General features: G+C 44.1%; 4 protein-coding genes, 2 long non-coding RNA genes and 5 pseudogenes across 6 annotated transcripts; 3 read left to right on the top strand and 8 right to left on the bottom strand.

Moving 5' to 3' along the window:
* Positions 1 to 1,915: 1,915 nt before the first annotated feature.
* LOC139913037 (uncharacterized) lies at positions 1,916 to 2,473 on the bottom strand. Its single transcript, XR_011784689.2, has 3 exons — positions 2,235 to 2,473; positions 2,023 to 2,199; positions 1,916 to 1,992 (listed from the first exon to the last, which is right to left on the bottom strand). It is a non-coding gene; the product is annotated as an uncharacterized LOC139913037 (long non-coding RNA).
* A 3,378-nt stretch (positions 2,474 to 5,851) lies between these two features.
* LOC144539860 (trace amine-associated receptor 13c-like) lies at positions 5,852 to 7,150 on the bottom strand (annotated as a pseudogene).
* A 2,743-nt stretch (positions 7,151 to 9,893) lies between these two features.
* Positions 9,894 to 11,913, top strand: LOC144539910 (trace amine-associated receptor 13c-like). The gene is made up of 3 exons (XM_078286227.1): positions 9,894 to 10,066; positions 10,390 to 10,870; positions 11,578 to 11,913. Exons 1-3 carry the CDS (start codon positions 9,894 to 9,896, stop codon positions 11,911 to 11,913), a joined length of 990 nt encoding a protein of 329 aa, XP_078142353.1.
* Positions 11,914 to 19,005: 7,092 nt separating this feature from the next.
* On the bottom strand, positions 19,006 to 20,217 carry LOC144539905 (trace amine-associated receptor 13c-like). The gene is made up of 2 exons (XM_078286223.1): positions 20,042 to 20,217; positions 19,006 to 19,825 (listed from the first exon to the last, which is right to left on the bottom strand). The coding sequence occupies exons 1-2, from the start codon at positions 20,215 to 20,217 to the stop codon at positions 19,006 to 19,008; spliced, it is 996 nt and encodes a 331-aa protein (XP_078142349.1).
* A 5,680-nt stretch (positions 20,218 to 25,897) lies between these two features.
* On the bottom strand, positions 25,898 to 26,455 carry LOC144539845 (uncharacterized). The gene is made up of 3 exons (XR_013505124.1): positions 26,217 to 26,455; positions 26,005 to 26,181; positions 25,898 to 25,974 (listed from the first exon to the last, which is right to left on the bottom strand). It is a non-coding gene; the product is annotated as an uncharacterized LOC144539845 (long non-coding RNA).
* Positions 26,456 to 29,833: 3,378 nt separating this feature from the next.
* On the bottom strand, positions 29,834 to 31,132 carry LOC144539843 (trace amine-associated receptor 13c-like; annotated as a pseudogene).
* Positions 31,133 to 33,762: 2,630 nt separating this feature from the next.
* LOC144539844 (trace amine-associated receptor 13c-like) lies at positions 33,763 to 35,782 on the top strand. Its single transcript, XM_078285947.1, has 3 exons — positions 33,763 to 33,932; positions 34,256 to 34,896; positions 35,604 to 35,782. The coding sequence occupies exons 1-3, from the start codon at positions 33,763 to 33,765 to the stop codon at positions 35,780 to 35,782; spliced, it is 990 nt and encodes a 329-aa protein (XP_078142073.1).
* Positions 35,783 to 42,611: 6,829 nt separating this feature from the next.
* LOC144539840 (trace amine-associated receptor 13c-like) lies at positions 42,612 to 43,872 on the bottom strand (annotated as a pseudogene).
* Positions 43,873 to 53,441: 9,569 nt separating this feature from the next.
* LOC139932108 (trace amine-associated receptor 13c-like) lies at positions 53,442 to 54,738 on the bottom strand (annotated as a pseudogene).
* Positions 54,739 to 57,481: 2,743 nt separating this feature from the next.
* Positions 57,482 to 59,501, top strand: LOC139932109 (trace amine-associated receptor 13c-like). Its single transcript, XM_071925795.2, has 3 exons — positions 57,482 to 57,654; positions 57,978 to 58,615; positions 59,323 to 59,501. Exons 1-3 carry the CDS (start codon positions 57,482 to 57,484, stop codon positions 59,499 to 59,501), a joined length of 990 nt encoding a protein of 329 aa, XP_071781896.2.
* A 6,679-nt stretch (positions 59,502 to 66,180) lies between these two features.
* On the bottom strand, positions 66,181 to 67,459 carry LOC144539842 (trace amine-associated receptor 13c-like; annotated as a pseudogene).
* Between the last annotated feature and the right edge of the window lie 3,353 nt (positions 67,460 to 70,812).

Genomic DNA, 70,812 nt, shown 5'->3' with positions numbered 1-70,812 from the left:
CATTCACCTTGTGGATGCTTGGATGGGACAGAGCACAATCACAGCTGTCGTCACTGGAAGTGTTCACTACCCTCACCAGAGGAAACTCTGGCTCAGCTGCTGGGCTGCCCCCATAGCGGCCATCGGGCTCAACTACCCCCACTGGAGGTCGCTCTGTAGGAGATACCATGGCAACCCCTTCAGCTGGACTGTCGGCCAGGTTGCACTGCACCCCCTTGTGCTGACGCTGGTCACTGAGGTTGGGCGCTGGCACCGTACATGGATACAACTTCCGGCAGGGTCTCCTAGAGAGTGCGTCCGCACTTTGGTGGTGTCTCCCTGGACGATGGAGCACCTGGAAGTCATACTCTGCCAGTTTCTCAAGCCAGCGGGCAAGCTAGCCCTCTGGCTCCCTCATCCTGGTCAACCAGCGCAGGCTGCTGTGGTTGGTCCGGATGGTGAATGATCTCCCTAGCAGGTACTGTCTGAAATGGGAGGTGAATTCCACTGCCGCCAGAAGCTCTCATCTGATGGTGCAGTAGTTTTGCTCAGTAGCTGACAATATCCTGCTCCCGTAGGCTAGAACCCTCTCCTCGCCCCCTTGCACTTGAGAGAGGACTGCTCCGATTTCCCAGTCACTGGCGTCGGTGTCAAGGAATAACTCGCCACTGTCAAGGGGATAGCCTAGAACAGGTGCTGATGTCAGCCGACTTTTCAGTCCCTCGAATGCCTCCTGGCATTCGTCTGTCCAGTTAAAGCGTGCATACTTTTTGGTGAGTTCATGGAGCGGCTTGGCCACTGTGGCAAAATCTTCCACAAAACGTCGGTAATACGAAGCCAGCCCGATGAATTGGCGCACCTCTGAGATGTTTTGGGGTGTGGGCCACTCGATCACCTTTTGAACCTTTTGAGGGTCGGTGGCGACACCTTTGGCGGAGACGATGTGCCCCAGGTAAGCCACTTGCTCCCGGAACAGGCAGCACTTGGAAGGTTTCAGCTTCAGGTTAGCTTTGCGTAGTCTGGCGAACACTTGGCTGAGCTGCTCCAACATTTCGGTGCCATCCCGCCCCACGACTATAATGTCGTCGAGATACACCAAGCACGTCTCCCACTGCAACCCAGCCAGGACACGATCCATGAGCCTTTGGAACGTGGCCGGCGCATTACAGAGTCCAAAAAGGCATCACGTTCAACTCAAATAGTCCTTTCCGGGTACAAAAAGCAACGGCTTTGCGGGCCCTCGATGTCATTTCCACCTGCCAGTACCCTGATGTTAAGTCCAGTGTGCTGAAGTACTTGGCGGTGGAGAGTGTGTCCAGGGTGTCCTGGATGCGTGGCAGGGGATAGGCATCCTTAATAGTCTGTTCATTTAAGGGCCTGTAATCCACACACAGCCGCCGGCTCTGATCTTTCTTCCTTACCATTACGATCGGTGCAGCCCAGCTGCTGTTGCTGGGTTGGGCTACACCGGTCTCCAGGCTCTGCTGCACCTGCTGGTCAGCTGCAGTCTGTTTGTCTCTGGCCATTCTGCGCGGTGGCTGTTTCACAGGTGGCCCTGGGGTGATCAGGATATCGTGCTGCACCAGGCTAGTGCAGCCAAGGTCAGTGGGCCCCGTAGAAAAGACGTCACTGTAGGACTGTAGCAGGTGGACCAGCCTACCACGGTCATCCTCGGACAGGCTAGTGCAGCTCTCAGTGTACAGGACCTGCAGGTGGCTGGGTACAGAAGCAGAGACAGGGTTAATAGGCTCAGGCGCCGCTGGGGCCCTTGGTGGCTGGAGCCCCACCTTCCCCAACGCCTTTGCTGGCTGAAGAACCCCGGCTATGGCCCCTCTCTTCAAGGTGACAGATGCAGCACCAGGGTTGAAGATTCTGATGGCGATGTTGGTGGATTGCTGCGTCTGCAACACTAGGACATGGTGCTTCTCGATGATAATAATAATAATAATTGATTACATTTATATAGCGCTTTTCAAGGCACTCAAAGCGCTTCACATATCGGGGGCGGGGGGACTCAACTCATCCACCACCGGTGTGTGGCACCCACCTGGGTGATGCACGGCAGCCAGTTTGCGCCAGAACGCTCGCCACACATCAGCTATCTCAGTGGAGAGTAGAGGACTGAAAGAGCCAATTAGGTAACGAGGGATGATTAGGTGGCCATGATGGAAGGAAGGCCTGTTTGGGAATTTTTGCCAGGGCACTGGGGTTACACCCCTACTCTTGCAATGAGTGCCGATGGGATCTTTACTGACCACAGAGTCAGGACCTCGGTTTAACGTCTCATCCGAAGGATGGGGCTCACTCACAGGACAGAGTCCCTGTCTCTGCCCTGGGGCATTGGGGATATGATTCATGAGACCAGAGGGAAGAGCACCTCCTACTGGTCCTCCAACACCACTTCCAGCACCAGGTGGCCTCCCATCCAAGGACTAACCACAGCCAGACCTGCTTAGCTTCCCAGACAAGCTAGCGATGTGATGCAGGAGCTATGGTGCTGGCAAGTGATGAAACCTTTGGTTGGGCTCAACATCAGGTCTCCATCAGCAGCATGGTGGAGGCGGGCGGTGCCAGGCACTACATACTCACATCCCGCCTCCAACACTGTTGTCCGGGCCACCCTGACAATGTGCACCTCGGGTTGATGGCTGGGTTTAAACCGAGGTACTTTTTTGCCGAAGAGGGTTATCTCTCGGCGACCATAGTCCAAGTGGGCACGTGCCTGCCGCAGGAAGGGGTGCCCCAGGATAACCTCAGTGCTCTCGGCTGTGTCGGCCATGATGAAGTTCACATTGGTAACTCTGCTCCCAACTTGCATTGGTAGAATGACTTCCCCCAGGACTGCCAAATCCCCAGGGCCGATGCCCTGCAAGATCTGTGCGATGGATGGCTGTATTGGGGGTCTGGACTCAGTGGGAATGGAGTTGAAATGATGGAGGGGCAGCACATTCCTCCGAGCACCAGAGTCTAGCAAAGCACACATTTCTAGTCCATATATCAATATTCAAACACACATATCATTTTCCTGGCTTCTGGTACAGGTGACATGTTGACACTCAGAGCATGCTGTTTGGGTCGACGGGGGGAAGGGCAGTTTTTCTGCAAATGTCCTACACCCGAGCAGTTGTGGCAGATGACCTCCCCCCAGTTCATTTTTACATCTTTGTTTTTCTTAGGTCGCCACTGCTGGTGAAATCTTGGCGCCCTCTCTGGCGGGTCGGTGGCCCCAACAGCTACCCCCACTGGCTCCCCACACACCAGCACACTAGCATTTTCACGTACCGTAGCTGCCCTGGCTCTCCATTCCGTAGAACTCCGTTGACCCGGCTGCATCAGCGAGTTTGATTCCTGGCAGATACGCATCCACAAAATTCAGTGTCGCGGGACTGTTAGACTTTTAGTCTTGATTAAATATTGGTGCTAGGGAGAAAAGCTAGGTACAGTACAGACTAAACGGTAACGTTAGGTCCGAGTGAAGCACTTTCAGCAGAGCCTTTTCAGTTTGTGTGACGTAGCTCTATGCATAGCAGTGTAATCACAGAAGTGGAGGAGAATCACATGAATGCTCAAGGGCTGGGTGCACGTGTGGCCGTTTTTCAAAAGCAACACCTGTAGTGAAGATTTGCGCTAATTACTGGTGTAAATATAGGTTGGTAGCTTGGTAAGCTTGGTTCACTTCCCTGATGACAAAGAGCATGTAGGGGAACATGAGCATCTGCTTCAGTGTCTGGTTGAAACGCTCCATGAGGCCGTCTGTCTGCGGATGGTACACTAAGCTGTGCAGTTGCTTTACCTGGAGGAGCCTGCAGAGGTCAGTCATGAGCCAGAGGATGAAGGGGGTGCCCTGTGTGCCAGGAGGTCCATAGGGAACCCTATTTGGGAGAAGAGGGTTAACAGCTCTCAGCATTCATAGCTTTGGAGGTGGCCTTGTGAAGAGGGATGGCTTCCGGATATGGGTTGCATAGTCAACCAACACAAGGGTGTACTCATGTCCCCTGGTGTTTTGACCGCGACATTTGGACCGGGCCGAGACCGCAGAACTGGTGGAACAACCTCAATGTTGAGGAAACAGACTGGATAGAAAATTTGAGAATGCCTCACAACACTTACCTCCATCTCTTTCAAAATAAGGATAATAATGTTACGTAACGTAACGAGTGTATTTCGATTTCACCACGTTTCATTTTCCTGTTGCACGCTACACACCTGGCTCATCCGGGTCTCGATTGAACGTCGGTGTCAATGATGTCATAACGCCAGTCGGGCAAACTAGGATCTAGGATTACTGATTCCGCCCTCTGGCGTTTAAAGTATGTAAATGAAAACAAAGAGTAGTCTACATTTTGGCGGCGCAGCTAATTGATAAGCTTTACTTGATATCGCAAACCATTTTTCACCTCCACAATGCCTATCTTCACGTTTTTGGATTGCGAAATTTCATCACACGATATATCGTTACACCCCTATATAATATCCATAGTAACCATAGTATCTGGTTAGCTATCACTGTCTTCTTGTTAACACATTTGATCTGCACTAGCTAACACATCTAGTTGAAGCTAGTCTTATTAGTATCTAGTAGTTGCATGTTAACATGATCAGCTGCTTTGCTAAATTAGCCTGCGGGATAGTTAGCTCGTTAACAAAGCTAAAAACCAACTGTTTGTTCATTTTAATGGAGCTCATTCCTTGAGTTGTCTGATTCCTCGAGCTACAATTCGTACTGTTTTGGAGTACAGACTAGAACTTAAGACAAGACAGTTTCCTGTGTCACAGTAATTAGAAACAAATCTACCTACTGCAATGCCTTTTTTACTGGCCTCCCTAAAAATTATGTTGAGAGGCTTCAACTTATCTAGAACTCTGCAGCTGGACTTTTAACAAAAACAAGGAAGCGAGAGCATGTCACTCCGGTTTTAGCTACATTGCACTTGTTATCCTTTAGAATCGATTTTAAAGTCCTTCGACTTGTATACAAAGCTCTTAATGGCTTAGGACCGGCCTACATTACAGAATCCCTGTTGTACTGTTTTTGGTGAAAAGCCATTTGATTATTTTGCACCCTGGTCCTGAAACAATCTCCAGTCAAAGCTCCAGCTCGACCATTTTATTCCCCTAAATCAGTTCAAACAAATTATCCACAGTCTTATGCAAGATGTGCGCTCCTGTTTCTGATCTAAATTGTGACCATTTTTGTTGCACATATTTTAGTATTTTTCTTTTTTTGTACTGTTTTGTATGTTTTATTGTGTAACCCCTGCTGCCATTTCTTGGCCAGGTCTCCCTTGGAAAAGAGATTTTGAATCTCAATGGGACTTCCTGGTAAAATAAAGGCTAAATAAAAAAGATAAAAATACAACTTGGCTGGAATGCAATAAGAACACCAGCAAAAAGCCTAAAATGTCAATGGCAAATCATGAACAATGGAAGGATTGCAATTGATATTCTAGATGTAAAACTCGCTATGAACAGCAGAGGAAGAAACAGACTGTCTGATAGAAACTGATTGCTGCAGCTTTATTTCATGTTTATTCATATCTGATTTTATCAATGACATAAATAATGAGTAAATCCTGACTAGCCCTGTATGGCTTGTAATGGAAACCAGGCAGACAAGTTCCATTCAGCATGGACAAAACATGAACATGAGGACAAAAAAAGGTTTTCATTTTACTTGTAATCATGCTTTTGTACTTTACAAAACATATTTCATCTCATCCGATTTACATAGAATAAATAATTAATGGTAATATGTTTACAAATTTACTGTGTTTTACCAAAATATATTTTTTTGTGTCTGTCCAAGCTTGTGTTTAGTCGTTTGATTTCATTGACTCAATAACATTTCCCTCTTCATAGAAAAGGTTTCATGTCAGTCACTCCACAGCATCTCTACAGTATGTTGGCCTCACAGGAGTCAGGCTGCAGTATGTGAAGTGTAACAGTGAGTTTAATAGCTTTTCTAAACCACGGATAGAAAAAGGCATAGATCACAGGGTTTAGACAGGAATTACAATAAAGCAGCCAGACCACAAAGGTTGAATATGAAGCACTGCTTGAGGTATCCTGGCCTGCAAGAGAGGGATAGTAATATGGACAGAAACATATTAGAAACACAACTATGACAATACCAAGAGTCCTGGCTGCTTTCATCTCAGATTTCTTAGCAGTTACAGTCACTGAACGCTGCAGTGCGACAGCCACAATGTGGGATCGCATGGCACGAGCCTGAGACACAGCCACCACAAATACTCTCATATACAGAAGTATGATGACAGTAATGGCACCAATAAAGGTCACAACAAGGTCAACAGCTCCTGTGATGTAATTCAGTCCAACCACACACTCTCCATAGCAGGAATTATACCTGTCTGGTTGTTTCAGGAAATCCTTTAACATCAAACAGTTGTAGAAAGCAGAACAGACCCAACACAGAGTAACAGAGAATTTAACTCTTCTCTGAGTGATTTTGGTGGGGTAACGCAGAGGGTCACAAATAGCCACATAGCGGTCGACTGATATGAGCACCATGTTTCCTACTGAGGCAGAGATAATAATAAAGGAAGCATAGTAAAAGAGAGCACACATGAAGTCCCCCAGAAACCAGCAAGACTCTATACGGAGGATTTCAACCGGCATCAGCAGGAGGCCCACAAGGAGGTCTGAGACAGCCAGGGAGAGGAGGAGGAGGTTGGTGGGGGTGTGGAGCTGCCTGGAGAGGGAGAATATCATCATTGAACATATTATCAGTAGCAGTAATAGTGGGAGAATTTCATTAATAGTTGTTATGGCAGTCTCACACGTAATGTTGCCATTAGTTGTAATAGTAATAATAGTATTACATAGTATACTATACTATATATAGTATAGTAAAAACATTATCAAAATTCCTTAATGTATGCAAAAGCCTAAATCTGTATATGACTACCTGTAGTGGGAGATGGAGATGATGACCAGCAGGTTGAGAGACACAGTGAGCAGAGACATGGAGGACAGCAGAATGTAGAGGAGCATGGCCTCAGAGTGAGGACGCATCGGCTTCCTGCAGGAAGTGTTGAGGAGCTGTGGAAAGCAGAGTTCACCTCCTTCCAGGGTCTCCATCATCAGAGAGAGAGGAGGAGAGGAGAAGCTGCTGAGGTCTGGCAGCTTTCTGACCAAAGCTCTCTATCATACAGCTGTTTTATCCACACCCTCAACCCCCCCACCCCTGTTCCCTTGCTCTTGCTCTCTCTCTTTCTCTGCATCTGTTTTTCTCTCTATAGCACAGAATTATGTCCTTTGACCCTCCTTCCCTCTATTGCTTTCTGCAATTACCCTCTTCATCTCTATCTTCACTCTCATCTTCCCTCTCTCTCTTCTTCCTCACCTCTCCCTCCCTCGTATCTTCCCAGTCTCATGTACAATAACAGTAATTTCATCACTGTTGACTGTGTTGGTAGCTTAATTCATGGTGGTAAAGTAGTTTTGTCTGTTAACTTTTACATTGATATGCCAGGGACTGGTGGAAGGAGGAGGAGAACAATACCTATAACCAAAACAATGCCAATGAATGGTCAACTGAATGTAGCACTGGCCTGTCTAATGAAGGACGGGAAACTCACTTTTTAGTTAACAGTGGCTGGCAAATCCTCAAATTCACACAGAACCAGAATCCCCAAATTTTTGTCTGAGAGTGAAAAGTCACAGTTGTGTTCCGCAATGATGCCCGGTCACAGAGGCTTCTCTCTGTTGAACTATCCAGGAAGAGCACTCACTCTGACCACTTTTAGCCCCGTGACAGCAGGAGCTCTATGGATGGTCTTGTCGGTCGGACGGTTGGTCAGTCGGTCGCTCTGTTCACCAATTTATGGGTCACGTGGGCCGCAGGGAGTTAGACTACAGACTCGGAAACGGGAGACCTGAGTTTAATTCCTGGCAGATACGCATCCACAAAATTCAAAGTTGCGGGACCGGTGCTAAATATTGGTGCTAGGGAGAAAAGCTAGGTACAGTACAGACTAAACGGTAACGTTAGGTCCGAGTGAAGCACTTTCAGCAGAGCCATTTCAGTTTGTGTGACGTAGCTCTATGCATAGCAGTGTAATCACATGTTACCTCTTCCAGAATTGTGGGCCCCAAACCGTAGTTGGGAGCGCACTGGTCTCTTTAGACTAATGTAGGTTATTAGCCTGGCTCGTAGCTGGTAACTAGCCTTAGTGGTCCGGACCAACTCTGCTGATGGAAGGATGGTAGCGAGACATCGAGGTGGCGTTCATAAACAAGAACTTTATTTCCTCTGCAGCAGTGAACACTATTCATGCCCTTTTAACACTGTTACCCTGCAACCTGAGCTTATCTGGACACTTTTACACTGGCTACCATAACTTACTACCTGTAGCATGTGTTGCGATAACATACAGGTACTCTTCATTTTTGCACATAACACCAGATGAACTACGTCACACCTACACAGGTTACCCACATGGCCGCCGTCCTTAAAGGGAAAGGCTGGGCCGGTAACACACAGAAGTGGAGGAGAATCACATGAATGCTCAAGGGCTGGGTGCACTTGTGACCGTTTTTCAAAAGCAACATCTGTAGTGAAGATTTGCGCTAATTAATGGTGTAAATATAGGTTGGTAGCTTGGGAAGCTTGGTTCACTTCCCTGATGGCAAGGAGCATGTAGGGGAACATGAGGTCCCAGTCGCATCCATCCTTGTCTAACACTCATCTCAGCATCTGCTTCAGTGTCTGGTTGAAGCGCTCCATGAGGCCGTCTGTCTGCGGATGGTACACTAAGCTGTGCAGTTGCTTTACCTGGAGGAGCCTGCAGAGGTCAGTCATGAACCAGGAGATGAAGGGGTGCCCTGTGTGCCAGGAGGTCCATAGGGAACCCTATTTGGGAGAAGAGGGTTAACAGCTCTCAGCATTCACAGCTTTGGAGGTGGCCTTGTGGAGAGGGATGGCTTCCGGATATGGGTTGCATAGTCAACCAACCAGGGTGTACTCGTGTCCCCTGGCTGACTTCGGCAGCTGTCCCACCAGGTCCATCCTGGTCCTTTTTAAAGGGCTCCTCAATGATGGGCAGTGTCACAAGGGGGGCTTGGGGTGGCTTTCTCAGGTCAGTTGTTGACCGCGGCCTCCAAGGACAGCCAGTGGAACCAGTCCCAGATCCACTTCAAGGTGTTCTGGGGGCCGAGATGGCCTCTAAGTGGAGGGCATGGGCCAGCTCCATAATGGCGTCCACTCTGGAACAGTGTCTTCACCCCTCTGTTGTGCCATGTAGTAGAAGAGGCCATTCTTCATTTTGGAGGCGACCCGTCTGTCAGTTCACCAGCATATCTTGGACCTGGTTCAAAAAATGCTTCAGTCACAATTTTAATCCTCTCTCATAAATAAGTGTGGAAAGAGAAATGCAAGGCACCTCAATTAACTGCATTCTACACCTGCACTTTTTTTCCTTCTGACATTGTTCGTCTCTCCCAAGCCCACAGCAGAGCTCTGTCATCCACTTTAGTATGAAAACAACCTGCTACATCAGAGTTGGAAGGAGTGGGGGATCAGGAAGGAGAGGTGAGAGGAAATAGAAAAGCAAAAAGAGGAGTAGAGAGGGTGGAAGGAATGGGAAGGGAAAGGAGAGAAAGGAAAGGAGACAAGAGGGAAGAAGACACATGAGGAAGAAGAGAGACAGGGGGCAGCAGAGAGAGGATGACAAGATGATGCAAGGATGATGCAGATAGCGAGGGATGAGGGCGGGACTAAAAGGGAAGAGAGGAAAAAAGATGAAGGAAAGAGAGAGAAAGAGAGAGAGCAAGAGCAAGGGAACAGGGGTGGGGGGGTTGGGGGTGTGGATAAATCAGCTGTATGATAGAGAGCTTTGGTCAGAAAGCTGCCAGACCTCAGCAGCTTCTCCTCTCCTCCTCTCTCTCTGATGATGGAGACCCTGGAAGGAGGTGAACTCTGCTTTCCACAGCTCCTCAACACTTCCTGCAGGAAGCCGACGCGTCCTCACTCTGAGGCCATGCTCCTCTACATTCTGCTGTCCTCCACCTCTCTGCTCACCGTGTCTCTCAACCTGCTGGTCATCATCTCCATCTCCCACTACAGGCAGAGATATACTTCTCAGCATTGCCTAAATTATTTTCATATTTATGATAATATCTAGACTTATAAGAAGAAATGGCTTTGGGCTAGTACATAGATGTTGTTGCATCTAGGCCTTGTTGAGTACATTCTGGTTGTTTGATAATGCTTTTGTATTAATGAATTAATGTAATATTAATAACTCTTTACATCTCTTACATCTTGTATCTAGACACATTGTTACTTTGACTATTCCTACTCTTACTACTACAACTAATAACATTACTATTTCAACGTCTATTACTGCTACTGATAATATATTCAATGATGATATTCTCTCATTCCAGGCAGCTCCACACCCCCACCAACCTCCTCCTCCTCTCCCTGGCTGTCTCAGACCTCCTTGTGGGTTTCGTGTTGCTGGGTCAAATCCTTCTCATAGGGGCCTGCTGGTTTCTGGGTGACCTCATGTGTATTCTGTATTACTTTGTTGTATTTATGACTATCTCTGCCTCAGTAGGAAACATGGTGCTCATATCAGTCGACCGCTATGTGGCTATTTGTGACCCTCTGTGTTACCCCACCAAAATCACTCAAAGAAGAGTTAAATTCTCTGTTACTCTGTGTTGGGTCTGTTCTGCTTTCTACAACTGTTTGATGTTAAAGGATTTGCTGAAACAACCAGACAGGTATAATTCCTGCTATGGAGAGTGTGTGGTTGTTGCTAACCACATTGCAGGAGCTGTTGACCTTGTTGTGACCTTTATTGCTCCCATTACTGTCATCATAGTTCTGTATATGAGAGTATTTGTGGTGGCTGTGTCTCAGGTTCGTGCCATGCGATCCCACATTGTGGCTGTCACACTCCAGCATTCAGTGACTGTAACTGCTAAGAAATCTGAGAGGAAAGCAGCCAGGACTCTTGGTATTGTGATAGTTGTGTTTCTAATGTGTTTCTGTCCATATTACTATCCCTCTCTTGCAGGCCAGGATACCTCAAGCAGTGCTTCATATTTAACCTTTGGGGCCTGGCTGCTGGTTTTTAATTCCTGTCTAAATCCTGTGATCTATGCCTTTTTCTATCCGTGGTTTAGAAAAGCTATTAAACTCACTGTTACACTTCACATACTGCAGCCTGACTCCTGTGAGGCCAACATACTGTAGAGATGCTGTGGAGTGACTGACATGAAACCTTTTCTATGAAGTTAATGAAATGTTATTGAGTCAATGAAATCAAACGACTAAACACAAGCTTGGACAGACACAAGAAAATATATGTTGGTAAAACACAGTGAATTTGTAAACATATTACCATTAATTATTTATTCTATGTAAATCAGATGAGCTGAAATATGTTTTGTAAAGTACAACAGCATGATTACATGTAAAATGAAAACCTTTTTTTGTCCTCATGTTCATGTTTTGTCCATGCTGAATGGAACTTGTCTGCCTGGTTTCCATTACAAGCCATACAGGGCTAGTCAGGATTTACTCATTATTTATGTCATGACTATTTGTGGTTCTCTCTCTCTCAGGCTCGTGCCATGCGATCCCACATTGTGGCTGTCACACTCCAGCGTTCAGTGACTGTAAATGCTAAGAAATCTGAGAAGAAAGCAGCCAGGACTCTTGGTATTGTGATAGTCGTGTTTCTAATGTGTTTCTGTCCATATTACCAATTTTCTCTTGCAGGCCAGAACGCCTTGATCAGTACTTCATCTGTGGTCTTTGAGATGTGGCTGTCCTATTTTAATTCCTGTTTAAACCCTGTGATCTATGCCCTTTTCTACCCCTGGTTTAGAAAAGCCATTAAACTCATTGTTACACTTCAGATACTGCAGCCTGACTCCTGTGAGGCCAACATACTGTAGAGAGAGGCTTCATCAGACAATCTGTCTCCCTCTGCTGTTCATTTTCATTACTACATCTAGTATATAACATATCTGTAAGGTAATCCTGCTTATTGTCTTTGTTGAATAAACTAAACTAAAACCTTTAGCTGACTGGTTCGATATCTTGCTCAAGGACACTTCGGCAGGACATTTGGCTTTTGATGGATATACTTGTGATCTTTCAGTTACAGGACATGCTCTCTAACCCTGCCTTCCAATTTATGTTCATCATATTCAATTTCTTGTCAGAAATGATGTCTTCATTCTCATTTCAGTTGTTCAGCTGTATTGTATAGATTTCCCTCTGTGTTGTTGTGTCCAACCTCCCTGTCATAGTCATAAGCACTAAGAAATGTTTTTAGGTAGTCACCCAGCTTTGCGTGATCAGTGAATTCAGCATGTATATCAGCTCAATTACAATGTCTTTACCTTACAAAAGTAATTGCAAAGGTTCTTTTCTTTTCCACCAGAAAGTTTTTTCCTGGTTGAAGGGAAATATATTTGTTGTCTGCATGCATCTGAATAGGACCAACAGCCTGGTTCCCCCTACAGGGTCAAACAGATCTAGCCAGGGTGTACTCAACACAGAGATGATCGGCCAGCTGGGCAACAGTTTCAGATACACACACAGTGCTTTTGATCACGTTTTATGAACATTTTGAGATGGACCTGGTTAGCCCCAGTTTGCTGTAGTGTGGAGAAAAATGGAAATTATTGTGGAGAGATTTGATGCCTTTTATTCAGCTTTTGGTCCGAAATTAGAAAGGTTTATTCCACAATGATTTTCCCTGTCCTAGGTACAGTCTGTAGCATTATGAGACGTTTTTTAGGTCAAAGACACACAGTAGATTGTGTGAGACCACATGACCACCAGGATATCATCAGATCCTACATTACTGTCCCTTAGATTTGAATCAGAACATGGTTCTAAAATCTAATAATATAGAAACAATATAAAATATATATTGTGGTAAATTACAAAAGAGTATAATATTACAAAAACAAGAGGCACTTTTGGCGACATAATCACCATGATAAGTTCAACATAAGCAGTTATGCTAATGTGGTCATTAATTAAGCTAATTCATGCCTTAATTAGAAAATATTTCTATGTCAACATACTTGGATGGCATTAATATGAACTCTATATCTTAAAGCATACAGGAGTTAATAGTACAGGAAGTCACCCATCCCTTTATTAATAAGGCTCTTAAAGGAAAAACTGTAAAATAAGGTTCAATTACCATGCTTTTATTTTGACGTGTGCATTGTAAATGCTCATGCATTTCAGTTTTCTGGATGTAAAACTGCCATATGAGTGTTAAATAAACACTTGAATTTGAACTAGTAGTTTCAAGAAAATCTGACAAAGCGAGACTGGTAACGGGCGACACTTCCCTGTAGGTACGTTTAGCTTAGCTATTAGCCTTTATGCACGGTGCTTTGCTAGGTTTGTCCTTAGTAGGCCTCCGTAGTGCAATTGTTTTGCTGTGCTTTATTTACAAACGTGTTGCGGTTTCTGTCACCCTCTAGTAGTCAGAAAATGTTGCTTATTGCAGCTTCAAACACATACATTATCTATGGCATTTCTAGAAGTCACAACAAAGAACACACAGAGATAACAGACACATGGAAAGAGTTTTTATTCACAAAAATGATACCAACTACATGAGGTGGAGGTGGAGTTGATCTCAGGATCTCAACAACAACAAAAACAACAATTCTCAGGGTCTCCTTTTCTCGGCCCTGTGTGGCTCAATGGGCAGAGCAAGGCACCAACACTGCCAGGGTGAGAGGTTCCATTCCCATTGGGTTCAAACATACTAAAAATGCAGAAGCCAGTTTTCATAAAAGCATCTGTTTAACCTTATATGTTCTGAAACACAGTGAAAGTAGTCAGAGCCATTGATGGACAGAGTTTGCCAGGTTTTACTATGGCTTTCATGTCGCTACCCTTTCTATAGAGGGCTTCAAATGACGTAACACACCCTCTGGCGGCATTTATCTTTTATGGTTTCGCCTTCAGCAGCATCCTTCTCCTGAAATATCTTTTATATATTTTCTTTTGTGTTTTTATTTTTACCATTGTAATTGTTTATAATATAACTTAAGAGGGGATGAATGTTCTGTAATAATTTTACCTGCGATACTTCTTTTATATAGCTTCTTATCTGCAAATATCTATAAAATTGATTATTGGGGATATTATAATGTTTAAAAAGATTTTCAAAGGAATCTATCTAATTTCCTTCGTACATTAGCCAGAATTTTTCAAGTCCATGTTTAGCCCAAGTTTAGCCCGAGGTTTAAAAGCTGGATCCCCTGCGATCCCCCCCGTAGATAGATCATTTCATAATCTTTAATATTCATCATCCTGCAAACTTTCCTCCAAACATAAATGGTGTTTTTAATACAATATTTATTTATCTTAATTTGTGTGATCTTTTTTCCGCAAAAAATGAATGAACTTAATGATTTTAATTAATAATGATTCTCTTTTGTTTTTCCATCTTGCATTTGTATAATTATTCATCCATATCAGTAAGGGCTTTATTTGTGCTGCATAATAATAATTAACCAAGTCTAGTACTGCCAATCCACCATTAACTTTCTGTTGCTTTAGAATTTTTAATTTCACTCTTGGCTTTTTCTCATCCTATATGAATTTCCAAAGAGTATTATCCCATTCCTTAAAACAATTGGGCGGAATATAAGTTGGGAGGTTCTGAAACAGAAATAAAATCTTGGGAGAATCGTCATTTTGATTGAATTTATTTTCTCAAATAAGGATAGTGGTAATAATTTCCACCTATTTAGGTCTTGTTTTACTTGATTGCCTAACTCGCCATAATTATATTTAAATGTACAGTATGTTCCAGATTTTGTGGAATCATTATTGCCAAGTATCTTAGTTTTGTACAATCCAACTTGAAGTCATACTTCCTCTTTAATTATTTTTCAGTTGGCTCTCCTATTTTCATTGCTTCTGTTTTATAACAGTTTGTTTAATTTCTAGCCAGAGAAACAGCTATAAGTTTCGGTTTCATTCATCAATAATGGTAAGGACTTATAGATGTCAGTTAAAAATTCTATTACGTCATCTGCATACAGTGCCAATTTATGCTCTTCTTTCCCAATTCTTATGCCTCTTATCTTTATGTTTTTTTCTAATACTTACAGCTAAAGGCTCCATACATATCGCAAATATCTGTGGTGACAAAGGGTCCCCTTGACTTGTGCCTCTTGTTAGTTGAAATACTTCTACTACTACTTAAAAGTTTACCGTTTACTCTAATGCTTGCATTTGGATGTTGATACATTATTTTTAACCATGCAATAAACTTTTCATGAAATCCAAATGCTTTGCACGTTTCAAATATGAATGACCATGACAGCCGGTCAAATGCTTTCTCAGCATCTAATGTCAGCATCAACATTTGTGTCTTTGTCTTTATTGAATGGTCCAACAAATTCAGAGTCCGTAGAATATTATCTGAAAGTAATGAAGGAAATGAAGGATATGTGTCATAATGTTTGATAACCTATTTGCAGAGGTGGGGGACTCGAGTCACATGACTTGACTCGAGTCAGACTCGAGTCGCAAATTTGAGGACTTGAGACTTGCTTGACTAACATTGATAAAAGACTCGACTTGACTTTGACTTGGTATTCATGACTTGAGACTTGATTTAGACTTGAGACAGATGACTCGAAAGGACTTGACTTTTTTTTTTATTCAATATTTGCATTTTTCTAGATATTGAGAAGTTACGTTTTGTTTTTGAAACATGATTGGGTGACTTTTAGTGCAGCGGGCGCAACCCAGGCTTAAAAGACAGTGTCTAGCAGGACCTAGAAAACAATGCAAGACAGGATGGAGCTGAAAGCATGTTGAAAGGATTCTCCCATACCTGCGCTGGTTTTCTCTCGAGCCTTATATTACCAGACCGTTTCTGATTCAGACAAGACTGCTTATGAATTGACAGCTTTCAAGACAGAGCTTCATCATTCTGTTCGCGGTCCCTCACTAGTTCTGCATTTACATGGAGCCTTTTAATCAGAATAGTAGCCCAATCAGAATAAAAATGCCTCATATAAACGCCTCAATCAGAATAAACTGGCCGATCCGAATGAAATTTCATTCCATTTGAGAGGGGTGTTTAACCCTTTCATAATCCGGTCGATGGATACAATTTCGTCATGTAAACACTCATTCCGATCACTTTCCTTATCTCGCCTCTTTCTGCACATGCTCACGCATTTAATGTAAGTAACGTCAATTACGTTACCCTTTTTTTCCGGGAGGATTGGAATGGATGTGCTTGTTATTAACCCCGGGGCGCTCGGGCTTGATGTAGGCGGCGCAGCCCGTTTTTATATCAAGTCCTGACTCCGCCTCTCCGGGCCTGTTTCGGTTTACAGCGGTGAAAATTACAAATGGACCCAATCATTGCGGGGGCAAAACAAAACAAAACGTCTTCGGAGGTCGGTAGTTCCGAGTTGGAACTACCGACCTCCGATCTAAATGCGTTCCAGTGCGTCTTCTTGGGAAAACATGGACGCAACAGCCTTTACCCATTAACGTTAACGGTAACTATCTGACAGCTCTAGTTACGTTAGCAGGCAAGTTCATACAGCAAAGACTTCTATCTACTAACGAAGCACAAGTCACTGAATTACGTTACAAAGGGAAACTACAAGTTGTTACAACAGGTCTTCATAACACAAATACTACATATCAAGTAAAATCAGCCTACAGATTGATGCTGTGACGTCAGCTGTGTTTATGTCGGACAACTTGGGCGGAAATAATTTTGGCAGAGTTTCCAACTGGAAACTCCGACTTGAACGACCGTTCTGTTGCACTTTTTCGTGTTGGAAGTCGTTTTTCTCAGAGTTCCAAGGACAATGGAATGCAGCATCAACTCCACTCCTCCTCCGACCTCGCGATGGTTGTAAATAATGTCTGTAACCATAGTAACGTTTACTTCAGACCAATATGGCGGCTACCATTGCCTGTGTTATCAGTTTACACACCAGTAACACCAGTAACCAGAGGCGTCAATTTATCCATAAGATCTTAATAAACCGCCACTGACAGCGGCGTCATATTCTCTTTTTCCACCGCATGGACTTGATACTTTTAACCGCGACATTTGGGCCGGGCCGAGACCGCAGAACTGGTGGAACAACCTCAATGTTGAGGAAACAGACTGGATAGAAAATTTGAGAATGTCTCACAACACTTACCTCCGTCTCTTTCAAAATAAGGATAATAATGTTATGTAACGTAACGAGTGTATTTTGATTTCACCACTTTCCATTTTCCTGTTGCACGCTACACACCTGGCTCATCCGGGTCTCGAGTGAACGTCGGTGTCAATGACGTCATAACGCCAGTCAGGCAAACTAGGATCTAGGATTACTGATTCCGCCCTCTGGCGTTTAAAGTATGTAAATGAAAACAAAGAGTAGTCTACATTTTGGTGGCGCAGCTAATTGATAAGCTTTACTTGATATCGCAAACCATTTTTCACCTCCACAATGCCTATCGTCACGTTTTTGGATCGCGAAATTTCGTCACACGATATATCGTTACACCCCTATATAATATCCATAGTAACCATAGTATCTGGTTAGCTATCACTGTCTTCTTGTTAACAAATTTTATCTGCACTAGCTAACATATCTAGTTGAAGCTAGTCTTATTAGTATCTAGTAGTTGCATGTTAACATGATCAGCTGCTTTGCTAAATTAGCCTGCGGGATAGTTAGCTCGTTAACAAAGCTAAAAACCAACTGTTTGTTCATTTTAATGGAGCTCATTCCTTGAGTTGTCTGATTCCTCGAGCTACAATTCGTACTGTTTTGGAGTACAGACTAGAACGTAAGACAAGACAGTTTCCTGTGTCACAGTAATTAGAAACAAATCTACCTACTGCAATGCCCTTTTTACTGGCCTCCCTAAAAATTATGTTGAGAGGCTTCAACTTATCTAGAACTCTGCAGCTAGACTTTTAACAAAAACAAGGGAGCGAGAGCATGTCACTCCGGTTTTAGCTACATTGCACTGGTTATCCTTTAGAATCGATTTTAAAGTCCTTCGACTTGTATACAAAGCTCTTAATGGCTTAGGACCGGCCTACATTACAGAATCCCTGTTGTACTGTTTTTGGTGAAAAGCCATTTGATTATTTTGCACCCTGGTCCTGGAACAATCTCCAGTCAAAGCTCCAGCTCGAACATTTTATTCCCCTAAATCAGTTCAAACAAATTATCCACAGTCTTATGCAAGATGTGCGCTCCTGTTTCTGATCTAAATTGTGACCATTTTTGTTGTACATATTTTAGTATTTTTCTTTTTTTGTACTGTTTTGTATGTTTTATTGTGTAACCCCTGCTGCCATTTCTTGGCCAGATCTCCCTTGGAAAAGAGATTTTGAATCTCAATGGGACTTCCTGGTAAAATAAAGGCTAAATAAAAAAGATAAAAATACAACTTGGCTGGAATGTAATAAGAACACCAGCAAAAAGCCTAAAATGTCAATGGCAAATCATGAACAATGGAAGGATTGCAATTGATATTCTAGATGTAAAACTCGCTATGAACAGCAGAGGAAGAAACAAGAAACAGACTGTCTGATAGAAACTGATTGCTGCAGCTTTATTTCATGTTTATTCATATCTGATTTTATCAATGACATAAATAATGAGTAAATCCTGACTAGCCCTGTATGGCTTGTAATGGAAACCAGGCAGACAAGTTCCATTCAGCATGGACAAAACATGAACATGAGGACAAAAAAAGGTTTTCATTTTACTTGTAATCATGCTGTTGTACTTTACAAAACATATTTCAGCTCATCTGATTTACACAGAATAAATAATTAATATGTTGTAATATATATACATCGCCCTATAGTAGTAATATGTTTACAAATTCGCTGTGTTTTACCAAAGTATATTTTCTTGTGTCTGTCCAAGCTTGTGTTTAGTCGTTTGATTTCATTGACTCATAACATTTCATTAACTTCATAGAAAAGGTTTCATGTCAGTCACTCCACAGTCTCTCTACAGTATGTTGGCCTCACAGGAGTCAGGCTGCAGTATGTGAAGTGTAACAGTGAGTTTAATAGCTTTTCTAAACCACGGATAGAAAAAGGCATAGATCACAGGGTTTAGACAGGAATTACAATAAAGCAGCCAGGACCCAAAGGTTGAATATGAAGCACCGATTGAGGTATCCTGGCCTGCAAGAGAGGGATAGTAATATGGACAGAAACACGTTAGAAAAACAACTATGACAATACCAAGAGTCCTGGCTGCTTTCCTGTCAGATTTCTTAGCAGTTACAGTCACTGAACGCTGGAGTGTGACAGCCACAATGTGGGATCGCATGGCACGAGCCTGAGACACAGCCACCACAAATACTCTCATATACAGAACTATGATGACAGTAATGGCACCAATAAAGGTCACAACAAGGTCAACAGCTCCTGTGATGTAATTCAGTCCAACCACACACTCTCCATAGCAGGAATTATACCTGTCTGGTTGTTTCAGGAAATCATTTAAAATCAAACAGTTGTAGAAAGCAGAACAGACCCAACACAGAGTAACAGAGAATTTAACTCTTCTCTGAGTGATTTTGGTGGGGTAACACAGAGGGTCACAAATAGCCACATAGCGGTCGACTGATATGAGCACCATGTTTCCTACTGAGGCAGAGGTAAGAATAAAGGAAGCATAGCAAATGAGAACACACATGAAGTCCCCCAGAAACCAGCAGGACTCTATACGGAGGATTTCAACTGGCATCAGCAGGAGGCCCACAAGGAGGTCTGAGACAGCCAGGGAGAGGAGGAGGAGGTTGGTGGGGGTGTGGAGCTGCCTGGAGTGGGAGAATATCATCATTGAACATATTATCAGTAGCAGTAATAGTGGGAGAATTTCATTAATAGTTGTTATGGCAGTCTCACACGTAATGTTGCCATTAGTTGTAATAGTAATAATAGTATTACATAGTATACTATACTATATATAGTATATTAAAAGCATTATCAAAATTCCTTAATGTATGCAAAAGCCTAAATCTTTATATGACTGCCTGTAGTGGGAGATGGAGATGATGACCAGCAGGTTGAGAGACACGGTGAGCAGAGAGATGGAGGACAGCAGAATGTAGAGGAGCATGGCCTCCGAGAGAGGATGCATCTGCTTCCTGCAGGAAGTGTTGAGGAGCTGTGGAAAGCAGAGTTCACCTCCTTCCAGGGTCTCCATCATCAGAGAGAGAGGAGGAGAGGAGAAGCTGCTGAGGTCTGGCAGCTTTCTGACCAAAGCTCTCTATCATACAGATGATTTATCCACACCCTCAACCCCCCCACCCCTGTTCCCTTGCTCTTGCTCTCTCTCTTTCTCTGCATCTGTTTTTCTCTCTATAGCACAGAATTATGTCCTTTGACCCTCCTTCCCTCTATTGCTTTCTGCAATTACCCTCTTCATCTCTATCTTCACTCTCATCTTCCCTTTCTCTCTTCTTCCTCACCTCTCCCTCCCTCCTCTCTTCCCAATCTCATGTACAATAACAGTCACTGTTGACTGTGTTGGTAGCTTAATTCATGGTGGTAAAGTAGTTTTGTCTGTTAACTTTTACATTGATATGCCAGGGACTGGTGGAAGGAGGAGGAGAACAATACCTATAACCAAAACAATATCAATGAATGGTCAACTGAATGCAGCACTGGCCTGTCTAATGAAGGACGGGAAACTTACTTTTTTAACAGTGGCTGGCAAATCCTCAAATTCACACAGAACCAGAATCCCCAAATTTTTGTCTGAGAGTGAAAAGTCACAGTTGTGTTCCGCAATGATACCCGGTCACAGAGGCTTCTCTCTGTTGAACTATCCAGGAAGAGCACTCACTCTGACCACTTTTAGCCCCGTGACAGCAGGAGCTCTACGGATGGTCTTGTCGGTCGGACGGTTGGTCAGTCGGTTGCTCTGTTCACCAATTTATGGGTCACGTGGGCCGCAGGGAGTTAGACTACAGACTCGGAAACGGGAGACCTGAGTTTAATTCCTGGCAGATACGCATCCACAAAATTCAATGCCGGTGCTAAATATTGGTGCTAGGGAGAAAAGCTAGGTACAATACAGACTAAACGGTAACGTTAGGTCCGAGTGAAGCACTTTCAGCAGAGCCATTTCAGTTTGTGTGACGTAGCTCTATGCATAGCAATGTAATCACATGTTACCTCTTCCAGAATTGTGGGCCCCAAACTGTAGTTGGGAGCGCACTGGTCTCTTTAGACTAATGTAGGTTATTAGCCTGGCTCGTAGCTGGTAACTAGCCTTAGTGGTCCGGACCAACTCTGCTGATGAAGGATGGTAGCGAGACATCGAGGTGGCGTTCAGAAACAAGAACTTTATTTCCTCTGCAGCAGCGAACACAATTCACGGCCTTTTAACACTGTTACCCTGCAACCTGAGCTTATCTGGACACTTTTACACTGGCTACCATAACTTACTACCTGTAGCATATGTTGCGATAACATACAGGTACTCTTCATTTTTGCACATAACACCAGATGAACTACGTCACACCTACACAGGTTACCCACATGGCTGCCGTCCTTAAAGGAAAAGGCTGGGCCGGTAACACTACCCCCACTCTGGATGATGATTAAACCCTTAACATCACAGCATTGTTACACTTTACGAAGGAAAACATGAGAACATTATTATACTAAAACATTCCCCATGATAACCCTTGTCCCCACAGTCCTTGAATGGGTCCTTCTCAGTGGAAAGCAACTTAAGGTAAAGGGGCAATGTCCATAAAATGTCCATGAAAGCATACTTCATATCCTTCTTACATAAATGTAACCAAGTGTACATAACATAACATCCATACACATACTGAAGAGGGTAATACTGTTAATTAAACCACTTACAGTAACTCAAATCTCGTGTGACATTACTCTTAGATATCTGACTCTAAAGGAGCAAAAACAGGGTAATCCTTTCAGTTAAACAAATTAAATTTTCCCTTTTCTTTTTGTTTACTCACATACCTACTGAAAGCTTGACAGTTACTTAACATGCACAAGGTGTCAAAACAATAGTATGCAGCCCAATAGTAGCCAGATTATTCGTTACTAACAGCTAACTAACTAAAGTAGGCCCCTAAGATATAAAACAGTATACATCTCAACCTTCACACAACAGTCCAAATACAACTTGGAATATTACAGTCCTGGAACTTTTTTTTTTTTTTTTCTCTCTCTGAGGAGGGCAGCGATCCGCCTACACCCTGACTCAGGTTAAGTTCTTCTTTCTGTTGTGTTCAGTGACAAACCCAGTCACCAAACATGTCCGGTGCTCTACGGACCCTCCGGGGTTTTCGTAGAGGTGTGGAGTTCAAAAGAGGACAACAGGCTTGTCCCCCGGCAGGATGCTGGGTCCCAGCCTCATCCAGTTGAGGCTGAGCAGGGCTGTCAGGAAGCTGGCTGCTGCCTGGTGAAGCTGGTGGTGAAGAGTAGAGACCCGGGAGGGCCTCCACAGCAGGATCCTCAGTCTCTGATGGAGTGTCCCACAGGTTGAGGGGACCGATGTCTGGGGCAGAAGAGCTGAGGTCTGGCAGAGGGGGTGGCACCTCCACTGGTGCCCATGTGTCTGCGTCTTGGAAGACCCAGCCATTGTCCAGCGGGGTCCTCGAATAGTAAGGCTTGAGCTTGTCATGATGAACTACTTTGGCCTTTGTCCTCGGCCCCTTTTGAATCCGGTAGACCAAGTCGTCCAGCAGGCCCACGATGAAGTAGGGACCCTCATATGAAGGTAAGAATGTTCGTACTTTATTTTTCACTCTCTTGGCGCCTTTAATCAGGTACCATACTGCATCGCCGACTCTATGTTGGACTCAGCAAATGTTCTTGTCATACTGGCGTTTGGCACGCTCAACAGATTTTCCAAGAGCCTCCCGTGCCAACTGGTGAGAGAGCTCCAGCCGTTCTCTGAGCTGCATGACATAATGTGGAGGGGTGTTAACATTGCCAATGTCAGGTGGCAAACCAGCAACCAGGTCAACTGGCTCAGTTATTTCTCGCCCAAAGAGCATCATGTTGGGTGTCAGGCCTGTGGAGCTGTGTTTGGTTGCACGATACGCCATGACTGCATATGGGATCATCACATCCCAGTCCCAGTGGCACTGCTCAGCCATGGTAGCCAAGATCTTCTGTAGGGTGGCATTAAAGCGCTCCACTTGGCCGTCCGACTGGGGGTGAAATGGGGTGGTCCGTGTCTTTTCAATTCCCAGCAGTTCACACATTCCCTGAAACACGGCTGATTCGAAGTTGGTGCCCTGGTCACTGTGCAGGCACTGTGGGGCTCCGTACCTACACACCCACTCAGAGGCAATCTCTTCAGCCACTGTCGATGCCTGCTCGTTTGGAACTGGGTAGGCTTCCACCCATTTGCTGAAGTAGTCCTGTACCACTAGTATGAAGTGGTTGTGCCTCTCCGTCTCGTTTAGTGGTCCCATTAGGTCGACTGCGATCCTTTCCATGGGGGCGCCGACTCGCACTGTGCCCATAGCAGCTGGAGGGGTTTTCTTAGGGCGAGCCTTTGCAGCACAACTGGTGCAGGTGTGGCACCACAAGGTGACATCGCCCTTCATGTTGTACCAATAGCATCTGGTCTTAAGGCGTGCAAGGGTCCTCTCCACCCCGAAGTGGCCACCCACTGGGCCATCATGCATCTGTTCCATCACGGAGGTGCGGTACATGTGGGGCAGCAGGATCTGTGGGTAGAACATTTTCCCTTCGGTGCAGTAAAATTTCCTCAGCAAGACTCCATCTTTCTGCTAGAGCCTTTTCCACTGCGCCCAGTAGGCTTTGGTGGCAGGACTGCAGGGTGCTATGTCAGCCCATGGCGGCCGGCCTCTCCCTTCGTCCATCCACTTCCTCACTGGTGCTATGTCTGGGTCAGTCACTTGGGTGCTGTTCAACTGCTCTTGGGTCCAGCCACAGAACAGATTAGTGTGGGGTGATTCATTCACCTTGTGGATGCTTGGATGGGACAGAGCACAATCACAGCTGTCGTCACTGGAAGTGTTCACTACCCTCACCAGAGGAAACTCTGGCTCAGCTGCTGGGCTGCCCCCATAGCGGCCATCGGGCTCAACTACCCCCACTGGAGGTCGCTCTGTAGGAGATACCATGGCAACCCCTTCAGCTGGACTGTCGGCCAGGTTGCACTGCACCCCCTTGTGCTGACGCTGGTCACTGAGGTTGGGCGCTGGCACCGTACATGGATACAACTTCCGGCAGGGTCTCCTAGAGAGTGCGTCCGCACTTTGGTGGTGTCTCCCTGGACGATGGAGCACCTGGAAGTCATACTCTGCCAGTTTCTCAAGCCAGCGGGCAAGCTAGCCCTCTGGCTCCCTCATCCTGGTCAACCAGCGCAGGCTGCTGTGGTTGGTCCGGATGGTGAATGATCTCCCTAGCAGGTACTGTCTGAAATGGGAGGTGAATTCCACTGCCGCCAGAAGCTCTCATCTGATGGTGCAGTAGTTTTGCTCAGTAGCTGACAATATCCTGCTCCCGTAGGCTAGAACCCTCTCCTCGCCCCCTTGCACTTGAGAGAGGACTGCTCCGATTTCCCAGTCACTGGCGTCGGTGTCAAGGAATAACTCGCCACTGTCAAGGGGATAGCCTAGAACAGGTGCTGATGTCAGCCGACTTTTCAGTCCCTCGAATGCCTCCTGGCATTCGTCTGTCCAGTTAAAGCGTGCATACTTTTTGGTGAGTTCATGGAGCGGCTTGGCCACTGTGGCAAAATCTTCCACAAAACGTCGGTAATACGAAGCCAGCCCGATGAATTGGCGCACCTCTGAGATGTTTTGGGGTGTGGGCCACTCGATCACCTTTTGAACCTTTTGAGGGTCGGTGGCGACACCTTTGGCGGAGACGATGTGCCCCAGGTAAGCCACTTGCTCCCGGAACAGGCAGCACTTGGAAGGTTTCAGCTTCAGGTTAGCTTTGCGTAGTCTGGCGAACACTTGGCTGAGCTGCTCCAACATTTCGGTGCCATCCCGCCCCACGACTATAATGTCGTCGAGATACACCAAGCACGTCTCCCACTGCAACCCAGCCAGGACACGATCCATGAGCCTTTGGAACGTGGCCGGCGCATTACAGAGTCCAAAAAGGCATCACGTTCAACTCAAATAGTCCTTTCCGGGTACAAAAAGCAACGGCTTTGCGGGCCCTCGATGTCATTTCCACCTGCCAGTACCCTGATGTTAAGTCCAGTGTGCTGAAGTACTTGGCGGTGGAGAGTGTGTCCAGGGTGTCCTGGATGCGTGGCAGGGGATAGGCATCCTTAATAGTCTGTTCATTTAAGGGCCTGTAATCCACACACAGCCGCCGGCTCTGATCTTTCTTCCTTACCATTACGATCGGTGCAGCCCAGCTGCTGTTGCTGGGTTGGGCTACACCGGTCTCCAGGCTCTGCTGCACCTGCTGGTCAGCTGCAGTCTGTTTGTCTCTGGCCATTCTGCGCGGTGGCTGTTTCACAGGTGGCCCTGGGGTGATCAGGATATCGTGCTGCACCAGGCTAGTGCAGCCAAGGTCAGTGGGCCCCGTAGAAAAGACGTCACTGTAGGACTGTAGCAGGTGGACCAGCCTACCACGGTCATCCTCGGACAGGCTAGTGCAGCTCTCAGTGTACAGGACCTGCAGGTGGCTGGGTACAGAAGCAGAGACAGGGTTAATAGGCTCAGGCGCCGCTGGGGCCCTTGGTGGCTGGAGCCCCACCTTCCCCAACGCCTTTGCTGGCTGAAGAACCCCGGCTATGGCCCCTCTCTTCAAGGTGACAGATGCAGCACCAGGGTTGAAGATTCTGATGGCGATGTTGGTGGATTGCTGCGTCTGCAACACTAGGACATGGTGCTTCTCGATGATAATAATAATAATAATTGATTACATTTATATAGCGCTTTTCAAGGCACTCAAAGCGCTTCACATATCGGGGGCGGGGGGACTCAACTCATCCACCACCGGTGTGTGGCACCCACCTGGGTGATGCACGGCAGCCAGTTTGCGCCAGAACGCTCGCCACACATCAGCTATCTCAGTGGAGAGTAGAGGACTGAAAGAGCCAATTAGGTAACGAGGGATGATTAGGTGGCCATGATGGAAGGAAGGCCTGTTTGGGAATTTTTGCCAGGGCACTGGGGTTACACCCCTACTCTTGCAATGAGTGCCGATGGGATCTTTACTGACCACAGAGTCAGGACCTCGGTTTAACGTCTCATCCGAAGGATGGGGCTCACTCACAGGACAGAGTCCCTGTCTCTGCCCTGGGGCATTGGGGATATGATTCATGAGACCAGAGGGAAGAGCACCTCCTACTGGTCCTCCAACACCACTTCCAGCACCAGGTGGCCTCCCATCCAAGGACTAACCACAGCCAGACCTGCTTAGCTTCCCAGACAAGCTAGCGATGTGATGCAGGAGCTATGGTGCTGGCAAGTGATGAAACCTTTGGTTGGGCTCAACATCAGGTCTCCATCAGCAGCATGGTGGAGGCGGGCGGTGCCAGGCACTACATACTCACATCCCGCCTCCAACACTGTTGTCCGGGCCACCCTGACAATGTGCACCTCGGGTTGATGGCTGGGTTTAAACCGAGGTACTTTTTTGCCGAAGAGGGTTATCTCTCGGCGACCATAGTCCAAGTGGGCACGTGCCTGCCGCAGGAAGGGGTGCCCCAGGATAACCTCAGTGCTCTCGGCTGTGTCGGCCATGATGAAGTTCACATTGGTAACTCTGCTCCCAACTTGCATTGGTAGAATGACTTCCCCCAGGACTGCCAAATCCCCAGGGCCGATGCCCTGCAAGATCTGTGCGATGGATGGCTGTATTGGGGGTCTGGACTCAGTGGGAATGGAGTTGAAATGATGGAGGGGCAGCACATTCCTCCGAGCACCAGAGTCTAGCAAAGCACACATTTCTAGTCCATATATCAATATTCAAACACACATATCATTTTCCTGGCTTCTGGTACAGGTGACATGTTGACACTCAGAGCATGCTGTTTGGGTCGACGGGGGGAAGGGCAGTTTTTCTGCAAATGTCCTACACCCGAGCAGTTGTGGCAGATGACCTCCCCCCAGTTCATTTTTACATCTTTGTTTTTCTTAGGTCGCCACTGCTGGTGAAATCTTGGCGCCCTCTCTGGCGGGTCGGTGGCCCCAACAGCTACCCCCACTGGCTCCCCACACACCAGCACACTAGCATTTTCACGTACCGTAGCTGCCCTGGCTCTCCATTCCGTAGAACTCCGTTGACCCGGCTGCATCAGCGAGTTTGATTCCTGGCAGATACGCATCCACAAAATTCAGTGTCGCGGGACTGTTAGACTTTTAGTCTTGATTAAATATTGGTGCTAGGGAGAAAAGCTAGGTACAGTACAGACTAAACGGTAACGTTAGGTCCGAGTGAAGCACTTTCAGCAGAGCCTTTTCAGTTTGTGTGACGTAGCTCTATGCATAGCAGTGTAATCACAGAAGTGGAGGAGAATCACATGAATGCTCAAGGGCTGGGTGCACGTGTGGCCGTTTTTCAAAAGCAACACCTGTAGTGAAGATTTGCGCTAATTACTGGTGTAAATATAGGTTGGTAGCTTGGTAAGCTTGGTTCACTTCCCTGATGACAAAGAGCATGTAGGGGAACATGAGCATCTGCTTCAGTGTCTGGTTGAAACGCTCCATGAGGCCGTCTGTCTGCGGATGGTACACTAAGCTGTGCAGTTGCTTTACCTGGAGGAGCCTGCAGAGGTCAGTCATGAGCCAGAGGATGAAGGGGGTGCCCTGTGTGCCAGGAGGTCCATAGGGAACCCTATTTGGGAGAAGAGGGTTAACAGCTCTCAGCATTCATAGCTTTGGAGGTGGCCTTGTGAAGAGGGATGGCTTCCGGATATGGGTTGCATAGTCAACCAACACAAGGGTGTACTCATGTCCCCTGGTGTTTTGACCGCGACATTTGGACCGGGCCGAGACCGCAGAACTGGTGGAACAACCTCAATGTTGAGGAAACAGACTGGATAGAAAATTTGAGAATGCCTCACAACACTTACCTCCATCTCTTTCAAAATAAGGATAATAATGTTACGTAACGTAACGAGTGTATTTCGATTTCACCACGTTTCATTTTCCTGTTGCACGCTACACACCTGGCTCATCCGGGTCTCGATTGAACGTCGGTGTCAATGATGTCATAACGCCAGTCGGGCAAACTAGGATCTAGGATTACTGATTCCGCCCTCTGGCGTTTAAAGTATGTAAATGAAAACAAAGAGTAGTCTACATTTTGGCGGCGCAGCTAATTGATAAGCTTTACTTGATATCGCAAACCATTTTTCACCTCCACAATGCCTATCTTCACGTTTTTGGATTGCGAAATTTCATCATACGATATATCGTTACACCCCTATATAATATCCATAGTAACCATAGTATCTGGTTAGCTATCACTGTCTTCTTGTTAACACATTTGATCTGCACTAGCTAACACATCTAGTTGAAGCTAGTCTTATTAGTATCTAGTAGTTGCATGTTAACATGATCAGCTGCTTTGCTAAATTAGCCTGCGGGATAGTTAGCTCGTTAACAAAGCTAAAAACCAACTGTTTGTTCATTTTAATGGAGCTCATTCCTTGAGTTGTCTGATTCCTCGAGCTACAATTCGTACTGTTTTGGAGTACAGACTAGAACTTAAGACAAGACAGTTTCCTGTGTCACAGTAATTAGAAACAAATCTACCTACTGCAATGCCTTTTTTACTGGCCTCCCTAAAAATTATGTTGAGAGGCTTCAACTTATCTAGAACTCTGCAGCTGGACTTTTAACAAAAACAAGGAAGCGAGAGCATGTCACTCCGGTTTTAGCTACATTGCACTTGTTATCCTTTAGAATCGATTTTAAAGTCCTTCGACTTGTATACAAAGCTCTTAATGGCTTAGGACCGGCCTACATTACAGAATCCCTGTTGTACTGTTTTTGGTGAAAAGCCATTTGATTATTTTGCACCCTGGTCCTGAAACAATCTCCAGTCAAAGCTCCAGCTCGACCATTTTATTCCCCTAAATCAGTTCAAACAAATTATCCACAGTCTTATGCAAGATGTGCGCTCCTGTTTCTGATCTAAATTGTGACCATTTTTGTTGCACATATTTTAGTATTTTTCTTTTTTTGTACTGTTTTGTATGTTTTATTGTGTAACCCCTGCTGCCATTTCTTGGCCAGGTCTCCCTTGGAAAAGAGATTTTGAATCTCAATGGGACTTCCTGGTAAAATAAAGGCTAAATAAAAAAGATAAAAATACAACTTGGCTGGAATGCAATAAGAACACCAGCAAAAAGCCTAAAATGTCAATGGCAAATCATGAACAATGGAAGGATTGCAATTGATATTCTAGATGTAAAACTCGCTATGAACAGCAGAGGAAGAAACAGACTGTCTGATAGAAACTGATTGCTGCAGCTTTATTTCATGTTTATTCATATCTGATTTTATCAATGACATAAATAATGAGTAAATCCTGACTAGCCCTGTATGGCTTGTAATGGAAACCAGGCAGACAAGTTCCATTCAGCATGGACAAAACATGAACATGAGGACAAAAAAAGGTTTTCATTTTACTTGTAATCATGCTTTTGTACTTTACAAAACATATTTCATCTCATCCGATTTACATAGAATAAATAATTAATGGTAATATGTTTACAAATTTACTGTGTTTTACCAAAATATATTTTTTTGTGTCTGTCCAAGCTTGTGTTTAGTCGTTTGATTTCATTGACTCAATAACATTTCCCTCTTCATAGAAAAGGTTTCATGTCAGTCACTCCACAGCATCTCTACAGTATGTTGGCCTCACAGGAGTCAGGCTGCAGTATGTGAAGTGTAACAGTGAGTTTAATAGCTTTTCTAAACCACGGATAGAAAAAGGCATAGATCACAGGGTTTAGACAGGAATTACAATAAAGCAGCCAGACCACAAAGGTTGAATATGAAGCACTGCTTGAGGTATCCTGGCCTGCAAGAGAGGGATAGTAATATGGACAGAAACATATTAGAAACACAACTATGACAATACCAAGAGTCCTGGCTGCTTTCATCTCAGATTTCTTAGCAGTTACAGTCACTGAACGCTGCAGTGCGACAGCCACAATGTGGGATCGCATGGCACGAGCCTGAGACACAGCCACCACAAATACTCTCATATACAGAAGTATGATGACAGTAATGGCACCAATAAAGGTCACAACAAGGTCAACAGCTCCTGTGATGTAATTCAGTCCAACCACACACTCTCCATAGCAGGAATTATACCTGTCTGGTTGTTTCAGGAAATCCTTTAACATCAAACAGTTGTAGAAAGCAGAACAGACCCAACACAGAGTAACAGAGAATTTAACTCTTCTCTGAGTGATTTTGGTGGGGTAACGCAGAGGGTCACAAATAGCCACATAGCGGTCGACTGATATGAGCACCATGTTTCCTACTGAGGCAGAGGTAACAATAAAGGAAGCATAGTAAAAGAGAGCACACATGAAGTCCCCCAGAAACCAGCAAGACTCTATACGGAGGATTTCAACCGGCATCAGCAGGAGGCCCACAAGGAGGTCTGAGACAGCCAGGGAGAGGAGGAGGAGGTTGGTGGGGGTGTGGAGCTGCCTGGAGAGGGAGAATATCATCATTGAACATATTATCAGTAGCAGTAATAGTGGGAGAATTTCATTAATAGTTGTTATGGCAGTCTCACACGTAATGTTGCCATTAGTTGTAATAGTAATAATAGTATTACATAGTATACTATACTATATATAGTATAGTAAAAACATTATCAAAATTCCTTAATGTATGCAAAAGCCTAAATCTGTATATGACTACCTGTAGTGGGAGATGGAGATGATGACCAGCAGGTTGAGAGACACAGTGAGCAGAGACATGGAGGACAGCAGAATGTAGAGGAGCATGGCCTCAGAGTGAGGACGCATCTGCTTCCTGCAGGAAGTGTTGAGGAGCTGTGGAAAGCAGAGTTCACCTCCTTCCAGGGTCTCCATCATCAGAGAGAGAGGAGGAGAGGAGAAGCTGCTGAGGTCTGGCAGCTTTCTGACCAAAGCTCTCTATCATACAGCTGTTTTATCCACACCCTCAACCCCCCCACCCCTGTTCCCTTGCTCTTGCTCTCTCTCTTTCTCTGCATCTGTTTTTCTCTCTATAGCACAGAATTATGTCCTTTGACCCTCCTTCCCTCTATTGCTTTCTGCAATTACCCTCTTCATCTCTATCTTCACTCTCATCTTCCCTCTCTCTCTTCTTCCTCACCTCTCCCTCCCTCGTATCTTCCCAGTCTCATGTACAATAACAGTAATTTCATCACTGTTGACTGTGTTGGTAGCTTAATTCATGGTGGTAAAGTAGTTTTGTCTGTTAACTTTTACATTGATATGCCAGGGACTGGTGGAAGGAGGAGGAGAACAATACCTATAACCAAAACAATGCCAATGAATGGTCAACTGAATGCAGCACTGGCCTGTCTAATGAAGGACGGGAAACTCACTTTTTAGTTAACAGTGGCTGGCAAATCCTCAAATTCACACAGAACCAGAATCCCCAAATTTTTGTCTGAGAGTGAAAAGTCACAGTTGTGTTCCGCAATGATGCCCGGTCACAGAGGCTTCTCTCTGTTGAACTATCCAGGAAGAGCACTCACTCTGACCACTTTTAGCCCCGTGACAGCAGGAGCTCTATGGATGGTCTTGTCGGTCGGACGGTTGGTCAGTCGGTCGCTCTGTTCACCAATTTATGGGTCACGTGGGCCGCAGGGAGTTAGACTACAGACTCGGAAACGGGAGACCTGAGTTTAATTCCTGGCAGATACGCATCCACAAAATTCAAAGTTGCGGGACCGGTGCTAAATATTGGTGCTAGGGAGAAAAGCTAGGTACAGTACAGACTAAACGGTAACGTTAGGTCCGAGTGAAGCACTTTCAGCAGAGCCATTTCAGTTTGTGTGACGTAGCTCTATGCATAGCAGTGTAATCACATGTTACCTCTTCCAGAATTGTGGGCCCCAAACCGTAGTTGGGAGCGCACTGGTCTCTTTAGACTAATGTAGGTTATTAGCCTGGCTCGTAGCTGGTAACTAGCCTTAGTGGTCCGGACCAACTCTGCTGATGGAAGGATGGTAGCGAGACATCGAGGTGGCGTTCATAAACAAGAACTTTATTTCCTCTGCAGCAGTGAACACTATTCATGCCCTTTTAACACTGTTACTAACTACGTCACACCTACACAGGTTACCCACATGGCCGCCGTCCTTAAAGGGAAAGGCTGGGCCGGTAACACACAGAAGTGGAGGAGAATCACATGAATGCTCAAGGGCTGGGTGCACTTGTGACCGTTTTTCAAAAGCAACATCTGTAGTGAAGATTTGCGCTAATTAATGGTGTAAATATAGGTTGGTAGCTTGGGAAGCTTGGTTCACTTCCCTGATGGCAAGGAGCATGTAGGGGAACATGAGGTCCCAGTCGCATCCATCCTTGTCTAACACTCATCTCAGCATCTGCTTCAGTGTCTGGTTGAAGCGCTCCATGAGGCCGTCTGTCTGCGGATGGTACACTAAGCTGTGCAGTTGCTTTACCTGGAGGAGCCTGCAGAGGTCAGTCATGAACCAGGAGATGAAGGGGTGCCCTGTGTGCCAGGAGGTCCATAGGGAACCCTATTTGGGAGAAGAGGGTTAACAGCTCTCAGCATTCACAGCTTTGGAGGTGGCCTTGTGGAGAGGGATGGCTTCCGGATATGGGTTGCATAGTCAACCAACCAGGGTGTACTCGTGTCCCCTGGCTGACTTCGGCAGCTGTCCCACCAGGTCCATCCTGGTCCTTTTTAAAGGGCTCCTCAATGATGGGCAGTGTCACAAGGGGGGCTTGGGGTGGCTTTCTCAGGTCAGTTGTTGACCGCGGCCTCCAAGGACAGCCAGTGGAACCAGTCCCAGATCCACTTCAAGGTGTTCTGGGGGCCGAGATGGCCTCTAAGTGGAGGGCATGGGCCAGCTCCATAATGGCGTCCACTCTGGAACAGTGTCTTCACCCCTCTGTTGTGCCATGTAGTAGAAGAGGCCATTCTTCATTTTGGAGGCGACCCGTCTGTCAGTTCACCAGCATATCTTGGACCTGGTTCAAAAAATGCTTCAGTCACAATTTTAATCCTCTCTCATAAATAAGTGTGGAAAGAGAAATGCAAGGCACCTCAATTAACTGCATTCTACACCTGCACTTTTTTTCCTTCTGACATTGTTTGTCTCTCCCAAGCCCACAGCAGAGCTCTGTCATCCACTTTAGTATGAAAACAACCTGCTACATCAGAGTTGGAAGGAGTGGGGGATCAGGAAGGAGAGGTGAGAGGAAATAGAAAAGCAAAAAGAGGAGTAGAGAGGGTGGAAGGAATGGGAAGGGAAAGGAGAGAAAGGAAAGGAGACAAGAGGGAAGAAGACACATGAGGAAGAAGAGAGACAGGGGGCAGCAGAGAGAGGATGACAAGATGATGCAAGGATGATGCAGATAGCGAGGGATGAGGGCGGGACTAAAAGGGAAGAGAGGAAAAAAGATGAAGGAAAGAGAGAGAAAGAGAGAGAGCAAGAGCAAGGGAACAGGGGTGGGGGGGTTGGGGGTGTGGATAAATCAGCTGTATGATAGAGAGCTTTGGTCAGAAAGCTGCCAGACCTCAGCAGCTTCTCCTCTCCTCCTCTCTCTCTGATGATGGAGACCCTGGAAGGAGGTGAACTCTGCTTTCCACAGCTCCTCAACACTTCCTGCAGGAAGCCGACGCGTCCTCACTCTGAGGCCATGCTCCTCTACATTCTGATGTCCTCCACCTCTCTGCTCACCGTGTCTCTCAACCTGCTGGTCATCATCTCCATCTCCCACTACAGGAAGAGATATACTTCTTAGCATTGCCTAAATTATTTTCATATTTATGATAATATCTAGACTTATAAGAAGAAATGGCTTTGGGCTAGTACATAGATGTTGTTGCATCTAGGCCTTGTTGAGTACATTCTGGTTGTTTGATAATGCTTTTGTATTAATGAATTAATGTAATATTAATAACTCTTTACATCTCTTACATCTTGTATCTAGACACATTGTTACTTTGACTATTCCTACTCTTACTACTACAACTAATAACATTACTATTTCAACGTCTATTACTGCTACTGATAATATATTCAATGATGATATTCTCTCATTCCAGGCAGCTCCACACCCCCACCAACCTCCTCCTCCTCTCCCTGGCTGTCTCAGACCTCCTTGTGGGTTTCGTGTTGCTGGGTCAAATCCTTCTCATAGGGGCCTGCTGGTTTCTGGGTGACCTCATGTGTATTCTGTATTACTTTGTTGTATTTATGACTATCTCTGCCTCAGTAGGAAACATGGTGCTCATATCAGTCGACCGCTATGTGGCTATTTGTGACCCTCTGTGTTACCCCACCAAAATCACTCAAAGAAGAGTTAAATTCTCTGTTACTCTGTGTTGGGTCTGTTCTGCTTTCTACAACTGTTTGATGTTAAAGGATTTGCTGAAACAACCAGACAGGTATAATTCCTGCGTTGGAGAGTGTGTGGTTGTTGCTAACCACATTGCAGGAGCTGTTGACCTTGTTGTGACCTTTATTGCTCCCATTACTGTCATCATAGTTCTGTATATGAGAGTATTTGTGGTGGCTGTGTCTCAGGCTCGTGCCATGCGATCCCACATTGTGGCTGTCACACTCCAGCATTCAGTGACTGTAACTGCTAAGAAATCTGAGAGGAAAGCAGCCAGGACTCTTGGTATTGTGATAGTTGTGTTTCTAATGTGTTTCTGTCCATATTACTATCCCTCTCTTGCAGGCCAGGATACCTCAAGCAGTGCTTCATATTTAACCTTTGGGGCCTGGCTGCTGGTTTTTAATTCCTGTCTAAATCCTGTGATCTATGCCTTTTTCTATCCGTGGTTTAGAAAAGCTATTAAACTCACTGTTACACTTCACATACTGCAGCCTGACTCCTGTGAGGCCAACATACTGTAGAGATGCTGTGGAGTGACTGACATGAAACCTTTTCTATGAAGTTAATGAAATGTTATTGAGTCAATGAAATCAAACGACTAAACACAAGCTTGGACAGACACAAGAAAATATATGTTGGTAAAACACAGTGAATTTGTAAACATATTACCATTAATTATTTATTCTATGTAAATCAGATGAGCTGAAATATGTTTTGTAAAGTACAACAGCATGATTACATGTAAAATGAAAACCTTTTTTTGTCCTCATGTTCATGTTTTGTCCATGCTGAATGGAACTTGTCTGCCTGGTTTCCATTACAAGCCATACAGGGCTAGTCAGGATTTACTCATTATTTATGTCATGACTATTTGTGGTTCTCTCTCTCTCAGGCTCGTGCCATGCGATCCCACATTGTGGCTGTCACACTCCAGCGTTCAGTGACTGTAACTGCTAAGAAATCTGAGAAGAAAGCAGCCAGGACTCTTGGTATTGTGATAGTCGTGTTTCTAATGTGTTTCTGTCCATATTACCAATTTTCTCTTGCAGGCCAGAACGCCTTGATCAGTACTTCATCTGTGGTCTTTGAGATGTGGCTGTCCTATTTTAATTCCTGTTTAAACCCTGTGATCTATGCCCTTTTCTACCCCTGGTTTAGAAAAGCCATTAAACTCATTGTTACACTTCAGATACTGCAGCCTGACTCCTGTGAGGCCAACATACTGTAGAGAGAGGCTTCATCAGACAATCTGTCTCCCTCTGCTGTTCATTTTCATTACTACATCTAGTATATAACATATCTGTAAGGTAATCCTGCTTATTGTCTTTGTTGAATAAACTAAACTAAAACCTTTAGCTGACTGGTTCGATATCTTGCTCAAGGACACTTCGACAGGACATTTGGCTTTTGATGGATATACTTGTGATCTTTCAGTTACAGGACATGCTCTCTAACCCTGCCTTCCAATTTATGTTCATCATATTCAATTTCTTGTCAGAAATGATGTCTTCATTCTCATTTCAGTTGTTCAGCTGTATTGTATAGATTTCCCTCTGTGTTGTTGTGTCCAACCTCCCTGTCATAGTCATAAGCACTAAGAAATGTTTTTAGGTAGTCACCCAGCTTTGCGTGATCAGTGAATTCAGCATGTATATCAGCTCAATTACAATGTCTTTACCTTACAAAAGTAATTGCAAAGGTTCTTTTCTTTTCCACCAGAAAGTTTTTTCCTGGTTGAAGGGAAATATATTTGTTGTCTGCATGCATCTGAATAGGACCAACAGCCTGGTTCCCCCTACAGGGTCAAACAGATCTAGCCAGGGTGTACTCAACACAGAGATGATCGGCCAGCTGGGCAACAGTTTCAGATACACACACACTTTTGATCACGTTTTATGAACATTTTGAGATGGACCTGGTTAGCCCCAGCTTGCTGTAGTGTGGAGAAAAATGGAAATTATTGTGGAGAGATTTGATGCCTTTTATTCAGCTTTTGGTCCGAAATTAGAAAGGTTTATTCCACAATGATTTTCCCTGTCCTAGGTACAGTCTGTAGCATTATGAGACGTTTTTTAGGTCAAAGACACACAGTAGATTGTGTGAGACCACATGACCACCAGGATATCATCAGATCCTACATTACTGTCCCTTAGATTTGAATCAGAACATGGTTCTAAAATCTAATAATATAGAAACAATATAAAATATATATTGTGGTAAATTACAAAAGAGTATAATATTACAAAAACAAGAGGCACTTTTGGCGACATAATCACCATGATAAGTTCAACATAAGCAGTTATGCTAATGTGGTCATTAATTAAGCTAATTCATGCCTTAATTAGAAAATATTTCTATGTCAACATACTTGGATGGCATTAATATGAACTCTATATCTTAAAGCATACAGGAGTTAATAGTACAGGAAGTCACCCATCCCTTTATTAATAAGGCTCTTAAAGGAAAAACTGTAAAATAAGGTTCAATTACCATGCTTTTATTTTGACGTGTGCATTGTAAATGCTCATGCATTTCAGTTTTCTGGATGTAAAACTGCCATATGAGTGTTAAATAAACACTTGAATTTGAACTAGTAGTTTCAAGAAAATCTGACAAAGCGAGACTGGTAACGGGCGACACTTCCCTGTAGGTACGTTTAGCTTAGCTATTAGCCTTTATGCACGGTGCTTTGCTAGGTTTGTCCTTAGTAGGCCTCCGTAGTGCAATTGTTTTGCTGTGCTTTATTTACAAACGTGTTGCGGTTTCTGTCACCCTCTAGTAGTCAGAAAATGTTGCTTATTGCAGCTTCAAACACATACATTATCTATGGCATTTCTAGAAGTCACAACAAAGAACACACAGAGATAACAGACACATGGAAAGAGTTTTTATTCACAAAAATGATACCAACTACATGAGGTGGAGGTGGAGTTGATCTCAGGATCTCAACAACAACAAAAACAACAATTCTCAGGGTCTCCTTTTCTCGGCCCTGTGTGGCTCAATGGGCAGAGCAAGGCACCAACACTGCCAGGGTGAGAGGTTCCATTCCCATTGGGTTCAAACATACTAAAAATGCAGAAGCCAGTTTTCATAAAAGCATCTGTTTAACCTTATATGTTCTGAAACACAGTGAAAGTAGTCAGAGCCATTGATGGACAGAGTTTGCCAGGTTTTACTATGGCTTTCATGTCGCTACCCTTTCTATAGAGGGCTTCAAATGACGTAACACACCCTCTGGCGGCATTTATCTTTTATGGTTTCGCCTTCAGCAGCATCCTTCTCCTGAAATATTTTTTATATATTTTCTTTTGTGTTTTTATTTTTACCATTGTAATTGTTTATAATATAACTTAAGAGGGGATGAATGTTCTGTAATAATTTTACCTGCGATACTTCTTTTATATAGCTTCTTATCTGCAAATATCTATAAAATTGATTATTGGGGATATTATAATGTTTAAAAAGATTTTCAAAGGAATCTATCTAATTTCCTTCGTACATTAGCCAGAATTTTTCAAGTCCATGTTTAGCCCAAGTTTAGCCCGAGGTTTAAAAGCTGGATCCCCTGCGATCCCCCCCGTAGATAGATCATTTCATAATCTTTAATATTCATCATCCTGCAAACTTTCCTCCAAACATAAATGGTGTTTTTAATACAATATTTATTTATCTTAATTTGTGTGATCTTTTTTCCGCAAAAAATGAATGAACTTAATGATTTTAATTAATAATGATTCTCTTTTGTTTTTCCATCTTGCATTTGTATAATTATTCATCCATATCAGTAAGGGCTTTATTTGTGCTGCATAATAATAATTAACCAAGTCTAGTACTGCCAATCCACCATTAACTTTCTGTTGCTTTAGAATTTTTAATTTCACTCTTGGCTTTTTCTCATCCTATATGAATTTCCAAAGAGTATTATCCCATTCCTTAAAACAATTGGGCGGAATATAAGTTGGGAGGTTCTGAAACAGAAATAAAATCTTGGGAGAATCGTCATTTTGATTGAATTTATTTTCTCAAATAAGGATAGTGGTAATAATTTCCACCTATTTAGGTCTTGTTTTACTTGATTGCCTAACTCGCCATAATTATATTTAAATGTACAGTATGTTCCAGATTTTGTGGAATCATTATTGCCAAGTATCTTAGTTTTGTACAATCCAACTTGAAGTCATACTTCCTCTTTAATTATTTTTCAGTTGGCTCTCCTATTTTCATTGCTTCTGTTTTATAACAGTTTGTTTAATTTCTAGCCAGAGAAACAGCTATAAGTTTCGGTTTCATTCATCAATAATGGTAAGGACTTATAGATGTCAGTTAAAAATTCTATTACGTCATCTGCATACAGTGCCAATTTATGCTCTTCTTTCCCAATTCTTATGCCTCTTATCTTTATGTTTTTTTCTAATACTTACAGCTAAAGGCTCCATACATATCGCAAATATCTGTGGTGACAAAGGGTCCCCTTGACTTGTGCCTCTTGTTAGTTGAAATACTTCTACTACTACTTAAAAGTTTACCGTTTACTCTAATGCTTGCATTTGGATGTTGATACATTATTTTTAACCATGCAATAAACTTTTCATGAAATCCAAATGCTTTGCACGTTTCAAATATGAATGACCATGACAGCCGGTCAAATGCTTTCTCAGCATCTAATGTCAGCATCAACATTTGTGTCTTTGTCTTTATTGAATGGTCCAACAAATTCAGAGTCCGTAGAATATTATCTGAAAGTAATGAAGGAAATGAAGGATATGTGTCATAATGTTTGATAACCTATTTGCAGAGGTGGGGGACTCGAGTCACATGACTTGACTCGAGTCAGACTCGAGTCGCAAATTTGAGGACTTGAGACTTGCTTGACTAACATTGATAAAAGACTCGACTTGACTTTGACTTGGTATTCATGACTTGAGACTTGATTTAGACTTGAGACAGATGACTCGAAAGGACTTGACTTTTTTTTTTTATTCAATATTTGCATTTTTCTAGATATTGAGAAGTTACGTTTTGTTTTTGAAACATGATTGGGTGACTTTTAGTGCAGCGGGCGCAACCCAGGCTTAAAAGACAGTGTCTAGCAGGACCTAGAAAACAATGCAAGACAGGATGGAGCTGAAAGCATGTTGAAAGGATTCTCCCATACCTGCGCTGGTTTTCTCTCGAGCCTTATATTACCAGACCGTTTCTGATTCAGACAAGACTGCTTATGAATTGACAGCTTTCAAGACAGAGCTTCATCATTCTGTTCGCGGTCCCTCACTAGTTCTGCATTTACATGGAGCCTTTTAATCAGAATAGTAGCCCAATCAGAATAAAAATGCCTCATATAAACGCCTCAATCAGAATAAACTGGCCGATCCGAATGAAATTTCATTCCATTTGAGAGGGGTGTTTAACCCTTTCATAATCCGGTCGATGGATACAATTTCGTCATGTAAACACTCATTCCGATCACTTTCCTTATCTCGCCTCTTTCTGCACATGCTCACGCATTTAATGTAAGTAACGTCAATTACGTTACCCTTTTTTTCCGGGAGGATTGGAATGGATGTGCTTGTTATTAACCCCGGGGCGCTCGGGCTTGATGTAGGCGGCGCAGCCCGTTTTTATATCAAGTCCTGACTCTGCCTCTCCGGGCCTGTTTCGGTTTACAGCGGTGAAAATTACAAATGGACCCAATCATTGCGGGGGCAAAACAAAACAAAACGTCTTCGGAGGTCGGTAGTTCCGAGTTGGAACTACCGACCTCCGATCTAAATGCGTTCCAGTGCGTCTTCTTGGGAAAACATGGACGCAACAGCCTTTACCCATTAACGTTAACGGTAACTATCTGACAGCTCTAGTTACGTTAGCAGGCAAGTTCATACAGCAAAGACTTCTATCTACTAACGAAGCACAAGTCACTGAATTACGTTACAAAGGGAAACTACAAGTTGTTACAACAGGTCTTCATAACACAAATACTACATATCAAGTAAAATCAGCCTACAGATTGATGCTGTGACGTCAGCTGTGTTTATGTCGGACAACTTGGGCGGAAATAATTTTGGCAGAGTTTCCAACTGGGAACTCCGACTTGAACGACCGTTCTGTTGCACTTTTTCGTGTTGGAAGTCGTTTTTCTCAGATTTCCAAGTACAATGGAATGCAGCATCAACTCCACTCCTCCTCCGACCGCGCGATTGTTGTAAATAATGTCTGTAACCATAGTAACGTTTACTTCAGACCAATATGGCGGCTACCATTGCCTGTGTTATCAGTTTACACACCAGTAACACCAGTAACCAGAGGCGTCAATTTATCCATAAGATCTTAATAAACCGCCACTGACAGCGGCGTCATATTCTCTTTTTCCACCGCATGGACTTGATACTTTTAACCGCGACATTTGGGCCGGGCCGAGACCGCAGAACTGGTGGAACAACCTCAATGTTGAGGAAACAGACTGGATAGAAAATTTGAGAATGTCTCACAACACTTACCTCCGTCTCTTTCAAAATAAGGATAATAATGTTATGTAACGTAACAAGTGTATTTTGATTTCAACACTTTCCATTTTCCTGTTGCACGCTACACACCTGGCTCATCCGGGTCTCAAGTGAACGTCGGTGTCAATGACATCATAACACCAGTCAGGCAAACTAGGATCTAGGATTACTGATTCCGCCCTCTGGCGTTTAAAGTATGTAAATGAAAACAAAGAGTAGTCTACATTTTGGTGGCGCAGCTAATTGATAAGCTTTACTTGATATCGCAAACCATTTTTCACCTCCACGATGCCTATCGTAACGTTTTTGGATCGCAAAATTTCGTCACACGATATATCGTTACACCCCTATATAATATCCATAGTAACCATAGTATCTGGTTAGCTATCACTGTCTTCTTGTTAACACATTTGATCTGCAGTTTCCTGTGTCACAGTAATTAGAAACAAATCTACCTACTGGAATGCCCTTTTTACTGGCCTCCCTAAAAATTATGTTGAGAGGCTTCAACTTATCTAGAACTCTGCAGCTAGACTTTTAACAAAAACAAGGAAGCGAGAGCATGTCACTCCGGTTTTAGCTACATTGCACTGGTTATCCTTTAGAATCGATTTTAAAGTCCTTCGACTTGTATACAAAGCTCTTAATGGCTTAGGACCGGCCTACATTACAGAATCCCTGTTGTACTGTTTTTGGTGAAAAGCCATTTGATTATTTTGCACCCTGGTCCTGGAACAATCTCCAGTCAAAGCTCCAGCTCGACCATTTTATTCCCCTAAATCAGTTCAAACAAATTATCCACAGTCTTATGCAAGATGTGCGCTCCTGTTTCTGATCTAAATTGTGACCATTTTTGTTGCACATATTTTAGTATTTTTCTTTTTTTGTACTGTTTTGTATGCTTTATTGTGTAACCCCTGCTGCCATTTCTTGGCCAGGTCTCCCTTGGAAAAGAGATTTTGAATCTCAATGGGACTTCCTGGTAAAATAAAGGCTGAATAAAAAAGATAAAAATACAACTTGGCTGGAATGCAATAAGAACACCAGCAAAAAGCCTAAAATGTCAATGGCAAATCATGAACAATGGAAGGATTGCAATTGATATTCTAGATGTAAAACTCGCTATGAACAGCAGAGGAAGAAACAGACTGTCTGATAGAAACTGATTGCTGCAGCGTTATTTCATGTTTATTCATATCTGATTTTATCAATGACATAAATAATGAGTAAATCCTGACTAGCCCTGTATGGCTTGTAATGGAAACCAGGCAGACAAGTTCCATTCAGCATGGACAAAACATGAACATGAGGACAAAAAAAGGTTTTCATTTTACTTGTAATCATGCTGTTGTACTTTACAAAACATATTTCAGCTCATCTGATTTACACAGAATAAATAATTAATGGTAATATGTTTACAAATTCACTGTGTTTTACCAAAATATATTTTCTTGTGTCTGTCCAAGCTTGTGTTTAGTCGTTTGATTTCATTGACTCAATAACATTTCATTAACTTCATAGAAAAGGTTTCATGTCAGTCACTCCACAGCATCTCTACAGTATGTTGGCCTCACAGGAGTCAGGCTGCAGTATGTGAAGTGTAACAGTGAGTTTAATAGCTTTTCTAAACCACGGATAGAAAAAGGCATAGATCACAGGGTTTAGACAGGAATTACAAACCAGCAGCCAGGCCCCAAAGGTTAAATATGAAGCACCGATTGAGGTATCCTGGCCTGCAAGAGAGAGACAGTAATATGGACAGAAACACGTTAGAAAAACAACTATCACAATACCAAGAGTCCTGGCTGCTTTCATCTCAGATTTCTTAGCAGTTACAGTCACTGAACGCTGGAGTGTGACAGCCACAATGTGGGATCGCATGGCACGAGCCTGAGACACAGCCACCACAAATACTCTCATATACAGAACTATGATGACAGTAATGGCACCAATAAAGGTCACAACAAGGTCAACAGCTCCTGTGATGTAATTCAGCACAACCACACACTCTCCATAGCAGGAATTATACCTGTTTGGTTGTCTCAGGAAATCCTTTAGTATCAAACAGTTGTAGAAAGCAGAACAGACCCAACACAGAGTAACAGAGAATTTAACTGTTCTCTGAGTGATTTTGGTGGGGTAACACAGAGGGTCACAAATAGCCACATAGCGGTCGACTGATATCAGCACCATGTTTCCTACTGAGGCAGAGGTAACAATAAAGGTAGCATAGTAAAAGAGAACACACATGAAGTCCCCCAGAAACCAGCAGGACTCTATACGAAGGATTTCAGCCGGCATCAGCAGGAGGCCCACAAGGAGGTCTGAGACAGCCAGGGAGAGGAGGAGGAGGTTGGTGGGGGTGTGGAGCTGCCTGGAGTGGGAGAATATCATCATTGAACATATTATCAGTAGCAGTAATAGTGGGAGAATTTCATTAATAGTTGTTATGGCAGTCTCACACATAATGTTGCCATTAGTATTACATAGTATACTATACTATATGTAGTATAGTAAAAGCATTATCAAAATTCCTTAATGTATGCAAAAGCCTAAATCTGTATATGACTGCCTGTAGTGGGAGATGGAGATGATGACCAGCAGGTTGAGAGCCACGGTGAGCAGAGACATGGAGGACAGCAGAATGTAGAGGAGCATGGCCTCAGAGTGAGGACGCATCTGCTTCCTGCAGGAAGTGTTGAGGAGCTGTGGAAAGCAGAGTTCACCTCCTTCCAGGGTCTCCATCATCAGAGAGAGAGGAGGAGAGGAGAAGCTGCTGAGGTCTGGCAGCTTTCTGACCAAAGCTCTCTATCATACAGCTGATTTATCCACACCCCCAACCCCCCCACCCCTGTTCCCTTGCTCTTGCTCTCTCTCTCTCTCTCTGCATCTGTTTTTCTCTCTATAGCACAGAATTATGTCCTTTGACCCTCCTTCCCTCTATTGCTTTCTGCAATTACCCTCTTCATCTCTATCTTCACTTTCATCTTCCCTCTCTCTCTTCTTCCTCACCTCTCCCTCCCTCGTCTCTTCCCAATCTCATGAACAATAACAGTAATTTCATCATTGTTCACTGTTGGTAGGTGAATTCATGGTGGTAAAATAGTTTTGTCTGTTACCTTTTACATCGATATGCCAGGGACTGTTTGTGTGGAAGGAGGAGGAGAACGATACCAATAAAAAAAACAATACCAATGAATGGTCAACTGAATGCAGCACTGGCCTGTCTAATGCAGGATGGGAAACTCACTTTTTAGTTAACACTGGCTGGCAAATCCCCAAATTCACACGGAACCCATTCTTTTATTCTGAATATTTTCATTTTTAGAATAGAGGAGGATCTACAAATGATGGACAGTTATCTGCCGTAGTGGCTGGTGAAGTAGAATAACTTAACAAAAATTTTTGTCTGACAGTGAAAAGTCACAGTTGTTTTCCACAATGATGCCCGGTCACAGAGGCTTCTCTCTGTTGAACAATCCAGGAAGAGCACTCATTCTGACCACTTTTAGCCCCGCGACAGCAGGGGCTCTATGGATGGTATTGTCAGTTGGTGCGTCGGTCTGTCGGTCGGTCAGTCGGTCGCTCTGTTCACCACTTTATGGTCACGTGGCCCGCAGGAAGTTAGACTGCAGACTCTCAAACGGGAGACCCGAGTTTGATTCCTGGCAGATACGCTTCCACAGAATTCAACGTAGACTTTTAGTCTTGTTTAAATATTGGCGCTAGGGAGAAAAGCTAGGTACAGTACAGACTAAATGGTAACGATACTTACGTCTTGTAAATCTAGTTCTATGATCACAGGCGGAGCCCTCTAACAGGGCTCTATTGCCTTAGCCACTCATCTAGTCGCCTCAGTGCACTGAAAATTTGCATGCACGTGCTCAGCCAATTAGGATGAGCCTATACACCCCCTATGGGGCCTCGCACTATAAATGGCGAGCGGCCCCTCATTCAACATCCACTAAGTCTTCAGCGACTCGTGGAGCGGCAGGGCGAGCTGTTAGAGGGCGCCGCCTGTGATCATAGAACTAGAGTTACAAGACGTAACTATCATTCTATTTCACACAGGCGGAGCCCTCTAACAGGGCTCTATTGGCTTGGGGGGCGAAGCCTGATGACTTCACTCCCTGCCGAGACACTAACACGAACAACATGCTGTGTCATAGCCTGGATTGACCATAACAATGCAATAGGTTAGCCAGATATGGTTCACACCCATGTCTATAGAATGGGGGGCGTGAAAAAAAACCATTACACTTAAATCATGTTGACAAAACATTAAGGTATAGCGCTGGCCAACCCAGCAGCCGGTCTCCATCGAGCTACAGCATGAGAGACTCAGGCCTATTAGGTCATTTCTTCACAGGTCTCGTGTACCAGTACTGAGTACAGAACCGGAGAAAGACCCAGACACGTCCAACAGATAGAAGCTGATGAATGGACAGGGCGTCGACCAGGATGCCGCTGTGCAGATCTCCTCCACACCTGTTCCACTGAACAGTGCCGTCGACGCAGCCACGCTCCATGTCAAGAGCGCGCGGATGACTGCAGGAGGGTCCCTACTAGGGATGTCAATGGTTAACCGTTAATCGGTTAACCACCGAGAATATTTTTGACCGGTTACGCACGTCGGTCTATAGGTTAATTTGCATACACCAGTGTTGCCAATTTGGCGACTTTGTCACTAGACTTAGCGACTTTTCAGACCCCCCTGGTGACTTTATTTCTCAAGAGCGACTAGCGACAAATCTGGCGACTTTTTCTGACCATGGGAAGCAATGTTAAAGTGTTGAATCCCAAAGCATTTGGCAATAAATTGGTTCGGCTGATGCCGGTTTTCTCTACTTGCTTGTCTAATCTGGAGAGGTCTGATGATCGCAGCACTTGCCACACACAGCGTAGCCCCCCTCCCTCCGCTGAGAGCAGGGACTGTAGGATAGGGTCCACTTGTAATTGCTACCGGCGTACGCCGAAACTGGCCCGGGTGGGCGGAGTCAGCACTTAATATTAAAACGGGCTACGCCGCGGCGTGCATAACAAGTGCAGATATTTATATGCAAATTACAGCAAATGGACAGCGCTTCGAAATGCGGCGCCAAAGCTCATCTTACTAAAGCAAGGAATCTCTGTTTGTCTGTCTGTGAGTCTGAGTGAGTGTGTGAGTGTGTGTGTCCTTCGCATATCTCGAGAAGCGTTCGTCCGATTTACTTCACACTTGGCAAGTGTATTGCTGGGGACCAAGGACGTGCAGTGTTGGATTTGGTGCAATTTGGACACGCCACGTTCAATATTAATAAGCGCCGGACTAAAAGGAAAGCGGCACTTTCTTGTATTTCACATCATTTTGCGTTTTTTCTTAAAAATTAACCGGTTAGTTACCGGTTAATGGGTGTCGGCCTATCGAAAGCAAAATTAACCGAAACTGACATCCCTAGTCCCTACCCACCAACACATAAGCCTGTGATATTCCCTCACAGAGCCAGTGGGCGAGTCTCTGCATTGACAGGGGCTTGCCAGCCACACTGTCTGCATAGCACACAAAAAGCTGCTGTGTGCGCCTCACCGACAACAGCTTAAGAGAAGTCTGCCTAAGCGGTTCAAAAGGCTCCTTAGAAAGAGACTCCAAGACCAAAGGCAGCTCCCACTGGGGGGCGGTGGAACGCACCACTGGGCATTGTCTCCTAGCCCCCTGCAAAAAACGCTTCATGGGGGGGTGGCCGAAAACCGACCTCTCTCCAAACCTCTCATGACAGGAAGAGATGCCGACGCATACACTTTGATAGTGGAGTGCGCCAACCCCCTGTCCAGCAGGCACTGGCAGAAAGAGAGAACAGATCCAATTGAACAGTTCAAAAGATCGATGTTCCGCTCCATTCCTGATAAAACTCTGTCAGGGGGCGAGCAGTCAGCTGTGGAGCGGAGGAGAGAAATTCTCTGTATGCAGTCTCGGCCCTCACCGCCACCGAGCTGCCCAGTAAGGGCAGAACAGCCCATGAGGGGCCAGAGGCGAAAGGGCTGGAGAGGCCCAGCAACCAATGAATGGCCTGCCGGCACCTGAAGTCCCGCCTCCACACTCGCATAGCCGTTTTCTGATGCCACCGCTATTTGCACAGTGGACGCCGTCGTACGCCGTTCCCTCGAGTCCTGCAAGGAAGTCTTCTGCTTGGTGGAAGAAGACACCAACGGCAGATGATGGTGCAGCTGAGCCTTTTCCTCCTCTCAGCGTTGGAAACGCTGCGTAGCCAAGGTGACGGATGCGCCAAAGAGCCCATCAGGCGACAGCCGAGCACCTAGCAGGTCCTCCTTGTCCTTCTTCTGAAGGGCTGTCAGACCGAGCCACACGTGCCGAGCACCGACGGTAGACAAAGCCCCTGGTTAAATTGTTCATCTGTCCCGCAATACGGGATACATGATCCAAATCAGAAGCGGAGAGGGAGGCTTTCCCTGTCGACACGGTGGATAGGGACACCCCCAGCAGCCCCAGGTAATTGGCCATGGCTGCCGTCTGAGCCGCCAGGTGGAAAACCTTGCTGTAAAGTTCCACCGTCTCCTTGTTCCTGGATTGAGGAGGAGCATGTTTCCTGCTGCCAGACAAGTTGGTTGAGCCAGGAGAAAAATGGGCGGGCAGCGCATCATTGAGCGGGGGAAGACCAGAGTGGCGGATAGTAGCTTTCCCGTGGACATTGGAAAAATCAAAGAGGCCGGAGATAGGAGCCCTGCAGCGGAGCGACTCCTTCCAGGATGCTTCCACAGCCACCCAAATCTCATCCAAGGCGGGAGCGACGAAGACTGGCTTGGTCTCTGCCGCCAGCCGATAGACTCCCTGGGCTAGGCGATCAGCGGCGCGAGGGGGTTCGGGGGGCGGAAGCGGGATCCCGGTGTTCTCGGCGGCCGTCCTCATCACATTGGGGAAGTCTTGTTTTAACGATGGATGAGGTAGAGCGGCGGAGGCAAAGGATGCAGCCGTAACGGAGAGGGAGGAGATGTTGTCATCGCTGTCCCCCGGTGGCGGCATCTCTTCTTCTTCCCCCGCTACCAAGGGAGGAGCCGGCAGTGGAAGCGCTGCGACAGGAGCAGAGGAGCAGGGCTCGGGCAAGCCACTGCCAGCCTCCGCCTCGCTGTCATCACAGTGGAGCTCGATCTCAGGAGAACGCTGATGCTGATAGTGTTTGAAATGAGCCCACCGCTGCTGACGTCTCACCATGGGAGACACCGTCAGCGGCGTGTTCCGGGCCGAGGCACGCGAAACACGCCTCATGCGGATCCGTCGTCGCGATCAGGCCGGAGCAGTCCGTGCAGTATTTAGCGATGTTTGTCTCAGACGATGCCATCCTAGGCAACTTGTTCATCAGGCGCTGAAGAAAAAGTGGATGTTAAATGAGGGGCTGCTCGCCATTTATAGTGCGAGGTCCCATAGGGGTGTATAGGCTCATCCTGATTGGCTGGGCACATGCATGCAAATTTTCAGTGCGACTAGATGAGTGGCTAAGCCAATAGAGCCCTGTTAGAGAGCGAAGCCTGTGTGAAATAGAATGTTAGGTCTGAGTGAAGTACTTTCAGCAGAGCCATTTCAGGTTGTGTGACGTAGCCCTATGCATAGCAGTGTAACCACAGAAGTGGAGGAGAATCACATGAACGCTCAAGGGCTGGGTGCACGTGTGACCGTTTTTCAAAAGCAACACCTGTAGTGAAGATTTGCGCTAATTTATGGTGTAAATATAGGTTGGTAGCTTGGTAAGCTTGGTTCACTTCCCTGATGCCAAAGAGAATGTAGGGTAGGGTGACCACATTTTCAAACCCCCAAACCGGGACCCTTAGCTGTACCGCACGTTCATGCACGCACACATGTATGCGCTTATGCACGCACGATAGGTGTTTTCATCAGGATGGGGGACAATTATTTCAGCGCTTAGCACACCTAGTGACTGCACCTTTCAACACCATGGACAGCGCCTCAGCAAACGAAAAATGATGTTTTGTCTCCAAAAATCCATCAAAACATAGTTTATTTGAAAACGGTATAATAACACTAGTAAACACAAAACACCGCTAAGCCACCGCTTATGTTTGGCCGTCTTAATATGATCTTTTATGTCAGCATTTCCACCGTGCACGACCGAAAATGTACTCTTGCAGTGTGTGCAGAATGCAGCATTTTCGTTGCCGGCTACTTCACAAAGAAAAGAGTAAGCCTTCTGGAGGTCTTTAGAAAAGAGCGACTTTCTCTTCGGCACGACAGCTAACCGTTAGCATACTGACAGATTCTGTCAGACAGAGCCACAAGCGTCATAGGCTAGCAACAGCCTTGACAACAACACATTGATTGATTGACACACATACAGTCAAATCAGTGTTGAATTCAGACGCGTGGTGCATTGTTTATGTTTTTTGATTGGGTTAGGTAATAATGAGCGGGACAGAACATGATAAACAACTATGTAAGTGCTGAAAACAAGTATAATACTATTATTATTATTTTAATTGTGGTGAAAACCGGGACAATTTGGTAGTGAATGTTGAAAACCGGGACATTTTAGTGTTTTACAGATATTTGTCGGGACTCGGGACACCCATCTTGAAACCGGGACAATCCCGGACAAACCGGGATGTCTGGTCACCGTAATGTAGGGGAACATGAGGTCCCAGTCGCATCCATCCTTGTCTAACACTCGTCTCAGCATCTGCTTCAGTGTCTGGTTGAAGCGCTCCATGAGGCCGTCTGTCTGCGGATGGTACACTAAGCTGTGCAGTTGCTTTACCTGGAGGAGCCTGCAGAGGTCAGTTATGAACCAGGAGATGAAGGGGGTGCCCTGTGTGCCAGGAGGTCCATAGGGAACCCTATTTGGGAGAAGAGGGTTAACAGCTCTCAGCATTCACAGCTTTGGAGGTGGCCTTGTGAAGAGGGATGGCTTCCGGATACGGGTTGCATAGTCAACCAACACCAGGGTGTACTCGTGTCCCCTGGCTGACTTCGGCAGCTGTCCCACCAGGTCCATCCTGGTCCTTTTTAAAGGGCTCCTCAATGATGGGCAGTGTCACAAGGGGGGCTTGGGGTGGCTTTCTGAGGTCAGTTGTTGACCGCGACCTCCAAGGACAGCCAGTGGAACCAGTCCCAGATCCACTTCAAGGTGTTCCGGGGGCCGAGGTGGCCCCTAAGTGGAGGGCATGGGCCAGCTCCATAATGGCGTCCACTCTGGAACAGTGTCTTCACCCCTCTGTTGTGCCATGTAGTAGAAGAGGCTGTTCTTCATTTTATAATACTGGGAAGGGAGGGGACCCTCTGTCTGTCGGTTCCCCTCCATATCTAGGACCTGGTTCCAACAATGCTTCAGTCACAATTTTAATCCTCTCTCTCATAAATAAGTGTGGAAAGAGAAATTCAAGGCACCTCATTTAACTGCATTCTACACCTACACTTTTTTTCCTTATGACATTGTTCGTCTCTCCCAAGCCCACAGCAGAGCTCTATTTCACAGTGGGGAGAGGCTTTCTGTCATCCACTGTAGTATGTTTTAGTTTTGGAACATGAACGTGTTCGCCGATTTAAAAAAAAAGTTGGAACGTCTCGTATTTGCTAAACGGACGGTGATGAATCGGTCCGTCCAGGAAAAGTTAAACTGGGTTGAACTTTCTGTCAGTCAAAACGGATGGAAATCTGACGGAAACGGACGCGTTATCAGCGCTGCCCGGACAACGGACAGCTCGGAGACGGACAGACATAACGGATCAGTGTGGCCGCGGCCTAGGCTTCAATGGCAAGATTCTCTGATGTGCTTATAATCTTTTCATCAGGTGCTCCTGCAGCGGCAGGACGAGTGTTAGTAGCCATTTTTCAACTTATTTAAGTGTTGTTTCCTGTTTAGAACTATCCACAGGATTGGGGAGTAACAGAATACATGTTAACGGCGTTATGTATTTAAAATACAAAATATGAGTAACTGTATTCCGTTACAGTTACAGTTTAAATTGGTGGTATTCTGAATACAGTTACTGTCTTTAAAAATAGATTACTTGAAGGGATTACTTTGTTTGTTTTGTTTTATTTGCTCTAAAATTCATATGAGGCACGCATTTCCCAAACAGATTTAAAAAATGTGCAACAATTTGTGCGCGCGCAGTGCACCTGCCACACACGACAATGGCAATGTCGGAGGAGACACACAGCCAGGACACTCTCAGGAATGCGTTTTTGACATGGAAATATAAAGAACATTTTACTTACAAACATGGTCAAGAAGGTCGCAACATTACGGTGCAGTGCAAGCTCTGTTTGCCATCAACCAAGCTGCTTTCCGCATCAAGACTCCACGTCTAATTTGAAGAAGCACCTTAAGGTAAGGTATTTTTTTTGTCATGCTAATTTACTCGTTAGTTTGGCTAACTAGCTTAGCCGAATTGCCGATATGTATCGCTAATTAGCCACCTAGAGATTAGTTATCCAGTCTGCTAGCTTGATGGTTAGCTACATCACCCGACCGGCTAGCCAGCTACTCTGACACTAATGTTAACTAGCCGGCAGCCAGCTAGCATACTGCTAGCCGGCTGGCAGACTGCCGGCTGGCTAGCTAACCTAGCCTAGCTAACGTTAGCTAGACTGCCGGCAGCCTGGCTGCCGTTAGCTAGTTAACATTAGTGGCAGAGTAGCTGGCTAGCCGGTCGGGTGATGTAGCTAACCATCAAGCCAATGAGTGGGGACCGACAAAACAACGGCAATTTCACACTTTTTAAAACGCGTTATAGTTGTAAGCCAGGACCTCTCCTGTTGTGTGATTTGTAACATGCCAGCCTACTATTTAGTCCATTAAATGTATTGACACCACTAGGTTGGTTCTTGTGTTCATCAGCACTGGGCTATATAATTATGTAACAGTATTGAATTCTTCTCTCTATACTTCTAAATTAATTTCTTTGTCAGCAAAATGTACCTAATCAACTGATGCTGTGGAAATTAAGGGTAAAGGAAAGGAAAACTGAAGACTTTGTTCTCTGGTGGACGCCATATTTCTTTAGACAGTATCAGTTGCAGGACAAAACATACCACATTTGTGTTTACATACTTGCATAACTTTTCCTCTGAAGACAGTAATAAGGTCATTCCTAAGCAAGTGTTAACTACATTCAGAGTGACCCAGACAAATGGGCTCAGCAAGACGATTTTGAAGTATTCCAAAAGTAATCCAAAGTATTTAGAATACGTTACTTAACTTGAGTAATCTAATGGAATACGTTACAAATTACATTTTAGGGCATGTATTCAGTAATCTGTAGTGGAATACGTTTTAAAAGTAACCCTCCCAACACTGACTATCCAATTGTATTGGCTATTTTGATCACGTGAAACAGTGATCAAAATAGGCAATACAATTGGATAGCCAATATCGAACGTTCCCTTTGATGTTTGAATATGGCAATCAATGAATGCGTTCGATAATTTATCGATTATTGAATGTCAATGTCACAGCCCTACATTGCACTGGTTCCCAGTATCCTTTAGTATCGATTTTATAGTCCTTTTACTTGTATACAAAGCTGGCTTAGGACAGGCCTACATTACAGAATCCTTGTTGTACTGTCTTTGGTGAAAAGCCATTTGATTATTTTGCACCCTGGTCCTGGAACAATCTCCAGTCAAAGCTCCAGCTCGACCATTTTATTCCCCTAAATCAGTTTAAACAAATTATCCACAGTCTTATGCAAGATGTGCGCTCCTGTTTCTGATCTAAACTTTTTTAGATCTCTTTTTTATTGTAGATATTTTTGTTTTATTGTGTAACCCCTGCTGCCATTTCTTGGCCAGGTCTCCCTTGGAAAATAGATTTTGAATCTCAATGGGACTTCTTGGTAAAATAAAGGCTAAATAAATAAAAATACAACTTGACTGGAATGCAATAAGAACACCAGCAAAAAGCCTAAAATGTCAATGGCAAATCATGAACAATGGAAGCATTGCAATTGATATTCTAGATGTAAACTATGAACAGCAGAGGGAGACACAGACTGTCTGATAGAAACTGATTTCTGCAGCTTTATTTCATGTTTATTCATATCTGATTTTATCAATGACATAAATAATGAGTAAATCCTGACTAGCCCTGTATGGCTTGTAATGGAAACCAGGCAGACAAGTTCCATTCAGCATGGACAAAACATGAACATGAGGACCAAAAAATGTTTTCATTTTACTTGTAATCATGCTTTTGTACTTAACAAAACATATTTCAGCTCATCTGATTTACATAGAATAGATAATTAATGGTAATATGTTTACAAATTCACTGTGTTTTACCAAAATATATTTTCTTGTGTCTGTCCAAGCTTGTCTTTAGTCGTTTGATTTCATTGACTCAATAACATCTCCCTCTTCGTAGAAAAGGTTTCATGTCAGTCACTCCACAGTCTCTCTACAGTATGTTGGCCTCACAGGAGTCAGGCTGCAGTATGTGAAGTGTAACAGTGAGTTTAATAGCTTTTCTAAACCACGGATAGAAAAAGGCATAGATCACAGGGTTTAGACAGGAATTACAATAAAGCAGCCAGATCCCAAAGGTTAAATATGAAGCACTGCTTGAGGTATCCTGGCCTGCAAGAGAGGGATAGTAATATGGACAGAAAAACATTAGAAAAACAACTATGACAATACCAAGAGTCCTGGCTGCTTTCCTCTCAGATTTCTTAGCAGTTACAGTCACTGAATGCTGGAGTGTGACAGCCACAGTGTGGGATCGCATGGCACGAGCCTGAGACACAGCCACCACAAATACTCTCATATACAGAAGTATGATGACAGTAATGGGACCAATAAAGGTCACAACAATGTCAACAGCTCCTGTGATGTAATTCAGCACAACCACACACTCTCCATAGCAGGAATTATACCTGTCTGGTTGTTTCAGGAAATCCTTTAACATCAAACAGTTGTAGAAAGCAGAACAGACCCAACACAGAGTAACAGAGAATTTAACTCTTCTCTGAGTGATTTTGGTGGGGTAACACAGAGGGTCACAAATAGCCACATAGCGGTCGACTGATATCAGCACCATGTTTCCTACTGAGGCAGAGGTAACAATAAAGGAAGCATAGTAAAAGAGAACACACATGAAGTCCCCCAGAAACCAGCAGGACTCTATACGGAGGATTTCAGCCGGCATCAGCAGGAGGCCCACAAGGAGGTCTGAGACAGCCAGGGAGAGGAGGAGGAGGTTGGTGGGGGTGTGGAGCTGCCTGGAGTGGGAGAATATCATCATTGAACATATTATCAGTAGCAGTAATAGTGGGAGAATTTCATTAATAGTTGTTATGGCAGTCTCACACATAATGTTGCCATTAGTTGTAATAGTAATAATAGTATTACATAGTATACTATACTATATATAGTATAGTAAAATCATTATCAAAATTCCTTAATGTATGCAAAAGCCTAAATCTGTATATGACTGCCTGTAGTGGGAGATGGAGATGATGACCAGCAGGTTGAGAGACACGGTGAGCAGAGAGATGGAGGACAGCAGAATGTAGAGGAGCATGGCCTCAGAGTGAGGACGCATCTGCTTCCTGCAGGAAGTGTTGAGGAGCTGTGGAAAGCAGAGTTCACCTCCTTCCAGGGTCTCCATCATCAGAGAGAGGAGGAGAGGAGAAGCTGCTGAGGTCTGGCAGCTTTCTGACCAAAGCTCTCTATCATACAGCTGTTTTATGCACACCCTCAACCCCCCCACCCCTGTTCCCTTGCTCTTGCTCTCTCTCTTTCTCTGCATCTGTTTTTCTCTCTATAGCACAGAATTATGTCCTTTGACCCTCCTTCCCTCTATTGCTTTCTGCAATCACCCTCTTCATCTCTATCTTCACTCTCATCTTCCCTCTCTCTCTTTTTCCTCACCTCTCCCTCCCTCGTCTCTTCCCAATGTCATGTACAATAACAGTAATTTCATCACTGTTGACTGTGTTGGTAGCTTAATTCATGGTGGTAAAGTAGTTTTGTCTGTTAACTTTTACATTGATATGCCAGGGACTGGTGGAAGGAGGAGGAGAACAATACCTATAACCAAAACAATGCCAATGAATGGTCAACTGAATGCAGCACTGGCCTGTCTAATGAAGGACGGGAAACTCACTTTTTAGTTAACAGTGGCTGGCAAATCCTCAAATTCACACAGAACCAGAATCCCCAAATTTTTGTCTGAGAGTGAAAAGTCACAGTTGTGTTCCGCAATGATGCCCGGTCACAGAGGCTTCTCTCTGTTGAACTATCCAGGAAGAGCACTCACTCTGACCACTTTTAGCCCCGTGACAGCAGGAGCTCTATGGATGGTCTTGTCGGTCGGACGGTTGGTCAGTCGGTCGCTCTGTTCACCAATTTATGGGTCACGTGGGCCGCAGGGAGTTAGACTACAGACTCGGAAACGGGAGACCTGAGTTTAATTCCTGGCAGATACGCATCCACAAAATTCAAAGTTGCGGGACCGGTGCTAAATATTGGTGCTAGGGAGAAAAGCTAGGTACAGTACAGACTAAACGGTAACGTTAGGTCCGAGTGAAGCACTTTCAGCAGAGCCATTTCAGTTTGTGTGACGTAGCTCTATGCATAGCAGTGTAATCACATGTTACCTCTTCCAGAATTGTGGGCCCCAAACCGTAGTTGGGAGCGCACTGGTCTCTTTAGACTAATGTAGGTTATTAGCCTGGCTCGTAGCTGGTAACTAGCCTTAGTGGTCCGGACCAACTCTGCTGATGGAAGGATGGTAGCGAGACATCGAGGTGGCGTTCATAAACAAGAACTTTATTTCCTCTGCAGCAGTGAACACTATTCATGCCCTTTTAACACTGTTACCCTGCAACCTGAGCTTATCTGGACACTTTTACACTGGCTACCATAACTTACTACCTGTAGCATGTGTTGCGATAACATACAGGTACTCTTCATTTTTGCACATAACACCAGATGAACTACGTCACACCTACACAGGTTACCCACATGGCCGCCGTCCTTAAAGGGAAAGGCTGGGCCGGTAACACACAGAAGTGGAGGAGAATCACATGAATGCTCAAGGGCTGGGTGCACTTGTGACCGTTTTTCAAAAGCAACATCTGTAGTGAAGATTTGCGCTAATTAATGGTGTAAATATAGGTTGGTAGCTTGGGAAGCTTGGTTCACTTCCCTGATGGCAAGGAGCATGTAGGGGAACATGAGGTCCCAGTCGCATCCATCCTTGTCTAACACTCGTCTCAGCATCTGCTTCAGTGTCTGGTTGAAGCGCTCCATGAGGCCGTCTGTCTGCGGATGGTAAACTAAGCTGTGCAGTTGCTTTACCTGGAGGAGCCTGCAGAGGTCAGTCATGAACCAGGAGATGAAGGGGTGCCCTGTGTGCCAGGAGGTCCATAGGGAACCCTATTTGGGAGAAGAGGGTTAACAGCTCTCAGCATTCACAGCTTTGGAGGTGGCCTTGTGGAGAGGGATGGCTTCCGGATATGGGTTGCATAGTCAACCAACCAGGGTGTACTCGTGTCCCCTGGCTGACTTCGGCAGCTGTCCCACCAGGTCCATCCTGGTCCTTTTTAAAGGGCTCCTCAATGATGGGCAGTGTCACAAGGGGGGCTTGGGGTGGCTTTCTCAGGTCAGTTGTTGACCGCGGCCTCCAAGGACAGCCAGTGGAACCAGTCCCAGATCCACTTCAAGGTGTTCTGGGGGCCGAGGTGGCCTCTAAGTGGAGGGCATGGGCCAGCTCCATAATGGCGTCCACTCTGGAACAGTGTCTTCACCCCTCTGTTGTGCCATGTAGTAGAAGAGGCCATTCTTCATTTTGGAGGCGACCCGTCTGTCAGTTCACCAGCATATCTTGGACCTGGTTCAAAAAATGCTTCAGTCACAATTTTAATCCTCTCTCATAAATAAGTGTGGAAAGAGAAATGCAAGGCACCTCAATTAACTGCATTCTACACCTGCACTTTTTTTCCTTCTGACATTGTTCGTCTCTCCCAAGCCCACAGCAGAGCTCTGTCATCCACTTTAGTATGAAAACAACCTGCTACATCAGAGTTGGAAGGAGTGGGGGATCAGGAAGGAGAGGTGAGAGGAAATAGAAAAGCAAAAAGAGGAGTAGAGAGGGTGGAAGGAATGGGAAGGGAAAGGAGAGAAAGGAAAGGAGACAAGAGGGAAGAAGACACATGAGGAAGAAGAGAGACAGGGGGCAGCAGAGAGAGGATGACAAGATGATGCAAGGATGATGCAGATAGCGAGGGATGAGGGCGGGACTAAAAGGGAAGAGAGGAAAAAAGATGAAGGAAAGAGAGAGAAAGAGAGAGAGCAAGAGCAAGGGAACAGGGGTGGGGGGGTTGGGGGTGTGGATAAATCAGCTGTATGATAGAGAGCTTTGGTCAGAAAGCTGCCAGACCTCAGCAGCTTCTCCTCTCCTCCTCTCTCTCTGATGATGGAGACCCTGGAAGGAGGTGAACTCTGCTTTCCACAGCTCCTCAACACTTCCTGCAGGAAGCCGACGCGTCCTCACTCTGAGGCCATGTTCCTCTACATTCTGCTGTCCTCCACCTCTCTGCTCACCGTGTCTCTCAACCTGCTGGTCATCATCTCCATCTCCCACTACAGGCAGAGATATACTTCTCAGCATTGCCTAAATTATTTTCATATTTATGATAATATCTAGACTTATAAGAAGAAATGGCTTTGGGCTAGTACATAGATGTTGTTGCATCTAGGCCTTGTTGAGTACATTCTGGTTGTTTGATAATGCTTTTGTATTAATGAATTAATGTAATATTAATAACTCTTTACATCTCTTACATCTTGTATCTAGACACATTGTTACTTTGACTATTCCTACTCTTACTACTACAACTAATAACATTACTATTTCAACGTCTATTACTGCTACTGATAATATATTCAATGATGATATTCTCTCATTCCAGGCAGCTCCACACCCCCACCAACCTCCTCCTCCTCTCCCTGGCTGTCTCAGACCTCCTTGTGGGTTTCGTGTTGCTGGGTCAAATCCTTCTCATAGGGGCCTGCTGGTTTCTGGGTGACCTCATGTGTATTCTGTATTACTTTGTTGTATTTATGACTATCTCTGCCTCAGTAGGAAACATGGTGCTCATATCAGTCGACCGCTATGTGGCTATTTGTGACCCTCTGTGTTACCCCACCAAAATCACTCAGAGAAGAGTTAAATTCTCTGTTACTCTGTGTTGGGTCTGTTCTGCTTTCTACAACTGTTTGATGTTAAAGGATTTGCTGAAACAACCAGACAGGTATAATTCCTGCGTTGGAGAGTGTGTGGTTGTTGCTAACCACATTGCAGGAGCTGTTGACCTTGTTGTGACCTTTATTGCTCCCATTACTGTCATCATAGTTCTGTATATGAGAGTATTTGTGGTGGCTGTGTCTCAGGTTCGTGCCATGCGATCCCACATTGTGGCTGTCACACTCCAGCATTCAGTGACTGTAACTGCTAAGAAATCTGAGAGGAAAGCAGCCAGGACTCTTGGTATTGTGATAGTTGTGTTTCTAATGTGTTTCTGTCCATATTACTATCCCTCTCTTGCAGGCCAGGATACCTCAAGCAGTGCTTCATATTTAACCTTTGGGGCCTGGCTGCTGGTTTTTAATTCCTGTCTAAATCCTGTGATCTATGCCTTTTTCTATCCGTGGTTTAGAAAAGCTATTAAACTCACTGTTACACTTCACATACTGCAGCCTGACTCCTGTGAGGCCAACATACTGTAGAGATGCTGTGGAGTGACTGACATGAAACCTTTTCTATGAAGTTAATGAAATGTTATTGAGTCAATGAAATCAAACGACTAAACACAAGCTTGGACAGACACAAGAAAATATATGTTGGTAAAACACAGTGAATTTGTAAACATATTACCATTAATTATTTATTCTATGTAAATCAGATGAGCTGAAATATGTTTTGTAAAGTACAACAGCATGATTACATGTAAAATGAAAACCTTTTTTTGTCCTCATGTTCATGTTTTGTCCATGCTGAATGGAACTTGTCTGCCTGGTTTCCATTACAAGCCATACAGGGCTAGTCAGGATTTACTCATTATTTATGTCATGACTATTTGTGGTTCTCTCTCTCTCAGGCTCGTGCCATGCGATCCCACATTGTGGCTGTCACACTCCAGCGTTCAGTGACTGTAAATGCTAAGAAATCTGAGAAGAAAGCAGCCAGGACTCTTGGTATTGTGATAGTCGTGTTTCTAATGTGTTTCTGTCCATATTACCAATTTTCTCTTGCAGGCCAGAACGCCTTGATCAGTACTTCATCTGTGGTCTTTGAGATGTGGCTGTCCTATTTTAATTCCTGTTTAAACCCTGTGATCTATGCCCTTTTCTACCCCTGGTTTAGAAAAGCCATTAAACTCATTGTTACACTTCAGATACTGCAGCCTGACTCCTGTGAGGCCAACATACTGTAGAGAGAGGCTTCATCAGACAATCTGTCTCCCTCTGCTGTTCATTTTCATTACTACATCTAGTATATAACATATCTGTAAGGTAATCCTGCTTATTGTCTTTGTTGAATAAACTAAACTAAAACCTTTAGCTGACTGGTTCGATATCTTGCTCAAGGACACTTCGGCAGGACATTTGGCTTTTGATGGATATACTTGTGATCTTTCAGTTACAGGACATGCTCTCTAACCCTGCCTTCCAATTTATGTTCATCATATTCAATTTCTTGTCAGAAATGATGTCTTCATTCTCATTTCAGTTGTTCAGCTGTATTGTATAGATTTCCCTCTGTGTTGTTGTGTCCAACCTCCCTGTCATAGTCATAAGCACTAAGAAATGTTTTTAGGTAGTCACCCAGCTTTGCGTGATCAGTGAATTCAGCATGTATATCAGCTCAATTACAATGTCTTTACCTTACAAAAGTAATTGCAAAGGTTCTTTTCTTTTCCACCAGAAAGTTTTTTCCTGGTTGAAGGGAAATATATTTGTTGTCTGCATGCATCTGAATAGGACCAACAGCCTGGTTCCCCCTACAGGGTCAAACAGATCTAGCCAGGGTGTACTCAACACAGAGATGATCGGCCAGCTGGGCAACAGTTTCAGATACACACACAGTGCTTTTGATCACGTTTTATGAACATTTTGAGATGGACCTGGTTAGCCCCAGTTTGCTGTAGTGTGGAGAAAAATGGAAATTATTGTGGAGAGATTTGATGCCTTTTATTCAGCTTTTGGTCCGAAATTAGAAAGGTTTATTCCACAATGATTTTCCCTGTCCTAGGTACAGTCTATAGCATTATGAGACGTTTTTTAGGTCAAAGACACACAGTAGATTGTGTGAGACCACATGACCACCAGGATATCATCAGATCCTACATTACTGTCCCTTAGATTTGAATCAGAACATGGTTCTAAAATCTAATAATATAGAAACAATATAAAATATATATTGTGGTAAATTACAAAAGAGTATAATATTACAAAAACAAGAGGCACTTTTGGCGACATAATCACCATGATAAGTTCAACATAAGCAGTTATGCTAATGTGGTCATTAATTAAGCTAATTCATGCCTTAATTAGAAAATATTTCTATGTCAACATACTTGGATGGCATTAATATGAACTCTATATCTTAAAGCATACAGGAGTTAATAGTACAGGAAGTCACCCATCCCTTTTTTAATAAGGCTCTTAAAGGAAAAACTGTAAAATAAGGTTCAATTACCATGCTTTTATTTTGACGTGTGCATTGTAAATGCTCATGCATTTCAGTTTTCTGGATGTAAAACTGCCATATGAGTGTTAAATAAACACTTGAATTTGAACTAGTAGTTTCAAGAAAATCTGACAAAGCGAGACTGGTAACGGGCGACACTTCCCTGTAGGTACGTTTAGCTTAGCTATTAGCCTTTATGCACGGTGCTTTGCTAGGTTTGTCCTTAGTAGGCCTCCGTAGTGCAATTGTTTTGCTGTGCTTTATTTACAAACGTGTTGCGGTTTCTGTCACCCTCTAGTAGTCAGAAAATGTTGCTTATTGCAGCTTCAAACACATACATTATCTATGGCATTTCTAGAAGTCACAACAAAGAACACACAGAGATAACAGACACATGGAAAGAGTTTTTATTCACAAAAATGATACCAACTACATGAGGTGGAGGTGGAGTTGATCTCAGGATCTCAACAACAACAAAAACAACAATTCTCAGGGTCTCCTTTTCTCGGCCCTGTGTGGCTCAATGGGCAGAGCAAGGCACCAACACTGCCAGGGTGAGAGGTTCCATTCCCATTGGGTTCAAACATACTAAAAATGCAGAAGCCAGTTTTCATAAAAGCATCTGTTTAACCTTATATGTTCTGAAACACAGTGAAAGTAGTCAGAGCCATTGATGGACAGAGTTTGCCAGGTTTTACTATGGCTTTCATGTCGCTACCCTTTCTATAGAGGGCTTCAAATGACGTAACACACCCTCTGGCGGCATTTATCTTTTATGGTTTCGCCTTCAGCAGCATCCTTCTCCTGAAATATTTTTTATATATTTTCTTTTGTGTTTTTATTTTTACCATTGTAATTGTTTATAATATAACTTAAGAGGGGATGAATGTTCTGTAATAATTTTACCTGCGATACTTCTTTTATATAGCTTCTTATCTGCAAATATCTATAAAATTGATTATTGGGGATATTATAATGTTTAAAAAGATTTTCAAAGGAATCTATCTAATTTCCTTCGTACATTAGCCAGAATTTTTCAAGTCCATGTTTAGCCCAAGTTTAGCCCGAGGTTTAAAAGCTGGATCCCCTGCGATCCCCCCCGTAGATAGATCATTTCATAATCTTTAATATTCATCATCCTGCAAACTTTCCTCCAAACAAAAATGGTGTTTTTAATACAATATTTATTTATCTTAATTTGTGTGATCTTTTTTCCGCAAAAAATGAATGAACTTAATGATTTTAATTAATAATGTTTCTCTTTTGTTTTTCCATCTTGCATTTGTATAATTATTCATCCATATCAGTAAGGGCTTTATTTGTGCTGCATAATAATAATAATTAACCAAGTCTAGTACTGCCAATCCACCATTAACTTTCTGTTGCTTTAGAATTTTTAATTTCACTCTTGGCTTTTTCTCATCCTATATGAATTTCCAAAGAGTATTATCCCATTCCTTAAAATAATTGGGCGGAATATAAGTTGGGAGGTTCTGAAAGGGTCTTCTTTCCCAATTCTTATGCCTCTTATCTTTATGTTTTTTACTAATACTTACAGCTAAAGGCTCCATACATATCGCAAATATCTGTGGTGACAAAGGGTCCCCTTGTCTTGTGCCTCTTGTTAGTTGAAATACTTCTACTACCACTTAAAAGTGTCCCGTTTACTCTAATGCTTGCATTTGGATGTTGATACATTATTTTTAACCATGCAATAAACTTTTCATGAAATCCAAATGCTTTGCACGTTTCAAATATGAATGACCATGACAGCCGGTCAAATGCTTTCTCAGCATTTAATGTCAGCATCAACATTTGTGTCTTTGTCTTTATTGAATGGTCCAACAAATTCAGAGTCCGTAGAATATTATCTGAAAGTAAACGATTACTTACAAATCCAGTTTGATCTAAATGAAGGATATGTGTCATAATGTTTGATAACCTATTTGCAGAGGTGGGAGACTCGAGTCACATGACTTGACTCGAGTCAGACTCGAGTCGCAAATTTGAGGACTTGAGACTTGCTTGACTAACATTGATAAAAGACTCGACTTGACTTTGACTTGGTATTCATGACTTGAGACTTGATTTAGACTTGAGACAGATGACTCGAAAGGACTTGACTTTTTTTTTATTCAATATTTGCATTTTTCTAGATATTGAGAAGTTACGTTTTGTTTTTGAAACATGATTGGGTGACTTTTAGTGCAGCGGGCGCAACCCAGGCTTAAAAGACAGTGTCTAGCAGGACCTAGAAAACAATGCAAGACAGGATGGAGCTGAAAGCATGTTGAAAGGATTCTCCCATACCTGCGCTGGTTTTCTCTCGAGCCTTATATTACCAGACCGTTTCTGATTCAGACAAGACAGCTTATGAATTGATAGCTTTTCAAGATAGAGCTTCATCATTCTGTTCGCGGTCCCTCACTAGTTCTGCATTTACATGGAGCCTTTTAATCAGAATAGAAGCCCAATCAGAATAAAAATGCCTCATATAAACGCCTCAATCAGAATAAACTGGCCAATCCGAATGAAATTTCATTCCATTTGAGAGGGGTGTTTAACCCTTTCATAATCCAGTCGATGGATACAATTTCGTCATGTAAACACTCATTCCAATCACTTTCCTTATCTCGCCTCTTTCTGCACATGCTCACGTAAGCAACGTCAATTATGTTACCCTTTTTTTCCGGGAGGATTGGAATGGATGTGCTTGTTATTAATCCCGGGGCGCTCGGGCTTGATGTAGGCGGCGCAGCCCATTTTTATATCAAGTCCTGACTCCACCTCTCCGGGCCTGTTTCGGTTTACAGCGGTGAAAATTACAAATGGACCCAATCATTGCGGGGGCAAAACAAAACAAAACGTCTTCGGAGGTCGGTAGTTCCAACTCGGAACTACCGACCTCCGAAGACGTTTTGATCTAAATGCGTTCCAGTGCGTCTTCTTGGGAAAACATGGACGCAACAGCCTTTACCCATTAACGTTAATGGTAGCTATCCGACAGCTCTAGTTACGTTAGCAGGCAAGTTCATACAGCAAAGACTTCTATCTACTAACGAAGCACAAGTCACTGAATTACGTTACAAAGGGAAACTACAAGTTGTTACAACAGGTCTTCATAACACAAATACTACATATCAAGTAAAATCAGCCTACAGATTGATGCTGTGACGTCAGCTGTGTTTATGTCGGACAACTTGGGCGGAAATAATTTTGGCAGAGTTTCCAACTGGGAACTCCGACTTGAACGACCGTTCTGTTGCACTTTTTCGTGTTGGAAGTCGTTTTTGGAATGGAATGGAATGGAGCATCAACTCCGCTCCTCCTCCAACCTCGCGATGGTTGTAAATAATGTCTGTAACCATAGTAACGTTTACTTCAGACCAATATGGCGGCTACCATTGCCTGTGTTATCAGTTTACACACCAGTAACACCAGTAACCAGAGGCGTCAATTTATCCATAAGATCTTAATAAACCGCCACTGACAGCGGCGTCATATTCTCTTTTTCCACCGCATGGACTTGATACTTTTAACCGCGACATTTGGGCCGGGCCGAGACCGCAGAACTGGTGGAACAACCTTAATGTTGAGGAAACAGACTGGATAGAAAATTTGAGAATGTCTCACAACACTTACCTCCGTCTCTTTCAAAATAAGGATAATAATGTTATGTAACGTAACGAGTGTATTTTGATTTCACCACTTTCCATTTTCCTGTTGCACGCTACACACCTGGCTCATCCGGGTCTCGAGTGAACGTCGGTGTCAATGATGTCATAACGCCAGTCAGGCAAACTAGGATCTAGGATTACTGATTCCGCCCTCTGGCGTTTAAAGTATGTAAATGAAAACAAAGAGTAGTCTACATTTTGGTGGCGCAGCTAATTGATAAGCTTTACTTGATATCGCAAACCATTTTTCACCTCCACAATGCCTATCTTCACGTTTTTGGATCGCGAAATTTCGTCACACGATATATCGTTACACCCCTATATAATATCCATAGTAACCATAGTATCTGGTTAGCTATCACTGTCTTCTTGTTAACAAATTTTATCTGCACTAGCTAACATATCTAGTTGAAGCTAGTCTTATTAATATCTAGTAGTTGCATGTTAACATGATCAGCTGCTTTGCTAAATTAGCCTGCGGGATAGTTAGCTCGTTAACAAAGCTAAAAACCAACTGTTTGTTCATTTTAATGGAGCTCATTCCTTGAGTTGTCTGATTCCTCGAGCTACAATTCATACTGTTTTGGAGTACAGACTAGAACTTAAGACAAGACAGTTTCCTGTGTCACAGTAATTAGAAACAAATCTACCTACTGCAATGCCCTTTTTACTGGCCTCCCTAAAAATTATGTTGAGAGGCTTCAACTTATCTAGAACTCTGCAGCTGTACTTTTAACAAAAACAAGGAAGCGAGAGCATGTCACTCCGGTTTTAGCTACATTGCACTGGTTATCCTTTAGAATCGATTTTAAAGTCCTTCGACTTGTATACAAAGCTCTTAATGGCATAGGACCGGCCTACATTACAGAATCCCTGTTGTACTGTTTTTGGTGAAAAGCCATTTGATTATTTTGCACCCTGGTCCTGGAACAATCTCCAGTCAAAGCTCCAGCTCGACCATTTTATTCCCCTAAATCAGTTCAAACAAATTATCCACAGTCTTATGCAAGATGTGCGCTCCTGTTTCTGATCTAAATTGTGACCTTTTTTATTGTACATATTTTAGTATTTTTCTTTTTTTGTACTGTTTTGTATGTTTTATTGTGTAACCCCTGCTGCCATTTCTTGGCCAGATCTCCCTTGGAAAAGAGATTTTGAATCTCAATGGGACTTCCTGGTAAAATAAAGGCTAAATAAAAAAGATAAAAATACAACTTGGCTGGAATGCAATAAGAACACCAGCAAAAAGCCTAAAATGTCAATGGCAAATCATGAACAATGGAAGGATTGCAATTGATATTCTACATGTAAAATTCGCTATGAACAGCAGAGGAAGAAACAGACTGTCTGATAGAAACTGATTGCAGCAGCTTTATTTCATGTTTATTCATATCTGATTTTATCAATGACATAAATAATGAGTAAATCCTGACTAGCCCTGTATGGCTTGTAATGGAAACAAGGCAGGCAAGTTCCATTCAGCATGGACAAAACATGAACATGAGGACAAAAAAATGTTTTCATTTTACTTGTAATCATGCTGTTGTACTTTACAAAACATATTTCAGCTCATCTGATTTACACAGAATAAATAATTAATGGTAATATGTTTACAAATTAACTGTGTTTTACCAAAATATATTTTCTTGTGTCTGTCCAAGCTTGTGTTTAGTCGTTTGATTTCATTGACTCATAACATTTCCCTCTTCATAGAAAAGGTTTCATGTCAGTCACTCCACAGCATCTCTACAGTATGTTGGCCTCACAGGAGTCAGGCTGCAGTATGTGAAGTGTAACAGTGAGTTTAATAGCTTTTCTAAACCATGGATAGAAAAAGGCATAGATCACAGGGTTTAGACAGGAATTACAAAACAGCAGCCAGACTCCAAAGGTTAAATATGAAGCACCGATTGAGGTATCCTGGCCTGCAAGAGAGAGACAGTAATATGGACAGAAACACGTTAGAAAAACAACTATCACAATACCAAGAGTCCTGGCTGCTTTCATCTCAGATTTCTTAGCAGTTACAGTTACTGAACGCTGGAGTGTGACAGCCACAGTGTGGGATCGCATGGCACGAGCCTGAGACACAGCCACCACAAATACTCTCATATACAGAACTATGATGACAGTAATGGCACCAATAAAGGTCACAACAAGGTCAACAGCTCCTGTGATGTAATTCAGCACAACCACACACTCTCCAACGCAGGAATTATACCTGTTTGGTTGTTTCAGGAAATCCTTTAACATCAAACAGTTGTAGAAAGCAGAACAGACCCAACACAGAGTAACAGAGAATTTAACTCTTCTCTGAGTGACTTTGGTGGGGTAACACAGAGGGTCACAAATAGCCACATAGCGGTCGACTGATATCAGCACCATGTTTCCTACTGAGGCAGAGGTAAGAATAAAGGAAGCATAGCAAATGAGAGCACACATGAAGTCCCCCAGAAACCAGCAGGACTCTATACGGAGGATTTCAACCGGCATCAGCAGGAGGCCCACAAGGAGGTCTGAGACAGCCAGGGAGAGGAGGAGGAGGTTGGTGGGGGTGTGGAGCTGCCTGGAGTGGGAGAATATCATCATTGAACATATTATCAGTAGCAGTAATAGTGGGAGAATTTCATTAATAGTTGTTATGGCAGTCTCACACGTAATGTTGCCATTAGTTGTAATAGTAATAATAGTATTACATAGTATACTATACTATATATAGTATAGTAAAAACATTATCAAAATTCCTTAATGTATGCAAAAGCCTAAATCTGTATATGACTGCCTGTAGTGGGAGATGGAGATGATGACCAGCAGGTTGAGAGCCACGGTGAGCAGAGAGATGGAGGACAGCAGAATGTAGAGGAGCATGGCCTCAGAGTGAGGACGCATCGGCTTCCTGCAGGAAGTGTTGAGGAGCTGTGGAAAGCAGAGTTCACCTCCTTCCAGGGTCTCCATCATCAGAGAGAGAGGAGGAGAGGAGAAGCTGCTGAGGTCTGGCAGCTTTCTGACCAAAGCTCTCTATCATACAGCTGATTTATCCACACCCCCAACTCCCCCACCCCTGTTCCCTTGCTCTTGCTCTCTCTCTCTTTCTCTGCATCTGTTTTTCTCTCTATAGCACAGAATTATGTCCTTTGACCCTCCTTCCCTCTATTGCTTTCTGCAATTACCCTCTTCATCTCTATCTTCACTCTCATCTTCCCTTTCTCTCTTCTTCCTCACCTCTCCCTCCCTCCTCTCTTCCCAATCTCATGTAACAGTGATTTCATCACTGTTGACTGTGTTGGTAGCTTAATTCATGGTGGTAAAGTAGTTTTGTCTGTTAACTTTTACATTGATATGCCAGGGACTGGTGGAAGGAGGAGGAGAACAATACCAGTAACCAAAACAATCCTACAATCCTAATGAGGAACACTCTGTCCGTCTGTCTGCATCCATTTTGCTCCTCAACGGGTTGGCCAATCAATCTCAAACTGCACATGGGCATTGAGGATTGGCATAGGCAGGGACTGACGGAGCTGATTTTTCCATTTTCCCAAATTTACGATGTTTATGCGCCTTTTTGGCAAGTCTGCATGTAGTTGTGCATCCCCGGGTACGGACTAGTACCAATGAATGGTCAACTGAATGCAGCACTGGCCTGTCTCATGAAGGATGGGAAACTCACTTTTTAGTTAACAGTGGCTGGCAAATCCTCAAATTCACACAGAACCAGAATCCCCAAATTTTTGTCTGAGAGTGAAAAGTCACAGTTATGTTCCGCAATGATGCCCGGTGTTGGGCTAGGCCATGTGGTCAAACAAAGGAAAGGCCTACATGTAAGATTAAAAGCCTAAAACACCGGCCTAACAAGGGAATCAGAAACCTGAACTCTAGCCCACCCGCTGGGCTGGGACCTTAAACAAAAGAAAGCAGCGCCAAAATTCCAACAGGCCCTGAAGTTCACACCTAGGTGCGAACTGGCTGAAACCCAGCCTCTGGTCTCTCATTGGACAAGACTCGGGCGAGCCCCGGGATGTCCCCATGACGTCACCAAGAGTATAAATTCCAGAGATACCTTTCCTCATCGCCCCTTCTTGCGACCTCGTTGCTAACAAGGTGGTACCTGAAACGTTCGAACTGTTCTTTTGTTTAGCCGAGGCGCAGTCTTCAACTCACGGGACGAGACCAGACTGTTTAGTGTTAGCTATAACACTGCTGGATCCAGAAGGATTAGACTAGCTGTTTGTGTATCCGGCATTCTAACTCCTTACACGCACTGCCGTGTAGCAGACCTGCAGAAGTGGACTGGAAGAGAATACAGCTAAGGACACTCCTTCCCTCCAAGAAGACAACGTAAGGATACGTTTCTTCAATCAGGTCGACTCCTGGCTGACATCTTTCGCTGCCTACGAGGAAAGCCATGTGGCCGTTGTTCCGTGCACGGAGAGATAACGGTCCCGCCGACCCGCCTGGGAAAACCCCATCGGATCGATAAGACGGACTCAACCACACACCAATCACTCGAGAGTGATCCCCAAGTAAGAGGCTTTGGTTCTGGGCAGAGACTAGAATAGGTGTGTTAAATAAGCTTGACTGATCAGAAGCTGTAATTGTGCGTATTGGGAAGCGCATCGGACCGCCGCGTCCATATTATACTGTATGAATAATACCTCAATCATTATGCTCACTGCTTAATTTGATTGTGTTAATGTAAAGCTGATTTGTGTTCAATTGCATGCCGCCGAGCTTGCATCCGTGTTAGTAGCCACCGTATAGAGCCAATATACTGCCTTTTACCAGTTCAAAGACCAGTAACCCAGTATACTATTTCCAAGTCATACCCTGAGTTCCTGTGTGGTAAAAGGCTATTGTTGTGTCTCTAGAAGGCGAGTAGAATCTCTAGGTTTACCCTGAGTGCTTCTCCTTTATTCTCCCTCTCTCTCTCTTACTAACCCACACACACACACACACACACACACACACATCTCATTACACATTCATTGCTACCTAAGAATTAGATGGTGTTGGTTTAGCTGCCTAACTCCAACTCCACCTTGGTTCCAGAGCCCCCTTTGTTCAAACTGCACGGTCACAGCCGCCATTTTGAACTCTCGCGAGACATGCCACTCACGTGGTCATGTCCGCCATCTTGCCTTCTCTCTCTCTCTCTCATGGATGTATTAACACACACACACACACACATATGCACGCATCCATACGTGCCATATGTTGTTTGTGCCTTTATGCTTGCTAGTTAGACCTATAGTTATAGTTGTATAATAGTTGTTGATTAACTGCAGTTATTGATTATTGATTGATATTGCTAAAGTTAAATAAACTCTGTTATACTTTTAAAGAGAAGTTGTCTGTGATTCCCTGTGCATATGTGTTGTAATAACTGCTGGTTGTGAGGGCCTGTGTACGAATTCACCCTTCACTGTTCACTCATAAATGTACAGTGGTACTTAAACACTGTCATTTGGGGTGAACAGCCATTTTGAGACTGTATTGAAGGTTTGGTTATTGGTCCCTGATTCCAGGGTGGTGCCCCGTTAATATTGACTCCCGTCAATAATTTTATGAATATTAATAATCACGATTATTAATTATTGATTGCTAATAACCAAACCTGCCCCTATCAAAGCCTAACACCGGTCACAGAGGCTTCTCTCTGTTGAACTATCCAGGAAGAGCACTCACTCTGACCACTTTTAGCCCCGTGACAGCAGGAGCTCTATGGATGGTCTTGTCGGTCGGACGGTTGGTCAGTCGGTCGCTCTGTTCACGTTGTTATGTGTCACGTGGGCCGCAGGGAGTTAGACTACAGACTCGCAAACGGGAGACCCGAGTTTGATTCCTGGCAGATACGCATCCACAAAATTCAACGTCGCGGGACTGTTAGACTTTTAGTCTTGATTAAATATTGGTGCTAGGGAGAAAAGCTAGGTACAATACAGACTAAACGGTAACGTTAGGTCCGAGTGAAGCACTTTCAGCAGAGCCATTTCAGTTTGTGTGACGTAGCTCTATGCATAGCAGTGTAATCACAGAAGTGGAGGAGAATCACATGAACGCTCAAGGGCTGGGTGCACGTGTGGCCGTTTTTCAAAAGCAACACCTGTAGTGAAGATTTGCGCTAATTAATGGTGTAAATATAGGTTGGTAGCTTGGTAAGCTTGGTTCACTTCCCTGATGGCAAAGAGCATGTAGGGGAACATGAGCATCTGCTTCAGTGTCTGGTTGAAGCGCTCCATGAGGCCATCTGTCTGCGGATGGTACACTAAGCTGTGCAGTTGCTTTACCTGGAGGAGCCTGCAGAGGTCAGTCATGAACCAGAGGATGAAGGGGGTGCCCTGTGTGCCAGGAGGTCCATAGGGAACCCTATTTGGGAGAAGA

This window comes from Centroberyx gerrardi, chromosome 10 (genome assembly GCF_048128805.1).
Source record: "Centroberyx gerrardi isolate f3 chromosome 10, fCenGer3.hap1.cur.20231027, whole genome shotgun sequence".
NCBI lineage: Eukaryota > Metazoa > Chordata > Actinopteri > Beryciformes > Berycidae > Centroberyx > Centroberyx gerrardi.
The sequence above is the reverse complement of the archived record's forward strand: the minus strand, read 5'-3'. Positions and strand labels throughout refer to the sequence as shown.

Coding starts and splice junctions, on each gene's coding strand:
- LOC144539910 (XM_078286227.1), top strand. CDS start 9,894: ATGGAGACCCTGGAAGGAGGTGAACTCTGCTTTCCACAGCTCCTCAAC. Junction 10,067..10,389: donor ATCTCCATCTCCCACTACAG/GCAGAGATATAC, acceptor CTCTCATTCCAG/GCAGCTCCACACCCCCACCA. Junction 10,871..11,577: donor TTGTGGTGGCTGTGTCTCAG/GTTCGTGCCATG, acceptor TCTCTCTCTCAG/GCTCGTGCCATGCGATCCCA.
- LOC144539905 (XM_078286223.1), bottom strand. CDS start 20,217: ATGATGGAGACCCTGGAAGGAGGTGAACTCTGCTTTCCACAGCTCCTC. Junction 19,826..20,041: donor ATCTCCATCTCCCACTACAG/GCAGTCATATAA, acceptor CTCCCACTCCAG/GCAGCTCCACACCCCCACCA.
- LOC144539844 (XM_078285947.1), top strand. CDS start 33,763: ATGGAGACCCTGGAAGGAGGTGAACTCTGCTTTCCACAGCTCCTCAAC. Junction 33,933..34,255: donor ATCATCTCCATCTCCCACTA/CAGGAAGAGATA, acceptor ATTCTCTCATTC/CAGGCAGCTCCACACCCCCA. Junction 34,897..35,603: donor TTACTATCCCTCTCTTGCAG/GCCAGGATACCT, acceptor TTTCTCTTGCAG/GCCAGAACGCCTTGATCAGT.
- LOC139932109 (XM_071925795.2), top strand. CDS start 57,482: ATGGAGACCCTGGAAGGAGGTGAACTCTGCTTTCCACAGCTCCTCAAC. Junction 57,655..57,977: donor ATCTCCATCTCCCACTACAG/GCAGAGATATAC, acceptor CTCTCATTCCAG/GCAGCTCCACACCCCCACCA. Junction 58,616..59,322: donor TTACTATCCCTCTCTTGCAG/GCCAGGATACCT, acceptor TTTCTCTTGCAG/GCCAGAACGCCTTGATCAGT.